Source organism: Lagopus muta, chromosome 13 (assembly GCF_023343835.1).
Source record: "Lagopus muta isolate bLagMut1 chromosome 13, bLagMut1 primary, whole genome shotgun sequence".
NCBI classification, from domain to species: Eukaryota; Metazoa; Chordata; class Aves; order Galliformes; family Phasianidae; genus Lagopus; species Lagopus muta.
This window is the reverse complement of record NC_064445.1, coordinates 17,333,261-17,403,188: the sequence shown is the minus strand read 5'-3', so window position 1 is coordinate 17,403,188 and position 69,928 is coordinate 17,333,261. Positions and strand designations below refer to the sequence as shown.

General features: G+C 49.5%; 2 protein-coding genes across 2 annotated transcripts; both read left to right on the top strand.

Annotated features, from left to right (window-relative positions):
• Positions 1 to 10,186: 10,186 nt before the first annotated feature.
• HMGB3 (high mobility group box 3) lies at positions 10,187 to 15,450 on the top strand. The gene is made up of 5 exons (XM_048959940.1): positions 10,187 to 10,290; positions 12,646 to 12,802; positions 13,169 to 13,308; positions 13,812 to 13,986; positions 14,441 to 15,450. Exons 2-5 carry the CDS (start codon positions 12,653 to 12,655, stop codon positions 14,582 to 14,584), a joined length of 609 nt encoding a protein of 202 aa, XP_048815897.1. The 5' UTR covers positions 10,187 to 10,290; positions 12,646 to 12,652; the 3' UTR covers positions 14,585 to 15,450.
• Positions 15,451 to 30,225: 14,775 nt separating this feature from the next.
• On the top strand, positions 30,226 to 58,978 carry GPR50 (G protein-coupled receptor 50). The gene is made up of 2 exons (XM_048959938.1): positions 30,226 to 30,400; positions 54,361 to 58,978. Exons 1-2 carry the CDS (start codon positions 30,226 to 30,228, stop codon positions 55,224 to 55,226), a joined length of 1,041 nt encoding a protein of 346 aa, XP_048815895.1. The 3' UTR covers positions 55,227 to 58,978.
• Positions 58,979 to 69,928: the final 10,950 nt, after the last annotated feature.

Sequence of the window (69,928 nt, the reverse complement as noted above, 5' to 3'; positions counted from 1 at the left end):
TCCTTGTGAAAAAAATAATTCATACAATACCTGCCACATCTGACAGATTTGGCAGCCTTTGTTCAATATGGTAACAGTGCTGTGCGCCAAATTAATCAGGGATTCGACTCCACGCAGCCTTGTGCTTGGGAAACAGCGCACTGCTGAGCCCTGAGAAGATGTGGGGGCATTGCAGGAACACAGACTGCAGGAGAGCACGTGTGATTTCTGTCTCAGTCGTACCAGCCAGCCTGGGCTTGCTCGGAAGCTTTCCTTAGGACCAGCGGCGTGAGTTGCTCTTGCTGTCGCTGCAGTTGTGCTCACAGAGCAGTATATCACCCGGCATTTTATGCTTGGCTGGGAAAGGGAGCCTGATTCCCTTGCTGCACAGCGAGCTGACAGGCTGGGGGCCAACACACGAACCTCGGCGTTTCTTATTTACTACAGGCTGCTTCAATGAAGGCTGTGAGATTTTCTCATTTACCATATTACTGTATGGAACCAATCACTATAAATTTAAATGGAGAGCTAGTAGAAGCACACTTACCTTTTATACAATAATTGTGAGAGTGCTGCTGCTGAACCGCTGTTAGGATTATTCAGACCTGCTCAGGTTTCGTTGTAAAACATTAGGCTGCAAGAAGTACTGTAAGGTGTGATTATTCTAAGAGGGTAAGTAGTAGTAGTAAGCACTGCTGGTGGAATTACTGCAACAGACGGGGAGGGCTTAGTAGCTGGGAGCAGAGGGAGCTGAGGGGTATAACCTGCCATTCAGAAATGCTGTCCATGTGTGGAGGGCCTTATCTGACTCCTCTGACCTGCACTGACTTGACAGCTTGATCACTTGATCCTGAAATCACATGGCATCATCTGAGCCCACGGCTGGGCATAGGTGTCAGCCCTGAGCCCAGCCTCTGGGGGTGAAAATGTGGGTACAGCAAAAATGTCATGCTGGTGCTTGAGCCACTGTGGTTATGTTGGTCGGGGCAGTTGTGCTCTTCACTTGGTGGATCTACTGGCAAAGACCTGCCTGGGTTCAGCCAAATTAGTGCAGGAGAGCCATGGGCTTGGACTGAAGGGACCATTGGCTCTTCCAACCAGCAGAGACCCCCTGTAAGGCAGAGTCCAGCTGTGGCACGTGCACTGCTTCTCCTGAGCAGGGTGGGAGAGTGGGGACAAGTGGTTTGTTGGGTGGGAAGTGGCTGGCCTAGGGCAGCCAGCCCAGCCCAGGGGGACAGGGGACCTCAAGCTGGCTGCTGCCCAGTGCTGGGAGGGCTCTGGCTGGGCATGCTCAGCTGCCCTGCTTCAGGCACTGCCGTGTCCCCTTGGGAAGGATGAGGTACTTGCAGTTCTGGTGGGAGCTAGGGAGAAAGGAGCAGTGCTGTACGTGTGCTCCTCAGCTGCCTCGGTTTTTCGCCGGTGACTGAGATTTTGATTTTTGTGTCCTGTATGATTTTTCTGTTACAACACACGCCTCTTGGCTGTCATTACAACAATGCCTTTTCTTGGCAGGGAAGGCAAATCTGAAAGCAAGCTCTTGAGCACTCTACTGCGTGAGTTCCTCAGATGATGTTTGTGTTTTTCCCCTCATTACGCCCATTTTCAAATAATTTTCATGCTGGGAGTATATCTGAGCACATAACAATAATATTCAACATATGATAACTGCAGACAATTGTGAATATATACAAGCAGCCGCATGGAAAACAAACGAGCTGATGGAAAAGCAGGAAAAAAAAGTGCAAGATGAACTAGAGAGCACAGGTACCATTTTCACAGCAAGACCACACAACTGCACCATTTCCAGGTAACTATTCTTCATTCTTTCTTTCTCCTCAAGGAAAATAGGATTGTGCAAAAACATTTTTAATTACTAATTTTTTTTTCCTCACCAACTCATGCAGTAAGGGGGGAAAAAACTGTCTCCCATCAAGCGGTGTTACGGACTTAGTAGTATGTAAGCAACACAAAGCTGAATTCTTTCCTGAGTTTTATCTATGAAATTCCATTGAATTGGGCTTATTGTAGCTGGAGCTCAGGATTTTGACACCAGTGTATGAGCTCTAAACCGTTTGGATATTTTTAAATGCCACGTATGCTGGGATGCTGCTATCCTGGAAGTTTGCTCTCTCTAATGATACAGGGTAGGAAGTTTGGCTGGTTTTTGATATCTTTTTTTCTTTTAATCTCTTCAGTATGTTTGTCTTCCTTTTATGATTGAAGCTGTTTTTCTTGGAAAGGCATCTACTGTTAGTTGGGGAAAAGAACAAAGCTGAGACGTTTTGGAAGAATCTTATCAAATGCCTTTATCTTGATAAGAGAAGTAATAAAAAAAAATTGTTAATTGACTTCAGTGGAATTTTTGATGACGGATATACAATATGAGCCCTAGGTCTCAATAGAAAATGTCTTTTAAACCTGAAATGGCTTAATAAAACTGAAAGAAAGTTGAAATAGTCGCAAGTGTGAGGAGGAAGCTTACTTTTCTTTATGACGGTTCACATACCTGTCTGTGTCTGTAAGGAATGTGCACGCCCAAACCCTATCACTGCAACAAGCAGTTACAGTGAAAGTGTTTGTTTGCTCATTGTAATGCTCCTACACTCCTATGCAAAACAGGAATTAAATGTGTTAACAAAACAGATGTTAAACAAATGTAAAGCAAGAAGAATAATTCAGGAGGACTTGACAGAAATGTGAACTCTTTATTAGATATTTTTTTTTCCCTCAAAATAAGTTGTTCCTTCCCCATCAGCACGAGTATGTGTGTGTACCTGTTGGTAGCAGCCAGCTAACATTGTCACACTATTTGACTCCAGCATGCATGGAGGCGAAACGCACGCTTTTCACCAGTGCCAATACCTCCATGGCAGTCCCGGCTGTGCGCTGCAGTGCTCCCCTTCTCTTCATTGCTTCACCATCCCGTTGCTTTTACTTCCCTGCTGTCCTGTTGAGCGTTGTACCTCCATGGGATGGCAGAAGGCTTTAGCCTCACCAGCTCTGTTCATGCTCTGGTGCCTCAGCTCAGACCTGCGCCCATTGCTGGGCACTGCTTGGGAGCAACCTGGAGCTGTCATCTTCCACTCAGCCTCTGCACCTGGGTGCTGTGGCAATCTGGCCTGTGCCAGCACACATGTCTATGAAGGGATTTACCAGGGTATTGCTATGGGATCTGTGGCCCGTGTCAATCTCCAGGACTTGAGGCAGCTACTGGAAGGTAGCTTAGAGCATCTGTAGGAGGCTGTCATACTTCACCTTGATTATAGAGTAGCTGCATATGAAGTGCAGTTACTGAAAATATTCCTGCCTTCTTGATAGGCTAATTGGTGACATTTAGTTAACAGTGTGTATTATCTTGTAGCATTAAATCTAGGGTTAGGCAACTGATCAGCTTTTCAAAAGTGCCGTCACTTAAGCCTGCTGCCACAGGAGGCCTACCTGTACTGCCCAGCGGCCTCCAGTTGTTGGAGCTGCGTTTTTCTGCCTGTTGCTATGGTGAAATGACAGCACCAAACTGATACCAAAAAGGAAGCGATATTTTCTGAATAGATTTATGGGGGGGGGACAGAGAGAATATGGGGGAGAAAAGCAAGGGAGAATAAAAGCTTAAGGCATACAGAGGGGTTTCCCAAGCCAGTGCTTGTCTTTCTGCTTACCTGTTGGCACACTGAGCCCTTTGAAGAGGATCTAAGAACCATCCTGTGCAGCGCTACCCTGGCAGGTTATTTTTACAAACAATTATGCATTCTCCTAAACTGTAAATATTAACTTGCTTGCATTTTTTCCTTGCATTTTATGTGGATAAGTGCATATAGGTAGTGGGCTCATTTTGTAGCTCCACAGCTGGTCTCAGGGAGCAGTGTTGTGCTGGTCACAGGTCAAGAAAAGCGCTTTATTCTGCTCCCTTTGCAGGACCAGTGCTGTCTGTTCTTTCTGACAGTTACGTTTTTAACCTACCTTAAAGCTCTGCAGTGAGGGCAGTGTATTTCCATGGGCTGCTGTTGCCCCACTGCCTCCTGTTGTGTCTACTTCAGCCCACAGCTCTGAAGGAGAGAGCTCCCTCCTCCCTGGCCAAGGAGTTCGTGCATCGCTCCTGACCTCAGCAGTCACGCAGCACTGGCACACAGGCAGCATGCCTTTAGCTGAGTTACACACCAGCAGTAGGCTATGGCCAGACTCGGAGCTTCCTTCGGAAGTGCTGCCGGTAGTGTAGCACCAGGAGCCTGCCTCTTGTGGGACGGTTCCTCAGTTTGGACACCAGTGGTTTTGACGGATGATGTGTGTGCATCGGATGATGTGTGTGCATGCCGTGTACTGGCCTCGTCCTCGTTTGACACGTGGGCAGGGGTGGGATGGCCAAGGGAAGAAGGATGCGCTGCTGCAACCAGGTGTTACTTGGGGGAGTGGGTGTGGGCTGGAGGCACTGATGGCTTTGGAAACCAGCTCTGATAGCAACAGCATCAGAGACTGGGAAATGTTTCTGGTTGTCCCACCTCCAGTTGTCCTGGCTGCTTAATTTAGTGTTTGGCTTAGCTGGGGTAGGTAGGTGGATGCTTTTTTTTTTTTATTATTTTTTTTTCCCCCCCTTCTCTCCCTTCCAATACCTTTAAATTTCTGTTGTGGTGTTATATGAAAGCAGAAAACCCCTTATGAAGCTGGAGGAGTTGGGAGTTTGCTCATTGGGGCCACAGGGGTTTGGGTAGAACATCTTTTAAAAAGAGATACATGGAAGCATGTGTCCCCTGGTAGCCGAGCATGGGAGGAGATACCTGAGCAAAGCATGCTGTGGAGGGAAGGATGTGATAGGGGAGGGAGCAGAGAGGCACAAGGAGTGCAGGGAGGCAGCATGAGGGGACAGGCAATTTGCAGGAGTCTGGCAGCGTGGGAGGTGCTGTGCTGCGGCGGCCAGTCTCCTGGAGCAGTGTGCAGGAGCAAGGTGCCTGCTGCCACCCCCTGTGCTGCCAGGCAGCTCGTCCTGGGAAACAGCCAGCTCTGAGGTGTGAAGGGAAGCAAAAAGAGAGGGGAAGAAAGGAGAGAAAGAGAAAGCCAAGAGAAGGAACGATGTGACAAGAAGCGGGGGGAACCCACCTGCAAAGGTAGCCCTGAATTTCTGTTTATCTTACTAGCTTTTGCACTGCAAGGAGGTTTTGAACTGCTGCCTAATATGACTGTCAGTTTTTCGAACTTGTATTTCTCACCTTAGTCCCCGTGAAGCGCATCTGACAATAATTAATTTTGTGTGTGCAACTGGGAATGTATCCTACTCCTGCAGAGGTGTCAGCTTAATGGAACGTGGCTATGCAGGATAACAGGCTGTGCCACCCCACTGGGGGATTGGGGTTGGAGGGTCATCTGTTCATCTGGTCCAGTATTTTAATTGTTGGAGCACTGGGTTTCCCAGAGTTGAAGTGGGATCAGATTAACCTCTGTCTCTCTGAACTTATGTGCTGGCAAGATGCTTAAACGCTATTGCTAATTTTATTTTCTATTTTCAGCAATGTATTAAAGATAACTCTTTGTTTTTAATAGGTTAGAGAGGAAATATTCTCACTGGCTGAGATCCCAGTGAACAATTACAAATATTTTACAGTAGTTACAGGACTTGGAATTCAACCTTAGAGACCATGGGCATAAGAAAATCCACGCATGGAAGTTTCACATACTGCAAGAGTGGGAGTTTCACATGGATAGGAGTGGATTGCTCCTCATTTTTATCGAAGTCAAGCTCCTGATGTAATAAATAAATACATTCTTGTAAGGGAAATCTTTGCCTACAGCTTTCAACTATACCAGTAAGAGAATGGTTAACTGACCTTCTTCATCTCTACTGCATGTTAACACGGAAGGTCAGAGATGGAAGAGGCTAGGTCCGGACTGAAGGCTTTTGAAACAGCTCCCTAACTAGCCTAATGAATATGCTGTTGAGATGAACAGGTCATTTAGCACTTTTCTTGTCGCTATTGTCCATCCAACCTTAAATGTCAGCTCTGTCACTCTGATAGGCTGGTTTTGCTTAAAAAGGTTTCCTGGCTTTGTTAGGTTCCTAGGAGGGATTTCCCCCCCTTCATTTCTAATTACTGGCAGCACCCCGCGGATTTGTGTATATCAGCCTTTTCATTCGGGTCAAGTCTTCACTAGAGGACTTTGCCGGTGGGTAAGGGTTGTGAAGAGATGCGATCCAGACAGAAGTGCAAGTGCCAAATGGTTGTAATTACACTGCTACAACTGCAGCTTCCCAACCACAGTGGGAAGAGCTGAGAGCAGGGCGGCTTTGACGTGCTGCTGTAAGGAGCACATTGCGATACACTGGGGCTGCAGCATCCGCAGCAGAAGCATTTTACAGAGCTGTGTGCTGGGGTGACGCTGTCTGTGAACCTTCAAGCCTGGGACAGGTCTTATGGCAGGGACCATTCGCCAGCACCTGTAACCCCCAGCGGAGGTGGGCAGTTCCCACTGGTGTTTCTGCGGGGGCCCTGAGAGCATCTTTGGTGTGCTGATGTTGGATACCCAGGTTGCTTGAATAAACATGTCACAGGAATGGAGTTACATGCTTGATAGGACTGAATATTTACCAGAATTGTATTCATGAACTTCTTCACCCTGTGAGCAGCAAGCATATGTACTTGTCTTGTTCCTGTGAGCCAGCGCACCTTGTCAGTGTTACGGGTGATGCTACCTGTGATCAAGACGGCCAACACAAGCACTCTGCACTCTGAGTCACACAGAGTCTGCACTCTGACCCCTGTTGGACAAATCCAACAAAGACACTGCACCAGTTCAAACCTGTTAACTGTTGGGCTTAAATCATCCCAACTGCTGAGCAAAGCATGGCACAGAGGTCAAGTAGAAATCGGTGTCAGGCAAACGTTCTGCACTGAGGCAAGCTGGCTGCAGATGGGGAAGGTCGCTGAACGTCTTGGGGAATAATCTTTCATATTATGTTGTCCTGTGAGACCCTTCTGAACTGTTCATGGTTTCACTGACGAGAAGGGGTCGAGGTGCGTTGCAAGAATGGCTGGCTGAACCATGGAACTGGTGCTGGTGAAGATGCAGTTTCCATATTCCACCCATCATATGAGCACTTCCACAAATACCCTTTCAACGCTTCTATTTCTGAAGGGCTTAAATACATGGTGGGCCATACTTCATTAGCAGCCTGACATGACTGGAGTAGGACAGATAGAGCTGAGATGCCCATCCCCAGCAAGCTGCGTACTGTTCGGACAAAGTCCAGCTATTGGCTGAAAACAGGTGAACTTAACCTAGACCTCAGGCACTTCTGGGGAGAAGAAGAAAGAATTTCATTTGTAACTGTGGATGGCTTTTCTGTATCTGTGTATAATCCATTGATTTGTTAAAGGAGTCCTCAGTAGCTCCCAGACTCTTTCACAGCAGCCTCCCAGTTCTAATCATCTCTAGCTGAGGAGGAGATGTCATTCCATGTTGGCAGGTATTGACTTGGCCTCAACAATTTGCAGCTCTGTTGTTTCCTGGAAAGCACCAACACAACCTACAGAGAAAGGAAGCCTTCAGTGCCTGGCAGTGCCAGCTGGGACAAGACTTTGCAGTCAGTCTTCTCAGCAAGTGTTTGAAGCTGTCTGCTTGCTATGGTGCCTCACCTTCAATTTTATGTCTCAGTCCTTACTTATGCTCTAGGTACTGTCTGACCTGAGTCTTGCTGTAGAATGCAGAGCATGGCTTACACTTGCTTGAAAATGTAGCATATATTTGCAGAATAAAGCCTGTCTGTAGCAACTGTGGGGGTCAGGTCACCCTTTCTGAAGGGTGTGCATTGAGTTCTCTTTGCATCCAGGGATCATTGCAAGCCTTTCAAGAGCCAGGCATCCTGATGTTTCTTCTAGTTTTGGATTGTTTCTCATGTTTACTATAGCATAAGGATGTGATAGTCTGTATTAAAAAAATATATATACGGAAAACCCTAGCAACTGCCAAACTCATACTTCTTAGGAGACATGGAATGACTCCCTCCCTTTCTTCATCCCAGTTGCCGAGACATAGATGTTTTGTTAAGATGCATTTGGGCAGGAGAGTAGAGCTGGTCCTTGGATGAGCTGCCACCCAAACAGGTGCTGTCGGATCCTGGCTGTACGTGACTGCATCCTCACTGCCTTGGCTCTGGGACTCGCCCAACTCCCTGTTACATTGGTTTGGTTCACTAAACCAGCAAAAAATTCACCTGAGAAAGAAAGGTGAAGCATAGGGCTCTGATTTTGTGAGGTTAGTGGGCTCTCAGGGCTCAGGTGCCAGAGCCAGGCTGTGGGAGGAAGCAGGATCACGTGGCCTGGAAGGTGTTGTGGCAAAACATTAAGTTTGCTCAGCTAATTTTCTGGGCTGCTTTCTTAGTGCACCACAGGAAGGTGCTCAGACGCTGGGCCAGGTGCAGTGCATGGTGCAGAGGGCACTTGAGGGAGATTTGTTTCAGCAGTGGCAGCTCTGGGGGTGAGTAGGTGTGTTTCGTGGGGCGTTACATTCACCTTGTTTGTTACTCAGCCCTCCAATGCTTTCAAAACTATGCTGCCAGTGCTGGGACAAAGCCTTCCACCCGGTTGTCCATCAGCTACCAAAATATCTCCTTTGCCTCTTGACCAGCTGTCAGAATTTGTCAGAAACTGTTGCATCTCAGCAACAAAGCATCTCAAGAACTGTTTCTCTTGGCCTATGAGAAATGGGAGGGATGCTCAGGAGGTGATGGGCAGGGCTGTTCCAGGCTGGTACGCTCTATAGGCCGGTCATAACTCTGGAAAGAAGGTGTTTCAGAGCAAAAAAAAAAACCCATTCAACTCCAGAACCAAAGGAAAAAAAAAAAAAAAAAAAAAAGCCTTAATTATTCAACTAGTTTGAAATGCTTTTTAAAGTATCCCTAAAAATAGGTGAGAGGGATGTTTGTCAGCTACAAAGAGATCATCCTGCAGTAGTGTTGTTTATGTTATTTTATGATGATGCTACAGAATACAGTCCCTGAGGTAGGCTCATTAATGTTTATGAATGAGCCCCTTGTTTTAAGCTTTTGGTTTGAGAACGTGGAACTAGGGCGAGAGGAGAGCTGGGCTGGTTCTGCAGGGCACTTTGCAGGGCCCAGCACAGGAGATCGCTGCAGACCTCGGCAGCTTCAGAGTTCTCTTCGGCAGATGACAACTGGATTTGGGCCGAGAAGGAGCAGGACTTTGGGTAAATTCTCTGTGAAACTCTGGGCCTCCCCAGAGGGTCAGCACGCAGGAAGCTCGCGAGGCTGCATCTCATCGGGCGTTCTGATGCGATCTCTTCCAGCAGTCAACCTGCGGCTGCGTGCTGTGAGGGCTCGCGGTGAACCCGCTGCCTGGCGGGGCTCCTTGTCGCTATCTGTTCCATAAAGAGGGCTAACCGTTCCTTCTGGCTATCTGTACGCGCCTTCCACCCCAGCCCTAGATCAACAGCTCGGTTCTGCCAGCCGGCCCCAGCGGCAGTCCGGTGGAGGAAACTGCCCCTTCCTTGAAGGCAGTGGGATACCGTGGGCTGGCGCCGGCGCAGTTTCGGTCCCGGGCGCGTGTTGGGGTTCCGGGCGCTCAGCCGGCCCGTGCTGGTTCCGCTCCGACGGGTCGGTGCCCGGAGATGGGGAGCAGCGGCTACCGCGCTAGTGACGCGCCGCCGGGCAGCCCCTCCTGCCCCGCGCGGCTGTCAGCAGCGGGACGGGGCTCGCCGCTGCCGTGCCCGACAGAATCTAGCTCTGCAAACGGGGCCAGCGAAGCGGGCATCAGGCCCTCGCGGCCCCGAGAAAGGAACCACCGAGGAGCGGCTGCCAGAGGTGGCTGTATCCCACAGCGCAGCTGGGGCTCTCCGTTCATCCCTACAGCCCCGCTGCCCTCTCTCGCGCCGCGCTGCTTTGCGGACCGCTTCCTAAACGGGGCAGAAAGCGCGGCGCCGCCGAAAGCCCCTGCGGTGGGGGCGGCCCCGTACTCGACCCCGTCCTTCTGGGGGACACCCGCGTAGCGGAGCCGCCGAAGCCACGTGGTGGGGTTGGTTCTTCGGGGCGCGCCCCGTCACCTCGCCCGGAGCGCGCCGGCCACGCTCCCCGTTCCCCGGCGGGCGCCCGTTTTGAACAAATGACCTCACCCGGGCCCGCCAACCGCCGCGCTGCCGCGCTTAATATTCATGAGGCGGCACGCCAATCGGCGGGCGAGGAGGTTGTTTTAAACGGCGGAGCCCCGCAGCCAATCAGGCCGCTCTCGTAGGCAGCCAACGCGAGGCTGAGCCGCGCCGAGCCCGCGCCGTGCCCTGCGCTCAGCTCCTGCCACACTGCCGCGAACAATACAGGTACGTGCGGCCCCGCCGCAACTTTTCGGGGGGCGGCTGCCCCCTGTGCGCCGCGCCCCGCCCTGCCCCGCGCTCTCGCCCTTCTCCTTTCGCTGTACCGGGGCTTTTTTTTTTTTTTTTTTTTCGTTTTTTTTTTTTTTTCCGCTTTTTTTTTCTTGCTTTTTTTTTTTTTTTTTCCTTATTAAAAAAAGAATTCCCCAAAACTTTCTCCCCTCGCGCGGGTCGCTGCGGGGCCGGGACGCATGGCGTACGGCCTGGTGCCGCTGGTGGAGCGGGGCGCGGTGGCTGCCCCATAGCCGTCCCTGCGTGCTACCCCGCCGGGACCCCCCCCGCGCCTCGGGGCGCCCCGCGCCCACCCGCTCCTTCCGTAGGGTCGCTGCCCGCCGCGGGACCGCCGCTCCGCGCCGCCGCCGCCCCGTCCCGCCTGAGCCGGGATCCTCCCGCCGCCCGCTTGCTGCCGCGCGGCCCCGGCCGTGTGCCCCGGGTGGGAGCGGCACGGCGGGGGAAAGTTGCAGCCGCGCGGCGCGGCGCCGTGCCGCCGCGGGCTCCGCATTAACATGGCTGTCGCTCCGGCAGTGACAGGGAGCCGCGCTGCGCCCGGCCCAGCGCCGCGACCGCGGCCGCCGCCTCCGGCGCCCCGATCCCTTCCGTCCGCCCACGTCGCCGCTCCTCGGCCCGGCCCGGGCCGCTCGTGAGGCCGCGCTCGCGGCGGCTGCGGCGCCGTGCCCGCCGCGCATAACATGGCTGGCGCCGGAGCGCGGCGCGGGGAAGAAAGACGTGCGGCGGCGGGAGGGGGTCTCGGCGGGGGAGCGCTCCCCCCCGACGCCCCGCCGAGGACCCAAACCCTTCGCTTTCGGCCCCGGCCGTCCCCCCCTGGCGCCCCTCGCCCTCGGCTGGGCTGCGGGGGACCGCCCGGAGGCTCGCGGCACTTTTTTCTCGCGGCGCGGAGGAGCGGAGCCGCGGCTATAATGGCTGCACGGGAGCCTTTGTTACAGAGCATTGCGCTAGGCAGGCTGGGGGGGGGGGGGCCGCCTCCAGCCCGCTCCGCGCCCCGGCCCCGCCACCCTCGCACCCGTGGGGCCGCCCCGGAGCCCCTTCCCGCCGGGGGCGGTGTTTCGGCGGGGCCGAGGCCGGGGGCGGCGGGCGCGGGGGCAGAGCGCGGCGGAGGGGGAGCGCGGCTTTGTTAGCGCGCGGCGCCGGCAGAAGCCATCTTAGCGAGCGGGGCCGGCCCGGGTGCGCGGCGCTGCCGCCGCTCCCGCTCCCCGCTTCGAGCCGGGCCGTGCCGCCGCGGGCCGTGCCGCCGCCCCGCCGCTCCCGGCCGCCGCCCCGCGCCCCCCGCCCGGCGCCCCGCCGTATTTCAGGGGCAGTTTCTTTCATCGGGAGGCGGCGCACAAAATGGAAGATGAATTATCAGTGTTCGCCGCCGCTGCCCCCTCCGCCCGCCCGCCGTGCCGCCGGCCCGGCCCCGCCGCAGGTGCCCGCGGCCGCCGGCGGTGACCTTGGCGGCGGGGGCGGAAGATGGCGGGAGGAGGCCGGGACGCGCCGGGCCTGCGCGCCCCGAACTTCGCGGTCAGGCCGCGGCCCGCCCCGCGCCTCCCGTCCCGCGCCTCGCCCCGCCGGCCCTGAGCGGCGGCAGCGGCGGGCCGGGCCCTCCGGCCCCGCGCCGGCACCTTGCCGTGTTGCGCCAATAACAGTCGGGTTTTCAAACCGTTGGAAAGCCGTGAATAGGGAGAGTTGCTGCGGGATTATTTTTATTGCCCGAGGGAAAAACAAGTAGGGTGGGGGTGATCGGTCCCCAAGCAAGCTTCTCGCACCCAGCCACGCGCTGCTCCCAGCCTTGTGCCGGCTGCCACACTCGCCTGCCTGCAACCCACCCAAACCCTGCTGCGTGCACGGCTTGGGGCGCTCCTGTGGACTGGGAGCCATGTGGCCCTGGGGCTGCCCCCGGTATGGGGATGGGGCTGCTGAGGGGATGAGGCGTAGCTGGTGCTGGATGTGTGGTTCGAGCCTTGCTGTGGAGGCTGACTCAAACACTTCGTACAGGGTTCCAAATAGTGCTTCGCGGGCAGCAGTATGTGAGCTTATTTGCTCAGCTCCCGTTCTTTGGCATAATGTAAACATATGGATGTAAAACTTTGGTTGTGATGGGTTCTGCTTGGCTCGGGTCTGCTGCACAAACCCGAGGAAGAATAATCGCAGAGCCATGTGGGAGACGGCAGGAGGTGTTGTGGGAGGAGAGGTGTGAGTGAGGGCAGGTTGTTTCTGGGGGTGTTTATGTACAAACAGGTGCACGCTGTGTGTGTGCGCTCGTGTGTTCTGAGGTTCATGCATTCCATTCTCCCTTCTGCCCCACAGAGTCAGGATGGCTAAAGGTGACCCGAAGAAGCCCAAGGGCAAGATGTCTGCCTACGCCTTCTTTGTGCAGACATGCCGCGAGGAGCACAAGAAGAAGAACCCAGAGGTTCCTGTTAACTTTGCAGAGTTCTCTAAGAAGTGCTCAGAGAGGTGGAAGGTACCTTAATTTGACGTGATGACTAGTCCTGTTACCTGCTTGTGTTGCCTGTGCCCATCTGAGGGCAGAAGGGGATACTGCTACTGCTCTGATCTGTGTGCTGTGTCTCTGCCTAATGTTCTGCTGCTGGCCCCCATAACAGCTGTGAGCTCTTGTGCCAACCTGGCCACCTCCCTCACAGTGCTGGCTGTGGCCGCTGTCCTGGCCAGGACGTTGGTCTCCACAGTGGTCCCTTAGAAAACAAACACATTCTGAAATGGCTCTGTTGACTTGGCGTGTGTTGCCTTGTGTACTCAAAGTTTGCCAGCTATTGACTATTGGGTGATCACATGGCTTGGTGTCTTGTGTTTTTTGTGTGTTTTTTAGACCATGTCAAGCAAGGAGAAGGCTAAATTTGATGAAATGGCAAAGGCCGATAAGGTACGATACGATAGAGAAATGAAGGACTATGGCCCAGCTAAGGGTGGCAAGAAGAAGAAGGACCCCAATGCCCCAAAGCGACCACCGTAAGTACCTGAGGCATGGCGTGCAGAGGGTTACTGCACTTCATCTTGCAGCGCTTACAACTAGCCTGTTATTTGCCATAACAGAAGTCAGTGGGATGTACTGCGGGTATAGCAGTACCGAGGGTGGTGAGAGTGTTCTGTGGGACTTGTGGGCAGCCCGTAACCCTGCGCGTGTTGAGTGCTGACCGAGCTGTTGATACTCAGTGCTCTCAAAGTCATGGCGGTGAAGGATGCGGACAGCAGGCCTGCAGTGAGGCTTGTACACTGAAGATGGAATTGCGGACGGACAGGGATAGAAAACATTTAATAGAAACAAAATAAGGTTTAAGGCTGCAAGTTTGGCCCGCAGTAAAATCAAAATACATACTAAAAAAAAGTAATTAAAAAATGAACTTGTCGTCCGCTCGTAGGTGTAGGTGAGGATTTTGTGCTGCGTGGCAGGAAGGGGCTGCTGCTGGGGTGTGCTGCTGTGCTGCTCACTGTCCTCTGGTGCTTCTCCCCAGGTCTGGCTTCTTCCTGTTCTGCTCAGAGTTCCGCCCCAAGATCAAGTCCACAAACCCTGGCATATCCATTGGGGATGTAGCAAAGAAGCTTGGTGAAATGTGGAACAACCTCAGCGATGGTGAAAAGCAGCCTTATAACAATAAGGCCGCTAAGCTGAAGGAGAAGTATGAGAAGGTAAGGCTGTTGTAACGCGTCTCTCCTTCGCTGGTGCCTCTGTGTGCAGGCAGAGCTGAGCAGTGGGGGCTCTGCTGCCTGCAGCTGTTGCAGTTAGGCACTGTCGACGTGCTGCAGGGCCCAGCTCTCACAGTGGACGTGCCTCAGGTTGCAGTCAGGTAGAAGCAGACAGGTGCGTTCCGGCAGGGAGGAACGTCCCCAGGCAAAGCACACCTGTCGCTTCAGCAGAGAGTTTGCCGTGCTGTTAGGGGAGCTGTGTCCTGCTAGCAGGAAAGTGACAAGAGGTTGGTTTCCCTTACCCTCAGACAAGTAATGATGAGCGTGGGGCGCAGGGCTGCCTACCCTCTGGGGCCGCGGCTGCAGGAAGACAATCCCCTCCACTAACGTGCACCGCTGTGCAAATGCTGGGTGTTTGGCACTTAGAGCAAATTAAGACATCCCCTTGACTTTGCAGGATGTTGCAGACTACAAGTCTAAAGGAAAGTTTGATGGCGCAAAGGGAGCGGCAACCAAAGCTGCTCGGAAAAAGGTAGAGGAAGAAGACGAAGAGGAGGAGGAGGATGAAGAAGAGGAGGATGAAGATGATGATGACGAATAAAACTGTACAATACTTGTCTCCATGTGAATACCATAGAGTAGGGGAAACACCGTAAATGCAGCACCTCTTATTTGAGATGGTGTCTCTTGCCCTTATTAGGCTTAATTAAAAAAGAAAAAATTTGGATTCCGATCGCGTTGTAGTTTCTAAAAGTGCTCTAGAAATTGTAACTGGTTTACATGAAGTGGCCATGGGTGTAATGAGCACCCTGAAACTGTATCAAAGTTGTACATATTTCCAAACATTTTTAAAATGAAAAGGCCCTCTAGTGTTCTCCTAACTCTGTGCACTTTGCTGTTGGTGTAACAAAGCATTTAAAAATGTTTCAAGCATTTTTTTAATTTGTAAGGTGGTGTTACTATATGGTTATTGGCTAGAAAATCCTGGGTTATAAACTGTACATATCTATAGTTTGTAAAAACTAGACAGATTCTTGTGGTACATGCTTAGAGTTATGATGCCTTAGAGGAGCAGTGATTACTGGAGAGGCCGTACGTTCCCCGGGGTGCCATGGCCCGAAGCATGCACTGTGAGGGTAGATCTATTTACACTACAGTGGGCGTCCATTTAGCTTAAAGTTGTCTTTCTGTATATAGTGAAATAGCATTCTGCTGCCATTCTTAGTTGTGGAAGGGGGTTCAGCTGGCATGAGAAGTGTACGGATTTTTTTAGTTAAGTGCGGTAGTTTTTAAACTGAAACTGTAGACATCTCTTCATCGCCAACTCAGTGAAGAGCCAGTGCAGCAACTGAAGTTCAAAAACACTCTGTACTTAAACAAATTTGCAACGTTCTGTTTTTTTTTGTATGTTTAGAATGCTGAAATGTTTTTGAAGCAAAATAAACAGTATTACATTTTTAAAACTGTTCTTGACAACACTCTAAATTTCTGGTTTAAAAGGATCTTAACAACAGCAAGAGGTTCATTTCCAAGTCTGTGGCATCCCTCAGGGCTGGTGACTTAGGAAACATTCTGACTCAAGGATTAAAAATAAAAATAAATGGTGGCCAGCCAAAACTGGCTGAATTGAAAGAGATGGCTGCTTCAGCTAATATGCAATCATAACTGTTTATGGCTGAGTGGCATAAGATGCTATGCAAGTTTGAACTTTATTACTTGAACTTGGGAGCCTAAATGAACATTCATGACGTAATTGTTTGTTTGTGTGTGTATATAGCAGCATTCAGAGATGCAGAGAAAGGTAGGTGGCTAGGAATGAGGCTGATACTATGGAATAAGTATAAAAGCATAGTTTGGAATTTTTTTTTTTTTTTTTTTTTTCAGTTGTGTTGGGTAAATTTATAGCCCAAATGCATTGCTGTACATATTAAAATGTGCCTTTTTTGTCCTGTGTTAAACTGTTTCAGACTTGTGGTTTTTTCTAGCATCTTAACCCTGGGCAGGAGCGAGGCCCCCAGGCTGGCTGCTGCACTAGGCGTGTGCTGCAGGAGCTCACTCCGTGCCCTTCCCAGTGTCCCCAGGCGGCAGGGTGCTGCGGGGCAGGGCATGGCATCCCTCTCCCCCTCCGGTGGCACTGACTGCAGCGCAGACCCCATCTTCCCAATTCCAGCAGGGTGTCCCGCAGCCTGGGGTCGAGCTGTCCTGCTCAGTCCTGGGCCTGTGGCTCTGACCCTGTCCCTCACGTTCTGGCTGTGGCTCGCAGCCCATCTGCCGAGGGCCAGGAGGAGGTGGGCACGCAGACGTGCTCCTGGTGACACCGTCAGATGTGTGCTGCCGTGTGCCACCTGCTTGGCAGGCAAGAACTGCTGTGTGGGGATGGGTGCTGCCACCGCTCCGTCTGAGCCCAACTGCAGATGCACGAGGGCCAGGCTTGCAGGCAGGAGAAGCAATGCTGGTGAGGAGAGACATCCTCATCGCCTGACTGGGCTTGTGTCTGGCTTCCTGTGACCTCTCGATAACTGTGGTATCTTGGCGAAACACTCTGGTCTAATGTTGAGATAGGGTAGGACCTGAGAGCAAAAACAGGTCAGGAACTTTCATGGAATATAGCCACATGTGGTGATTTTTATTATTTTTTTTTTTATGGTTTAGTGTTGGTTGGATCTGGGAAATTCTTCTGTAATTGCTTAATTATGGCAATTCTTAAATGTCTTTAAAGAACTACAATAGAAGAAGTGTGAAATTGGCTCCCATTTTACGGGAAGTTGTGCTTTAAAAGGCTGAATAAAACCGTGCCTGGGAAAGAAACAGGTACCCTCGTATTCTCTGCCTTTCCTGTGCCTCTTGTGTCATGAGGGAGAAGACTGGAGATGCCAGGACGTGGAAATTTGATGGGAAGTGGTGGAGCAGAAGAGAAAAGCGATGGCATCGTTTCAGGAGCTTTAATGCTGTTCCTATTGTCTAGTTGGCAAAATCTCCCCTTAGCCACATATGGGAATTAGTGTAGATCACTGCTGTGCAAATCGAGCTTGGCTTTGAATTAACTGCTAGTGAGCTGAGTCCCTATTGATAGTATTAGCAAATAAGAGCTGGAGCTGACACCTCTTTGTCTTTGTTATATTGGAAATCTATCAAGTTGCAGGGCTCGATGGAGGTCTTGGGCCATAGGTACTACCTGTTCCTGCTTGGCAAATTCCTGAAATACAGCATGCCTGGGGGATGCTGCTCGAGACAGTGCTAGTGCAGGACTCTGGGGACTTGAATTTGGGTATTGCAGATGCAGTGCTGGTGCGTCTGTCCCCTTGGTGCTCTGCCATTGATAAATACCACAGTGTGAATGTATATAAATAATGTGGGATTTTTCCCCTGCTCCACCACCGCTGATTTGTGTTCAGAGATGTTGTCATCTGAAATACTGGGAACTGCTCAATTTCACACGGCTCAGTTGGTCTGATAGAATGCTCTGACACGCTTGTGGTGTTCCAAACAGACGGTTCTGCTTTGGGCGGCTGTGCAGCTGAAGCTCCTTGCTTAACTTTACTCCAAAGCTGTGCAGAGTAAGTGTGTCTCTTATTGTCTCACTCTGCATAGAGAAGGGTAACAATGAAATAGATCTGAGGGGAGGGATGGAGGGGGACTTCGCCTTGTGTGACTTTGCTGGAGCTGGCTACTAAACGGCTTTCGTTCCCAAAACGTGCTCTGCTGCATCCCCTGCGCCTGCTCGAGGGGAGCTAGTCAGCCTGTGCAGCAGCTGTGGGACCCGTTTGCCTTTCTGGGAAGGCAGATGGTGGCTGGGCTGGTTGGATCCTCTCTCTGGATGTCTGAGATATGGAGTTGCAGAGATGGAGCGGCCTTTGCTGAAAGGAGATCACCTGTGGGCACTGTGTGTGGAGGTGCAGAGCAGGCAGAGGCCCCATGCTCCAACCTGCCTCGCCGTGCAGCGTGTGTGTGCGTGGTGCTGCCGGGCCGTGCTCCGTCCTGAGAGCACACTGCCAAAATGCAGCGTGTCCTCAAACCAAGCTGCCTGGGGAAGGTGTGGCATGGACGGGCTGCTCTAATGCAGGGTACAGCCTGCCCCTCGCCTAGCTCAGCCCTGCAGTGTGGCAGTGAGAGCTGGGGCTGCAAGGCCGTGCTCTCCTGCTGCTCTGTAGCCCATACAATTGTAAATCCGGTTGAAGTCTGGTAAATGTTTTGTGTGAGCTGAATGCACGCCCTGGGACTTGGGCGGGCTCTGAGGTGGAACTGCTTCAGCGCAGCCCCAACACAGGGGGGTGGCCCTCAGCAAAGGCAGTGCTATGAGATTGTTTCCTGCTGCTTGTGTCGGTACCCTAATGCGTGTGTGAGGAAGCAGCACGTTGGTTTTTCCGTCGTAACGTTCATTAAAAATCAAGATCCAAATGCACACGGAATCAATCGGCAGCAAGTAGCTCTAGCAGAAATCCCCAGGAAGGTGGGAGCCTGCTGAGGGTCATCCTGGGGGCACAGCAGTCACATCTCTGTCTGCTCTCAGTGTCGGGCCAGCTGTTGGCTACCCATGCTTATTGCAGCAGCGAGGTGTGAGGGTTGCCACTGGCTGCATGTCATTGGCTGACAGCTGGATGCTCGCAGCTTTGGACCTCCAGTTTGCTGGACTGTGATGCAATGAACTGGACTGCAAATTGCAGCCACACTGTGGAGTGAAGTAGAGAGGACCTGGCCACCAAGCAGTTGCTCTCTGAGCGTGTTTTAGCTTGCAGCCTGGCATGGGTCAAACAGCCACGTGCCTGGCAGGGAGCGTGCTGTGTGTGCCTCTGCCTCTTTCTGTCAGGAGGGCTCCAGCCTGTGTTTGGTAATCTGTGGCTGGAGTGGCCCTCAGCACCTGACACCTGCCGGGCCAGTATGGGTATGATGAGATGAGGGGAGGTGTGGGATGGCTCCAGGCCGGTGCCAATGACCCAGCCTGAAGCTGGGGCTCCTGAGGGCTCATCCAGGGTGCCTGTGGGCTCGGGCTGCTGCCCCTCCCGCTGTCAGCGCCTCGTGCTCTGGAGCACAAGCTGCTGGGAGTTTTGCTGAGGAAGTGTGGAATAGATGGGACAGTGAGGTGGGTTGAGAACTGGCTGACTGGCAGAGCTCAGAGGGTTGTGATCAGTGGCACAGAGTCCAGTTGGAGGTCTGTTTTTAGCAGTGCTCCTCAGGGTCAGTGTTGGATCCAGTCTTGTTCAATGTCTTCATCAGTGACCTTGGTGAGGGGATAACAGCCACTCTCAGCAAGTTTGCTGATGATATGAGGTTGGGAGGAAAGGCTGGCACACCAGAAGGCTGTGCTGCCATTCAGTGAGACTTGGACAGGCTGGAGAGTTGAGCAGAGAGGAACCAGATGAGCTTTAATAAGAGCAAGTATAGAGTATTGCACCTAGGGAGGAATAACCACGTGCACCAGTACAGCTGGGGGATGAGCTGCTGGAGGGGAGCACTGTGGAGAGGGACCTGGGGGTCCTGGTAGAAATAGGTTGGCCATGAGCCAGCAGTGTGCTCTGGTGGCCAAGGCAGCCAGTGGCATCCTGGGGTGCCTTAAAAAGAGCGTGGCCAGCAAGTCAAGGGGGGTGATCCTCCCCCTCTGCTCTACCTGATGAGGCCTCACCTGGTGTACTGTGTCCAGTTCTGGGCTCCTCGGTACAAAAAAGACAGGGATCTCCTAGAGAGAGTCCAGCAGAGGACCACAAAGATATTAAAGAGCCTGGAGCATCCCTCCTATGAGGAAAGGCTGAGTGACCTGGGTCTGTTCAGCCTTGAGAAAAGAATACTCAGAGAGGATCTGATCAATGCCTATTAATATCCAGGGTGCAGGAGGCAAAGGGACGGGGCCAGACTTTTCTAAGTGGTGCATGGGCAAGGGGAAATGGCCACAAACTGAAGCATACAAAGTTCCGCACGAACGTGCGTAAGAACTTCTTCACAGTAAGGGTGACAGAGCACTGGGATGGGCTGCCCAGAGAGGTTGTGGAGTCTCCTTCTCTGAGGATGTTCAAGACCTGCCTGGACGCCCACCTGTGCAACATGGTCTGGGGAGCCTGCTTTGGCAGGGATGTTGGACTTGATGATTTATAGAGGTTGCTTCCAGCCCCTACAATTCTGTGATTCTGTTTTTCTGAGCAAGCCGCAAGTTGAAGATATCAGTGACAGCCTTAAAGAGAGCCCTTTCTTCAAGGGCTGCTGTGAGACTGGGATAAGCCCTGAGGAGCTGGCATCCAGCTGTCTCACTGGGCCTGTTGCTCATGCTGCTTGTTGGCTCGGGGTGACGGTGGCACTTGTGGGACGCTGGCGGTGGGAGATGCGAGCAAGGAGTGCCAAGGCACATCTGCCACCTTGCTTTTGGCAGGAGCCATCTCCCAAATAAGAACAAGAAGTTTCTGCTTATTTGTTTACTTGCTGTGCAGTCTTTGCATTTTTCCCCTGTTCCTCGAGGCACATAAGCAGCGCACTGTGCACATGTGACAGAGCAGCCCACAAACTCCCTTTGTGACTTCTTTCTTTCACGGAGGAGAAATGCATTCAGGAAAAGCAGGGCCCTGACGACAAGAATCAAGCGTTTCTAAATATGGACATCCCTTTTTGGACTAAAAAGTCTTTTCTGTACCACGCATATTTCCCCTGTTAATCATTTCCTTTTGTTCCTCGCAAACTTTGGTCCTCCGATGTTATGGAAGGAATTACAGCTGCTGTGTTTGTAAACTTTCCTTTACGTTCTGGTAGCTGGTTTGTATCTTTGTGGATCTGCTGAGTTGTTTCTTTTGCATTGTGATCAGAAAGGTCAGCACTCTGGTTACTCACCCTTTTCTTTTTTTTTTTTTTAAAAAGAAGCAGTCATATTTAGCCTCAGCCTGTCTTGAAATATTGGGGATTTCACAGGCCAGTGATCTTCTCATGGTCCCATTCACCGCTTTTGTGTTGGACTAATTGCCTTGATAAAGGCGGAGCTGGGGATGGTGAAGTGCTTCTCCTCCAAGGTGAAATGTGAGAGGGAAGGGGGAAATATTCAGATGTTCACTAGCAGCTGGGTAAGCTGAATGCATCAGAAATCAGCCAGAGCTCAGACAAAGTAGGGGATTAGGAGTCTGGGGTGGGAGGAAGGCTGGACATCTGGAAGCCTGCTGTGCTGGGGGCGGCTCGGCTGGCCACTGGGCACAGCTATTGTTGGGCTGCTCTGAAACCAGTTACTGGTGTTGTGTGTACAGCAGCCCCTCCCCACCAGAGTTCCCTGCATTTAATGAGAAAGCCATGACCGACACAATCGACGTGCTGGAAGCTCACCCTCAGGAAGCAGCAGGGCTGTGCTTGGCTCTGCTGGCCCTGCTTGTGCTGAGCGCTGCCACTGGCCCTGGGCAGAAGCAGCGGCACCAGCACCAGCTGGCACCTCGTGTGGGCTTCCATTCACAGCATCAAGTGCCCCACGTTGGGGGGGCCATGTTCAAGCCTAACTCCTGGCTCTGCCCAGAGCAGGGGACTGGGGCAGGTTGGAGGTTGTCATTCTTTTATTTGGTGATGAAATGGGAATTAAAAAAATGGTTTTGAAAGCAAAATATTGGAAAAGGAATTCATGTGAACAGAAATAGCCAGATAGCGGCTCGACTATTTTGCTTTTGCTTTGCTTGTTTGTTTACCTCATTTTGTTGTTGTTTTTTTTCCTTCCAAAAGTCATCTCTGTTCATGCATCTTAGCCAGTTGTGAGAATGTTCCTCCATTCACCTCCTTCACCTCCGGCGTTTTGCTTTGCCCCTGCTTTCATCCTGCCTGCACTTTGTAGTGAGCCATGGTGCGTGCAGGTGTGAGAGCACACAGCACCTTCACCCGGTGCCTTGCTCTGCCCTAGCTGCAGGGCACGGTGGAGCACTGGGGCCACAAACGGCTGTGCTGGGGATGCTCCTGTGGCTGGGATGCTGCCTTCCCCTTGTCTCAGCCTCAGAGGAGAGCCTAAAGCCTCCGAAAATAATAAGCTTATAAGGTAGTAAATCTCAGTAATGAGAAAAACAGAAGACTGCATCTGCTCAATATGATGGTGCTGCGTATGATCTGGTGAACAGCCGCCGGAATCAGCCACCCCTCATTGCAGGGGCTACAGCTGAAATGCTGCATTTCCTGGCAGGAGCAGCAGCTTTCACAGGGTGCTCCATAGCAAATGGAGAAGATGGGGAGACGTGTTCTTCTCCATTGTGTCTTCAGAGACTGCAAAATGAGACACAGGGGACAGCAGGCACATGGGGAGGAGCGAGTTGCATGGGGCTGCGTTCCTGTCCCAGGTCTGCTCTGTGGGGTCCCCCTGTGCCCAGGGCTGCTGGCTGCCCTTGGTTAAGTCAGGTTTGTGAAATGGAGAGAGGAGAGAAGAGTTGAGGGGAAGTGATCTGCATGTAGTGTGTAATGCTTTTATGAATTGGGTCTTTAATAATTTACATTGCCAGTTTAATACTTTGAATACAAATTATCTCACCCATATGCTGTGCTGACAAACATAAAAATGGAGTAATCAAAGCTGTAATAGCACACAGCAAAAAGACATAAAATGCCACTAGAAGGCTTAGGATAAATTATTGCATGCACACACTAGCTCTATGGCTCCCTGGTGCCAATGGATGCGTTGCAGTTTTTTCCTCAGACTTTGCATTCAGGCTCAAGGACTGGTGCAGTACCAGGTGTGCCACGTGCAGTTCTGTTAGCTGGGCAGCACTGAACAAAGAGGAGGAGAGGGAATGGCTCAGACCTTGATAAACACTGCAATTTAAATTCTGCTCTGGCATTCCACGGGCTGAGAAGGAAATATAGTCCCGATATTTGCAGGGAGCCCCTTCCTCCTCCAGCAGGGTTGTTTGCATACATGATAAGCAGCAGTGTTGGCTTGCCATCTTCAGGCGACTGTCTCGAATTGCGCAGCATCCCGAGCAGCCCTGAACATCCCGGGCAGCCCAGGACCTGCTGCACCCATGCCAGGTGCCTGGCCACGGCTCCTGCCTGCATCCTGGCTGGGGATGGGCTGTGAGTGCTGCGTCCCACCGGGTTCCCAGAGGGCTGGCTGCAGCCTGGCACCAGAAGAGCCCGGGCAATGGGCAGCATTATGCTGGGGGAGCTGTGAGTTTTGTACTGTTCCCCTCCTGTCTTCGCTCCTGCTTCTAACGCTGAGCTCTGGGGGCTGGAGGAGGGGAAAGAGGCCAGGCTGCCCCTGGGCTGAGGTTAGGGCTGACAGAAGGCTTCCTGGGTGCTGCCAGCAGCACCATGCCATGGTTTCAGCTGTGTAGCATCCTTTTGGTGAGCACCTGCTGGCATAAGGGCACAGAGCCGTGCAGCAGGATGAGCAGGAGTGCAGAGAGCTGTGCTTATGGGGATGAGCCGCGTTTGTGGATGGCAGTAGATTGTGTACCTTGGCTTGTGGCAAAGGCTGTGCTCTTACATACTGGTCTGTTTGCTGGTGCCACATCACAGAGATGTCACCGTGCGGGCTAATCTTATGTAGAAAGAGCTGTTTAAGTCTCACATTTGCATACGCTGAATTTCTCAGCTATCAGGGTTACTCCATGCAGTAATCCATCCTGCGCTTCTAATGTGATCAGTGAGAAATGAGGCTTCTTCCCAAATAAATCACCATCAGCTGTGCTCTGGCTGTGCCCCAGCCTTTCCTGCAGGCAAAGGACCCAGCCCCGCGTAGTGAGGGCTCACGCTGCCCACGAGTGGATGCACATCCACTTCCCTAACGTGGGGCCTGCCTCGGGCTGTCTGTGCTGCGAGTGCTGGTGGCAGAGCGCATCCACATCCCTCACGTGGGCGCAGGCGCAGGCTGTGTGTGCCAGGTGTGCTGGCAGTGGGGTGCAGGGTTGGGGGTACCCAGCTCTTCCCCTGGGGATGTGTGGGCAGTGGGAGGTGCAGGTGTCAGCCAGCTCTCTGGAAGAGCTCATCCCATCAACAGATCGTCTGGAGAACGTGGCCTTGCCTGATCCTTCAGCTCTGCACATAGATCGGCTGGATCAGGGCCATGATGAGAAATATCACTGTATTCATCCAAGAGATGAGTTTTCTGCATAAAAGCTTTGATATGACTCATAGAGCATAACATCTATTTCTGCACGCAAGGTAAATATTTCCCACTCTGAATGTCAAAGCAGTGCAGTTTCTTGTGACACCCTCCACTTGTTTAAGTCTGGGGATGACAGTAATGCCTGCCCGTCCCTCCCCAGATTCCCCAACTCTTACCTCCCATGCCCCGCTGCCACACAGCTGGCCTACCATCAGTGACTGCCCCAAGTTTTTCTTTGCAGAGGAAGAAACACAAAGCACCTGGATGCAGCCCTGCCAGGGAAGGCAGGGAGGAAATACGTAACGTTTAACCCCGACAGATGATGATTTCACAGTGATCCGCCTGCCATGGCTGCAGGACCTGTTGCTGTGCCCTACAGAGACTACTGGTGGCCGGAGGTCCCAAGCGAGGAGCCCGGGAGCTTTGCTTTATTACAACTTAGCAGAGTCCTGTCCACTTTTGCTGTTCTGGAGAGGCTGAGGAGGTTTGCTCCCTTAGGAGAGGCACAACCAAGCGCAGCCCAATGATGCCCACAGTGTTGCCAGGGTTGCCAGCCAAGTCTCCCACCATAGCATGGGTTCTGCAGCCTGGTTTGGCTGTACATGCCGTCTCTTTTGCTGTCTTCATCTCTTTTTTTTTTTTTTTTTGTTTCCCTTCTTTAAAGGACTCTGCATCTGAGGCTGCTGCACTGTGATGGCAGCATTATTGTTTGCAATGATTTCTATTTCCATAGCTCCAGAAGAGACCAGAGCCCTGCTGGGCTGAGTGCTGCACGCACCATGACAAAGAGACAGTCCCGGTGCCAAACAACTTGCAGTCTTCTCCTTAATGTAAGGAATGTGAAATTAAGATCACTATAGCAACACCCTGCTCACATTGCATATATAGAAACGCCTTGTCAGTCTTTATATATATACAAATGTAAGACATACACAAACTCTAAATATCCCTGGCAACTTTCTCCTGCTGTGGAGGTGATGTCTGGGTTACAGCCCTCTGCCCTGCTCCCTAGGAGCTGTGCCCCCACACGGGATCTGCCTCCTGCCCAGGTGCCAGGAGCTGCCCCTCCATGCAGTGTGACATGGGGCAGTGCTGCCCACCAGAGTTTTGTTTTTGGTGTGCCAAATCTGTAAGACTTCACAGCTAGATTTGAAGCTCCAAGTTTGCTTCCTTCAGGCAGAGTTTCATGGGTGTGGAGTGAACCTGAGACATGCAAGTCTCTCCCTTTTCTCCTCTTCCCATCTCCCTTTTCTAAAGCCCTGTTAAATGAAATTTCACACCTGCTATGAAGCCTGGCTCTGGATTCTGTGTGGCTGCATAAAGCTGAGGCCAGGGTGCCTGTGGCAGAGCAGAGCAGCAGGATGCAGACACTGGCAGCTCAGAGCCTCTTTGCTTGTCTGTAAAGCCACAAGAATTCAAGCATGACTTTCATCTTGCTGTAAAGGTAAGTGCAGCTACTGATCAAGGTGAGCTTTTCCACTGAAAGAAACCCAAAGGAGGCAGCTGTCCCAGGTGGGAGACGTGTGGGATGCCCACAAGGAGCAGGAGATGAGTCCCCAGCAGTGTTGGGGCTGGGGGCTTCTCTGGGCATGGCCTGGCTGCGGTGGGCAGGAGCACTGCTGGTTGGTTTAATGCTGACCTGCAGAGCTGCAGAAACACTGCTGGGCTTTGCACGGAGCTGGTGTGGTGTGGGAGGTTTCCTGATGGAGATTCCATGAGGAGGGCACTGGGAGCACCGAGGTCCGGGAGGTCACTGACCAAAACGTGGCCAGCGGAGAAATGGAAAAGGCGCTCGGCCGCCTCTGGCTGTGCCGGCAGTCCTGCAGGGCTCTGGCTGTGCTGGGGCCTCTGGTGACGCACTCTGTTTCTCCTGACCTCTGCATTTCCATCAGCTGTTTTAGCGAGTCTGGCACCAGGAATGCAATCAGGGCCCTGCACTCCTATTTATGCTTTCACCCAGCAATTTGCAGCAGGCTGTAGAGCACTCTGCTCGTAATTGACAGCAGAAAGCAATACACTTCATAAGAGGAAACGTCTCCACCAGTGGCTGGATCCGTGCAGGCTATTTCCTATAATGAGGATGAAGAAAAGAGGCTTTTGCGAGCAGCTGCAGGTAGCAGAGCCCCTTGCTGTGGGTGCAGTGGTGCTGCTTGTTGTGCAATTAAGAGCCAGCCGAATAGAGCCCCCCCAGCATACCAATGGCCACGGTGAGAAGCTTGGAGCTGGGTGCCTGTGGTGCTGCAGTGTCCCTGCTCCTGTCACCTCTGCAGCAAGGGAGTGTGCGGGGCAAGGCTCCCTTTGGGCCTCCTTGCTTCAGTCTCTCCCCTCTTGTTTCTCCCCTCCCAGAAATGAGCGTGGCAATTTCAGCCTTGGCTTTGTACCAGTGGAAGAGGGAGGATGTTGTCTAGAGTAATGGTGCATCAGGCTGGGTGAGCAGGCACAGGGAGCCTGGCTGGCCTCACTGCTCTGTGGGGCTGGGGAAGGTGCTGGGGCTGCAGCTTTGTGCTGCACAAGGCAGTGGGGCAAGAGAAATGCCTGCAGTTGGGGGGTACCCAAGGTTTCCCTGTCCTGTCTCCCCGTGAAGCCTCTTTTATTGCCCCTTGGCAACATGAGACATGTGCCCATGTCTCTTTTATTGGGGTTGAAGCACAGCCAGGGTACGAGATTAAGTCTTTGTTCTGAATGCAGCTGGAGGAGAACCAGGTGAGACCTTGGTGTGCCCAACAGTTGCCCCTCCAGCTCCCCCTGAACAGGACAGGATACCAGGCTAAGGTAGGAGGCCTTAGAAGGAAGAAATGGCAGAGGAGCCGGGGAGGAGGGGGCTGACAGTCATGGGGCAAGCCACCCTGCAGCATCCCTGTGGGCACCAGTGCTGGGGCTGTGCGAGCAGCAGCATCCCTGCTGCAAAAGGGACAGGAAAGTGAGCGATGGAAAGGAGCTGCCAGAAATCTCAATGGGAACAATATCAAGTGCTCTCTCTATTAAATTCTTCATTTTTAATATTTTCCTCTTGTTGCTCAGGAAGTCTCAGTGCCATGAGCAAGCCCTGTCCACAGCCAGCCCCATGCAGCCACTTGTCCAGGTGCTGCATTTGGGCTCAGATGTGAGGAGGATGCCTGCTCTTTCTGCGCTCCTGCTAAAGGCAGATCCTGACAACAAGCAGGGCCGCTGTGCCACTCTCCAGGGACAGGCTGCCATGGGCAGGCTTTCCTTTTTCTTTGTTTATTGTCCTCTGAGGAGCACTGAGCACCTTAAACGACTTGTCTGCTGTAGGGCAAATGTAGAAGGAACAATTTTCTTGCTCAGAAACTAAAGCTCTGGGCCACTCCTCACCCAGATGATGAGCGATGAGATGAGTGGGAGAGGTGCTCCCATTTGAGATTTTGGGTGGGATACAACATCGTTCACAAAGCCATTGCATTCCAGTGCTAGAGGAGCACAGCTGGACCTGCTGAAGGCAGCAGGGTGCTCACAGCATGCCCCCATTCAGGCTGTGACCCTGCAATCAGGACAAGGTTTGGGTCACTGAAACACTGCATGCTCTTTACATGTGTCAGAAGCACTGGGGTTATTTGCCAGTGGAGCCACACAAACTGTGTGCATAACAGCCTTTTCCTTTATGGTTTGATGCATGCACTTTGCAGAGCGCCCTGATGGCAGGTTATGAGCTCCTGCCTAGAGAAGCTGTGGGGCTCCATCCCTAGAGGTGCCCAAGGCCAGGCCCCTCTGCAGCTGTCCCTCCTAAAAACCATTTCTGGAGTCAAAAGGTGACGAGCTGCACAGAGCCAGCTAAGAGATGTGGGTGCGTCCTGCCACTGAGCTCAGCCAAAAGGACGGGCAAAATTGGCCCTAACTACACCAAGCAGCACAGCGTATTTGTGGAGAGCAGCCATTATCTTCGTGTATTTGATAAAAGTGAATGGTCTCTTTTACACTGACAAAAATCAGTGCAGCAGTCAGCCCATCTCTGTACAGGGGAAAGAATCCTTCATTTATAAGCGATTCATTAAGTAGCATTAAAGCTGTCTCTGAAGACAAAATAATCTTTTTAAAGAGGACTCACGGTACCGAGAAGGAAGATTAATGCCTCAACTATCTTTCAATTATGCAAGCTTTCATTTGTTGCCATACACCTGGTTAACTCTTCCTGAGCTGAGCACGGCGGGGAAGGTGGAGAGGAAGGCAGCCCTGTGTGCACCAGGTGCGTTCTGCTCCATCTTCCTCTCGGTGTGTGTGTGTGCCATGTGTGCTTTGGGAACCACGGAGTTCTGCTTGCTGATCCTCATTTGATCTCCTTCTCCTGTGATCACATTCGCAGCTCTTGCACAATCAAATGAGCCTGAATATTTTTATTTCGGCACGATTTATGTCAGAGGTTCTGGCAAAGCGTAATTAGGAAGGTCTTATTGATCCATCCACCTTCCTTTCTTTCCTTTCACTGGTTCCTGGCGCACCAGCTTCATCTTAATTGAAACTGTGAAGAGTCCATTTAGCAGGAAGGTAGGAGGAAACAGCCCGAGAGCGATCCATCTCAATTGCTCCACCGATGAAAACAGTTGCTCACTCCATCTATCATAATTTCTGCTGAGTGTCACAGGAGATGTGTTGCTGTAACGGTGCAGATGCGCCCAGCAGAGCTGCGCAAAGCTGCTCACCAGGGCTCTGTGCTGGGGAACAGACGGCTTGGTGCAGTTCTGTTTTGCACCAAAAGAAGTCACCAGGTGAAAAAAACATCTCTTACTTCATTATTTTAAAGCTGCACCGCTACTAAATAAATATGTATGTACATATGTATACATGTAACATGAGTGAGGCCAAAGACTTTCTCGGGCAGCATCGATGCTCCCATGGGTGCTCTTGCCCAGGACATTCCCCATAAAGCATAAAGCTGCTTTGCAGCTGTGGGGAGCAGTGGGTTTGTGGCACTCTGCATCCCCCCACCAAGTCACTCAGCAACTGCACATTGGCACCATAGGGCAGGACCCCATGGGGCAGCCGGCTCAATGGGGGGCTGGGGCAGCACAGGCGGGTTGGATGCTGGCAGGAGATGGTCAGTCTGGTGTGGGTTTGCTGGGACTCTTGAAAGCCTCCCAGCTGGAGGAGAGGAGATGGCATCACACACATCTGTTGAAAACGCAGCTTTGCCCTTGACTTCAGCCAGAAATCCTTAGTTTCACCACCCAGCAAGCCCAAGGCACCTGCATTCGAGCCGAGGTCCTTGGAAATCACAGCCCAGCTCTCCATGTCCAAAGCACGTCTGGAAGTGCCTTAAAGTGGTGAAAACAGCACAGACCAGACCACTTGGAAGTTGAGAGCTGATGAAAGGACGTTTCTGTGGGAGCTGCACCATACTGCAGGTGGGTCATGGGCACGGACACAAAAGGCTGTAGAGAAAGATGTTTGGTATAGATAGAACATATTTGCAAAATTGTATAGAATTCAGTGGGTTCACCCAAGGGATAGGAAAGGACAGAACAGGATAGGACAGAACAGAATAGAATAGTTCAGAAGGAAGGAACCTTTCATGAGTCCAATTGCCTTTCATTTGTTGCTATACACGTGGATTAAGTCTTCCCGAGCTGACAAAGTCACAGGATATCAGTGAGGGTGTTAGCCAAATGGCTCACGAACACTGCCTCGCTCGGGCCAACATCCCTCTCCCTGGGAAGCCCGTCCGACGGCGCGGTGCAGCCGCGGCTCACCGCATCCCCGCTAACACCTGCTTTCTGGCTTTACTTTCTAAGCCGAGCTTAGAGCCGAGCCGAGAACGGATGCGGCCGCGGGACGGCAGCGGCGAGAGGCACGCGTTCGCAGAACGAACCCGACGGCGGAGACTGGCTCTCCCGCTCACGGTGGGATGGAGCAAAACCGAGCCCCCACGTCAGGGAGGCGGGGGCCGCCCCTGTCCCCGGCCGCACGGCACGACGCGGACCGCGGCCGGCGGAGCAGCGAGCGGGGCGGTGCCGGCCCCCACCTCCCCGCCGCCCGCTCCGGACCTCCGGGCGCATCCCGCCGCCGCCGCGCGGTGTCGCCGTCGGACAGCGCTGCCGCCCGCCCCGGCCCCACTCCGGCCCCCCCGCCCCGCCCCGGGCCGGGCCGCGGCACCGCCCGGGGGAGGGGGCGGCGGGAGCCCCCCGAGCCGCGGCGAGGAGGAGCGGGCGGCGGCGGCCGGAGCGGCCCCGGCCAGGCCGGGCGGAGCGCGCATGGAGCGGCCGGGGAGCAACGGGAGCTGCTCGGGCTGCCGGCTGGAGGGGGGTCCGGCGGCGCGAGCGGCCAGCGGCTTGGCGGCCGTGCTGATCGTCACCATCGTGGTGGACGTGCTGGGCAACGCGCTGGTCATCCTCTCGGTGCTGAGGAACAAGAAGCTCCGCAACGCCGGTGAGCGCGGGCGGGCGGGGGGCGGCGGGCGGAGCGGCACCGTGCCCGGGGCTCCGCCGCCCCGCGGGATGGGCTCCGGCCCCGCACGGCGGCGCTGCCCCTCCGGGCGCGGGGCGGTGCGGGACGGGCGGCGCGCACGGGCGCTGGGCGGTGGGGCCGCCCGCCGCTCCCCGCCGGCCTCGAGGTGCTGCCCGGGCTGCTCGGACTCACTGTCTTTTTTTTTTTTTTTTGTCTTTTTTTTTCCCCCCCACGTCGCATTTTTTTTTTCTTTTTTTTTTTTTTTCTTCTTTTTTTTCTTTTGATTCTCCAACTTCTTCGAAGTTTTGTCTCCCAGAGACAGCTGCAAATAAAGGAGCCCGTCCTCCGGTCGCGATCCAGGTAAAGCCCTCATCGGTTTCAAGGAGAAGAGAGCCGGGAAGGAGCAGGGGAAGCAGGCGGCGGTAGCGGGTCCTCTCAGGCAGCGGTGCGGAGGGGCAGCTCCCGCTGCACGCCCAGCTGCTGCTCCGCCAAACGCCGGCTGCGACGTCCCCGCCGTGCGCCCAGCGGGTGCTTCGTAAAGCTGCTGAGCTTCGGGTGACCGAGTGGCAGCAGAGCGGAGCTTGTGCGCGGTGCTTTGAGAGGCTGCTCTGAAGCTTTGCGCGTTGGCTCGCGTAATGAGTTAATCTAGGGAAGTGATAACGGTGATGCTGCTGTTAACCCTTTTAAAGAGAATTGTATGTTTGGAGGGCGTCCTCCTTTTTGCCTTCGAAGTTGTGTCGTTTGAGGATATAGGTACATAAATGGCTCTTAGGGGAGCTGCACGGTGCTGCTAAGGGTACATTGACTGCTTTTATAGCCAGACACATCGAATGACCTTTACTTTTATGGCTTGTTAAATGGTTTGGATGAAATGTCTCCAGTATTTATAACAAGAGAAAGTTAAAAGCATTCTGGAGATGCTGATCTCTGTATCTTCTGTAGATGTGGAGTTGCTCAATAGAGCTCCGTACAAGTAGGGGCTGTACCAGTAGCAGATGGGACAACATCTGATGAATCCTGGCAGTGCAGTGTGGCTGCTGGCTGGGGCAGGGCAGGGGGCAGCAGCCCTGCCACTGGGTCGCTGTGTTTTCTCTGGCACAAGGAAGGAGCCCCGTGGTATCCACGGTACGTAGACACGCATTACATTTGCCATTGTCTTCAGCTTTGTTTCAAAACGTGAGCGGTGTGAGCTTGTGGGTGGTGGGAAGGATAAACGGAGCCCCCAGACAGCTGGTGGTTCGTTGTCAGCTTGGGAAGTGGAACGAGTGGATCGAGAACTATCAGCTGCTTTCATTGCCTTTCATTCTGTCTGCTCACACACATTGCATGTTGTGACACTGTCTCCCCTGTGAGCTAAGTTAATGTTACTGCAAAAGCGAAGACTGACTTTGCATGATATTGGAGATATTCTCAAAATTTCCTCCTGCGTAGCAGCCTGAGGTCTGCTCTCTGAGAAACCCCTGGGAGCCACGGTTGAGGGCAGCACAGGCGAAGCCCTCATTAGTCGTCCTGGGTGGATGCTGTGCACAGAGCCTGAGGTGCTCACTTCAGAGCAGCAGCTGGTGTCAGGAGCCCTGTCCTGCTTTGGTGGTGTGGGTGTGTTGGGGACAACACTGGAGGAGCTCAGCAGCAGGGGAGGGTGCTGGTTGGGCAGGTAGTGGTGGTCTGAAGTTCATTAAGGTAACGCATCCAAGCACCACCTGATTGTCATCTTGTTTGGCTAGGATTGTGTGTGTGAAGGATGCTCGCACAGCATCACACAGCAGCAGCAGCAGCAGCAGGAGCAGTTCCTGCTGCCCCTTGGCCCCTGGGCAGCACAGGGAGCAGGGCTGGGCATGGTGTGGCATCTGGTTGGAAGTCCTTTGAGCAAAGGCTTTTCATGCTCCTGTTGAACCTACACTAAGTGAAGCAATAGATGAAAAGGATGCCAGTGTAAATGTGGCAGCTCTTGCCAAATCCTGGTTGCACTCAGCCCTGTTGCTGGAACAGGCTTATAGGGGATCCAGAAAGAGAACAGCTGCAGTGTTGTCCACTTGGAGCCAGGGCTGTACCCACGCCGAGCTGGACCAGACTGAGCTGTGAAGCTGGCACTGCGCAGTATGGGATCGCTGTCGTGGGGATGGGGCTTTGGTCCTGGTCTTCTCTGCAGGACGTGGCACAGTGCAGCGGGCTTGTGCCTGATTGCCAGCAGTGTCTGCCTGGCCACAGTGTTGCCCACCACTGGATGAGTGCAGAAGGTGATGGCTGTGGGCAGAGGGGACCCAGACTCATGGAGAGCTCTGGGCTTCCCCAGTAGTGGTTGGTTCAGCCTTTACTTCCCTGGAGTAACACCCAGACACCCATGTGTGTGTGGAGCTGCTCATGTAGCCAGGGAGCTTCAAACAGGATCACAGGCTTTGGTCTGCGTGTTCGTGGTGCAGGACACTGAGAAGGCTGAGGCAAAGGGCATGCATGAGGCAGAGCTCTGCTCCTCTGGCAGGAGAGGTGTCCATGTGCCTTTATGGAGGCAGATGAGGAGGAGTGAACTTTTCTGGCAGCTGAAAGCCTTAAAACTGTCCAGGAGAAACCACTGCCTCTGTTTTCCCTGTGGGAAGGAGAACGTGTCAGATGGGTGGTGATACTCCCCACGTTATTGCTAGATGGAGCTCAGAGGGCTGAGCATATCTTCAGACCCATGTGGGAAATAGCAAGTGCATTACATGGCATGTGCAGACACACGGCCAAGTGGGAGCTGCTGCATATCTGAGCGTGCAGGTTGTCATTTGCGGGTCCTTGTAGCTTTACTAATGTGAAAACTCTGCTAAGAAATAGCCAACATTTTAAAAGAATTAGCCTGCTCTTTGGGCAGAGGCTCTGGCTGTACACTTCCGCAGCCCTCCTGAACTTTGTGCAAACAGAGACACGCAGCCAAAATGTGCATTCTCTGAAAACCTCCTGCAGCCTGGAGCTTCCCCGCAGAAAGCTGCTCTGCTGCCCTGTGGCTCCTGTTCCTTGGTAGAGACGTTGTCTGTTCGTGGAGCTGAGCCTTCGTGGGGCACTCAGCGTGGGTGTAACTCCACCAAGGCCCCGGGGCTCTGCCTGCATCCCGTCCCCTCGCGGCACACACACGCAGTGCTTGTGCTGTGCGGGGGGTTCTGTGGCAGGCTGTCACACCAGCCCAAGTCAAGTGCCACGCACAAGTCTGTGCGCGTTATGTCAGCACGGTTACCTTTGTCAGCCAAATGCGTCGTCTCAGAGGAGCCCTCAGATGGGTCTGACAGGCCCTCCTCCCGCAGAGCTGTGCTGACCAGCACCCATTGCGTTTCCATCTCCCGTCCTGTGCTGCTTGCTCTGCCCTTTGCCTACCGTGCGGGCCGCAGCCGGGGTTATCAGCCCGCGCTTCCTGGGTCAGCCCTTATCCGCCTGAGAATGTTGGCATGGCGTGAGCGTTTGTGTTTGAGTGGGCTTGTATTTATTGTTCCAGGACCTCCGGAACTTCCACACTACCCTGCGACGTTTCTCTGCTTTCTTTTACAAAGGTCGTTCATAGGGATTTGGGGAGCTCCCTTGCGTGGCCCCACTTCAAGTTCTGCTGACCTGAACGATGTACGGTAGTGTTGAATACTTTTCCCACTTCTGGAGTTGAGAGAACTTGGTTCTGACTGAAACGTAGATAAGTCGTTCATGTCTGCAAATGTAAAGAGAAATGCTTCTGCTTTACACTGGCTGTACAGTTTTACCGTCAGCCTGTTGTGTTGACAGATGGCTGCTTTTTTTCCTGACATACCTGTAGCCATTATTTCTTGTCATACTGTTTAGCTTCCTTTACAAAATGTGTTATTTCCAGCTATTAATTGTGTAGTGGATTTTCTATTTATTACTTATTTATTTCTTCATTTGGCTCCTGTCCTGATCCTTATTTTAAGCAAAGTAAATTTTTTTGAATGTGGCATTGCTCTTTTTGGAAGAAGGAGAGCTCTGCTGAAGTTGAACATCTTTGAACATCTCTTTGAACATCTCCCATTGAACACTGCCACATTTGTTTTTATTTAGGTGTTTTGGTTCAGTTATTTTTGTGCCTGGTTGGTTGTGGTTTGGGTAAATTGACCTTTTGGAGGCATCGTGTTGGACCATGTTCTGTTTTCGTATCTCATATGCATTTGGGAGCTGTGACTTGTTTCCTCCCAGGAATCCTGCAGGATTTCCTTGTCCTAGAAAGCTGCCAAGTCCGTGTAGGTGTTTTGAGAGTATTTTTTTATTCTTTTCTTTTTAGCACCACAAACCCTCCAGCATCTGCTACAAGCCTGAGATGACTAATTTCTCTCTGTACATCATAGACAGCTGCTCATCTGTTCTGCCAGTTTGTGGCGCAGCTCCCACCATGGGCACTGATCTCTCCTGGCCCACTTAGACACAGGGCTCTGTCAGGGGACTGCAGCTCCCTGCTGGGCTCTGCATGAGAGAAATGCTGCTGGTCAGCTCTTTTTCTCGCTTCAGCAAGGCTGTAGCAAACAGCAGGCTGTGGGGCAGCGCAGTGTTCCCCAGTTTGCCCAATGGGCTCCAGAAGCAATGGGGTGGGCGTGCTGTGGGGAGGTGGTGGTCCGTCCTGGGGCAGTGGTCTGGCCGGAGCCTCCTGGGCACGTTGTCCTGGCTCTGGGCCACGAGCAGCAGCAGTCCCTGCAGGCGTTCCTGGGCTAAGTACTTGTGCAGTTGTGGATAGAGGTTTTAGGCTTCTTCTAGCTGAGTGAGGACCCTTCTCTCAGTGCCTCCTGGCAGCCTGACAGCACCAGCACCTCCTGCCTTGCAGCCCTGGCTCCTGCATCGCTCTGCCCACGCTCTGCGTGCTTCTCTGCCACATGGTGTGGTGCTGGCTGGGAGGAGAGGTGTGCAGCAGGGCCCAGGGTGGGCTCCTCATCCTCCTGCACAGAGTGTCCAGCATGCGACAAGGCAAAACCAGAATATGCTGGGTGAGCAACTGGCTGATGGGTCAGGTTCAAAGTGTCACAGTAAATGGAGTTCCATCAAGCTGGAGGCTGGTCGGTAGCAGGATTCCCCAGGGCAGTTCTCTTTATTGTCTTCTTGACTTGAATGTAGAATTAGAAGATGTTCTGAGTAAGTTTGCTGATGTCGAGTGCAGAGGGGCTTCTGGAGTGATCCAGGCAGACAAGAGAGCTAGGCAATCACTGGTTGTATTCAGTTTAACAAGAGCAATACTGGATGCTGTGCCTGGGAGGGAGCAGCCCTGGCTGAACATACAGCACAGGGGATGGGACGCTGCAGAGGGAGCTGGGGGTCTTGGCCAACAGCAAGGGGAATGTGAAGGGGCTGTGGGGAGGCCGTATGGCGACCCAGCTCCTCACAGGGAGGCCCTGCTGTGACACAGTGTTCTCAGGACAGGCTCTGTGTGGGGCAGGACGTGCCCACAGCACAGTATGCGTGCTCCAGATGAGCTGTGCAACCTGGTGCTGCAGGTCTCTACACACCGCGCTCGGATTAGTTACAGTGAAGTTCCTCTCATTAGGAGATCCGCATCAGACTCATCTGCATCCTCTGGGGGCTCTGCTTTGCCTTTTAGTCTGGGAGGTCACAAAGAAAGCTTGTTTCTGTGTGGTGTCAGGAAGAGGGAAGGTGGGCATACGTGCTCTGTTTGCTTTTTTTTTTTGCTGTTTTTTTTTTTTTTCCCATTTGCTTTGCATTTTGTTTGCTTTTCTTTCTCCACTCCGGATGGGTAGTGTTCAATCCCATCCAGAGGCTGTGGCAGAGCGCAGCAGGAGGACAGGGCCGTGCCCTGGGCTGGGGGTGAGGAGGGGAATGCTGTGCAGGCTCCTGTACAGCCCCACAGTGATGGCACCGCTCTGTGCTTTCTGACATTCAGCCATTCTTGTTCCTGAGCATTGGAAGTTTGGGTTTAACCAGAGAGTCTGAGACCGTCCGCTCGGTGTCTTCTGCAGAGCCCTGAGGTCTGGGTGTGTTAAATGATCTTAGCACCACCTTTGGGCACGGTTCCCCGGTTGCACTGGCTTAAGGGTGGCCGGACACCCCGGAGCTTGCTGATGGGTGCTGGGCAGCCAGCCCCGATCCACCCATGGCTCAGCAGGGCTGTCAGCACACTCTGCTCACTGCAGGACAGCTATGGTGACCATGGCACAAGTCTGGGTGGGCATCAAAATGCCGAGCAATGCTTCCTGCTGCAGCCTGCCCAGTCTTCCTGCAGGACGATCAGATGGGAGCCGGGCAGCAGCCTGCGGGAGTGCCGGGTGAAGGGTTTGTGTGCAAGGAAACCAGGGAGTCAAACTGTTTTGCCTTGCTTAATTGGGACAATTAGCTAACTAGCTAATGAGAGGAGCCTTCCTGGTGTGTCTTTACCCTCGGAAACTGTTAATTAAAATCTTGGTAAATCCCAGCCTAGACAAAGCCTCTGCGATTAGTGTAGGAGCAAGAAGTAACCGGTGGCTGAACAGCAGCATTGTGTCCCTCAGCACAGGCACTGCCTTCTCCGCCTTCTCTGCGGAGTCTTTAAAATAATACATTCGCTTTGGAATAAATTATACAGAAATGGAAGTGGAGCAGCGGGCAACAACAAGTAGGTCTTACAAAGAGAGAGACTATTTCTGCCTTCCCGCGGTGGCATCTGTCCTTCCTTATTTACATTTTGACTGCAGTTCTCTCCTATCCGCTTCCTTTTTTGAGTCATTTTTTTCCCCGGAGTAAGGCTGCAGATCTTCTGGTGGATTATTAACCTTACAAAGCAGTTTGCAGCTGCTGGGGTGCTCTCACTGTGTCGATGAGCCAGTCCTTCACCAAGTTCTTACCTTCAAAAGAGATGCTGTTGTCCGTTTGCTCTGAGTGTTGAAAGATACCCACTTTTCCTTGCACGTGGGATGAAGTCAAACAAGCAGGCTCTGATACTTCCTTTCCTGCAGTGCAGTTCTGGTTTGTAGACAGCCACTTTTTTCATTTCAGTATGAAAATTATATTGCAATTACACGGCAGTTAGATATGTGTCATTTCTTGTCAGCATTGTGTCTGGGAAACTCATGAAGTCTTTTTCTCTTCTTCCGTGTTAATTTTGCTTAAGACCTGCTTTGCAATGAAGTCACTGGAACCAGGCTTTTTTACTTTAGAAAGTGGAGGAAATACTGCAGATTAATAGGAGATGCTTTATTAACGTCACCACGGGGGAAGCCTGATTCAGATTTTATCAGCAGAAATTTTATGCTGCCTGGCAGATTTCCTCCCGATTTTAGAGTGAGTCTGAGTGGAAAGGTTTGCTTGAATATGGCCTTGAACTTGAGATTACCTGTAAGCTTTACAGAGATCCAAGTGTGCACACATAGATGTTAAGAGTTTAGAAGAAACCATTGGTAAGATGTCACTGTAGTTGGTGTTTTAATTTATACATCTGTTCTGAACAACTTTGCTCCAAAAGCTTCTGTTTACATTTCAATTGATTGTTTATGGCAACCAGCCAGGAGGGCAGCGCGCGGAGCAAAAAGCGCCCAGTGCACAAACACGCGGGGCTATTGAGTCATGGGTAAATCAGCAGTTCATGTCTGCTTGCAGTAACAGTAGTGCCCATTTAAAGAAAATGCACCTTGTAATTCAAAGTGTTTCAGAACTAATAATTACACTCTTAATCACCAGGAGGCAATGTTTCGTTCCCTTGCTGCTGAGGAAACCTTAGTGATGCAGGTTTTACACTTCCCTAAGGTGTAAGCCTCTCATGTCTCCAAAGCAATCATATTGGACATGTGCTGTTGTGTGGGATTATTCCCCTCTACCGAATGGGGAAAATAAAAGGTTGTAAATTTGGCCCTGTGTTGTTTTGGGATGAGAGTGGTTTGACTTATTTCTGCAGCAAGGTTTCCTGTATTTCTGTAGGGTTCTTTGGCAGCAAGCACAGAGCTGACACTTGCTCTCACAGCATCTTGTATAGCGGATGCAGCTTGGGCCGTTCTGTATACGATGGGGGCTTTACTCTAGGCAAGGCATGCACCTGACCTGCTTAGCCAGGGCATCTGCAGGGACTGCTGGGCTTCTCCATTGGTTTGTCACCGGCAGAGCCTCAAGCCCCAGGCAGCCATCACCCGTGCAGCATGGCTATGGCTCTGCTGGAGATCCTTGAGCTAACACCAAGTTAGGCTTATGTGATGCAGGCTTCTCTGGGAAGAGACTCATCAAGATTTGTCTGCTTTGTCAGGGCGTGTTTTGTTGAATCAGTTGGGTTTTCTGGCCACTGTTTGTGCCTGGCCCTGGCAGCATCGTCTCATGTAGACACAGCACCTTCCCTCCCTCCCAGGCCTCAGCTGCTGCTTCCTCGCCTTATCTCCTCCTCCAGTTAGTTTCATTAACTTGGTAAGTGAAAGCTTTATGCATCAACCACTTTGTAACCTTTTCTTGCGTATTTACCGGAGCGGTGTTTAAAAATGAGTGCTCTCATTAGGAAAGCGAGCGTGTTGTATTAATATTAGATGTATTAATACCACATACATTAATACTACATGTGAGCTTGGAGTGCCTGGCTGCACATCAGGAGCAGCGCTCCCCGGGGCGCACTGGCTCACAGCAGCCCAGTGTGTGTTCTGTGGGAGGCAGCTGCTGCTGCTGCTGGCGGTGGGACAGGGACAGATGACCCCCAGCTCTTCTCCTGAGAGTGCACGTGAGCCCTCTGGTCTCCATGGAGTAATCCAACGTGGTAAGTATGGATCTTATTGACTTGGCTTTCTGAACGCTTTTCGGTTCTGGAGGTACTCAATGTCCAAGACACTGTTTACATACAGAGGTGAAAGTGTGGGATGCTTAAGCAAAAGGAGAACAATCAAAATATAGAAAATTTCTACAGCTTATCCAGGACGGCATGTATGGCAGCCCTTTGCCTCGGGGCTCTGTGCCATTCCTGGGAGGGTCCGTGCTTTATTCCATTCAAAATACTGTACATATTCATCCCAGCTAAGAGAGAAAATTTGAAGTGGGGGAGAATGTAGTACCTTATGAGCAAGCACTTTATGCAGTTTTGATTTTGTGTGGTGCTTTATGCCCTTTCTCCTCCTAAAACCTGAAAATTAGATGGTTCACACACTGGATGTGATGAGGGACTGAAGAACAGAAAAGACCCAGAAACAAGAGCTTAACTTGTGATGTTGCCTGCACTGCTGTTAAATACATCTGTCAAAGCCATTATTAAGGCTGTGCTCCTGATGTTGCTGCTGCAGGAGCAGTGAGATCGGCTGCGCTCCCTTAAGGAGCTGCCCTGCTGGGAATGTCCCTGTGAGAGGGGGCATCGCCTGGGGACCTCCTGTGCTGAGAGGGGACATGATGCAACGGGTTTGGCTGCAGCGGTGTCTGGCTCTTCCCTGTCCTTTGAAATATAGAAGAAAGCAACAAGGGCCAAAGTAGAAATGAGAGGAGAGGAACAGTAGGAACTGTGGGATGTGGATTTATGGCTCTTGTAATAGGACTTGTGTTTGCAAATGTTTTTCTGCTTTTCCCAGTGAGGTGCAGCAGCCCAGTTCTGTTCTCCGTAAGAGAAGGATCATTTATGCTCTCAGCATGGATGCTATTTCCAATTTTCCACATCCCTTCGGTGTCTTAACGGTCTCTTGTGAGGACAAAGTGTGTTTATTTTTTTTGAGGTTGTGTGGTGTCCTCCCATTAAGGGCTCTGTGATCATGTATCTCTGGGAAATGAGAGCAGATAGGTAATCATTTGTGCGATAATCATGTGCAGGAGTCTGAGCCTGTGCAATTATCTAAAGATTGAATACCCCATGAGGTGCAGAACTGCAAAAGTTTGTGACTTCCCATCTGGCCTTTATCCAGTATCTAGTTTTGTCTTGGACGTTATGTGGGTAATGAAATATATTTTGCATTATGTCATTCTAGTTTCCAAAATATATCTCCAGAGCATTGATAAACTCTGAATTCTGTTATCCTGGATAGAGGATTGGGAGATTTCTCGGATGCTTTCATAATGACTATTAATGATAATTAGAAGCATATCATTTTTAGGCTCTTGAATTTGTTATCTGCTGGATGTTTGTTTGACTGTTCCAATAGCCACAAGTGTTGTTGTAAACAAAAGACCACATCCATGGAAAACTCTGTGAATAGGGAGGAGACGGTCGTGCATTGTGGAGCAGAGCTTTGCTCCCCTGCTTTTACACAGTGTCACCAGAGCTGCTTTCCCAACACATTCTCACTTGCACTTCCTTCACAACAGAACCCCCAACATGGATAAAGATCCCAATATCACTTTGTTCAGCATGCACATTTGCTGGAGATCATGCGAGGGAGGAGGTAACTGCAGGAGGTGGAGGCACACCTGTGGTGTGGGAGGATCCCACCAACCGTGGGAGGGTCGTGGGATGGAGCGGAGGACCTGTGAATGCTGGCTTCATGTAAAATGCTTCCCGGTGTCCGCTGAGCCCTCTGCTGCTGCTGATGTGGGTCTTGCCTTGTGCCTGGAAGGTGGCAGAGGAGAGTGCGGCATCCTGCAGTCCCCTTGCACAGCCTCAGCTACCTTCAGCTTCACCAAAGAAAGAAAAGGGCTTGGCATCGCAGCAAAATACTCTGCCCTGCAGTGCTCATTCAGAAGCCCTTGGCTGGTTGATGTGCTGGCAGTGACACTTCCTGCGGCACCAATGTGCACACAGTGCTTCCAGAATGCAGGATGGGGTGCGCAGGCTGTGCACTGGGGTGCCAGGCAGCCAGAGTCTGCATGGACACTGCCAGCCCTCCCATTTTCATGTTTCTGAATTGCCAAGTTTCTCTTCTGTCTCGGGGGGAACAGCACAGACCCAGCTCCAACAAGCAGTCCACCTTCAATGGCCTGATAAATTGTCCTTAATTTTCTGGAATAGGTTAATTTCATTTAGGTAAGGGGAGGCAAAAAGAGCAGGCTTCTCAGGGCACTGCCAAATCAGAAGATTAAGTCAGCATCAGATCCATTAGCGAACCAATTTGTCTGTGCTGGCTAGCACTACTTCAACCTCCTTGTCTTGCTTTTTCTTTCTCAAGTGGCAATTTAGGTAACCCTCAACCTTTCTGCTCTACTGCGGCATTATGCAGTGATTGTTCCACTTAAATCTGGGCCTGCTGCCTTCCTAACATATGTATTTTTTGCAGGTTTTGCTTATTTATTTATACTACGGCAACTACTTCTTCTGCAAAGGGAGCGCTTCTCCAAGAACTTGTGGGACTGAATTCCTGGAGCATGCAGTCCTTGTCACTGCAGCACAGGGCATGCTGTCACAAAGGCGCTGCTGCCTCTGTTGTTTGCACACGTGTGCCCCATGGCAGTCAGTGCCCGCTTTGCGCTTCCCCTCGGGAGCCCGGTCCCTGGTCTCCTTGGTGGGCCTGTCTCACCAGTCTTCATTTCCTCCGTTTTGTGTCCTGTGGATTGGGGCCTCATAGACAGAGGCTCTGCTATCAGCTGAAGTCTAAACTCTAATGGAGACTGTCTGCACCCCTGGGACATTTCTGTTGTGTCTGTCTGTGGATTGTTTGCTGATTTCCCAGTCATGGAGCGTGCAAGTTCCAAAAGACATCTAAGCTGTTGCTGCTGCCTTTGCTAATCCTGCTGAAGCGTTTGGGGCTTGGAGGAGACTTCTGCAAATAACTCCATGCCCACGATGAAACATGCAGTTTTCCTCCTTGAGGCTGAGGGATTAAAGATGGGTTAGTTCAACCTGACACTGGCAGCGACTTCTCACCAGCATTGTTATTACCTCTGTTTTTTCTGGTTTTGGGCGTCATCCATACAAAAGTTGAGCTAATCCTTGAGCTCCGAAATGAAGCCAGTTTTCCCACAGGCCAACTCTGCACTGTGTATGTATGAACTTGTTCTGTGCTCTGTAGTTTTGTAAAAACTGAATGCCCCACTTTCCTGGAAAACTTGGGTCACTCTATACCTTTTAAATGAGTGTGATCACAAGCAATATCCCCACTCTGCAGAAAACCATTGTTTCCATTGTGTGGAAACCTTTTTTTTTTTTTAATGAGTCATCCACTCTTCTATAAAATGGGAATGAAGCTGGCCTTCAGAAACAAAAACGACTGGGGAGAGGCAGACATTGTGATCAGACACACTTCGTTTCTCAAGGGAATGGATAGGACAAAAGAGGAGCACTGATACTCTGAGGTTTGTACACAGAAGGGGTGAGTGTCTGCTGGGCTGGTGGGGGCAGCTGGCTCCCCAGCTGGTGAGAGCAGCTCACTGTGCTGTCTCCCAAGGAGGAAGACGGTGAATCAGGTAACTTCTCCGCATCCATTCAGCCATGTTTCATGCAATTCTGTGATTACCAGAATAGACTTGCTGGAAGATGACATTGTAGTAAATGCTGCCGTTACCCAAAAGCAGCCCTGTGGATGCTTCTGCTTGTGTCTGTCTTTGGACAGTCTGAGGAAGCTCTCACATATACCATCACAGTGACTCACTGTGCTGCGTCTTCCACAACAGCCGCTCCATCGGAGGATTGTGCAGAAAGTGCTGACTAAAAAAAAAAAGTCAGTAATTCGTGCTTCCCGTGTCCTTCTCTTGTGCCTTGCCTGGGTGTGCTGTGGTCCTAGAGCACCATGCAGTTCAGTGCTGGCAGTTTGAGCTGCGTCATTCCTCCCAGCAGTCACACAGTGCTACCGTTACAGCCAGGGACACGACACCGTGCTGCTGTACGCCGGTGCCAAAGCTCTCTTTCCTGGCAGGTGAGCATTTGTGTCCACATTCAGGAAGCCAAGAGGTGTGCGTGAAGTCTTAGATAAAGCGGGGCCCGCTGGGAGGTGTGCAGGCAGTGGGAGCCCTGGGGGAACTAAGCTGGCAAGGTTTCTCCTGAGGAGACCTTGGGCAGCTCTGCAGGCTGACGCAGGGTGTGCGCACTGAAGTGCTGGCAGTCCAGGACCGGACTGTGGCTGTATGGAGCATGAATGGGTCCCAAGTGGGAGCAGCAGGACAGCTCTGTGTACAGCAATCCGTGTTGGAGTCCATCAGGAGCTCCTCTGGTCTGCACGATTGCCATCGTCATCCTCCGATCATCCATCCATCATCTGCTGCTGGCAGAGCACGGAGCCGAAATGCTGAGCAGTGATTTGCTCAAGGCTGCATGGCAGTTACCTGGCAAATTCCTCGCTTGAAGTCTCCTGTCTGTCCCTGTGGTCAGCGCTCCAAAGTGAGACTAGCTCTGAGTGATTCCCTGCAGGACTGCCTGGTGCAGAACTGCAGAGCTCTGTCAGCACAGCACGCTCCTGCTGGGGGTGATCTGGGCCTGGCTGGCAGATTAAGTATTTCATTTTGTTTTTCAGTTTTATTTTGGACCTGTTAGAAGCAGAATGCTCCCATCCCTTCTGCAAGTCAGCACCCTTAAGGCAAAACCGATCACTTGGCTTGCAGGATACTTGTCAGTCCTGGGTGTGTTTCGTAGTTGATGCTCCAGACTTCATCAGCTTCTCTTTCTCCCAGTTGAACGCTTGCAGGTTTTTAAGCGATATTATAACACCAAGTGAATAATGGTGAAATTCATTCTGGCAAGATTTATGACTTTAATATTGGAGGGCTTCAGCGTAATACGGGATGAATGTATTCCTAGGGTTTTAGCCACCGCCTGGGAGTTCACAGTTACCTTTCAATCTGAAATCCTTGCCAGGGTTTTGTGTCACATCTGCACTAATGACACAGTCTTTATAAAGGGTTGAATTTCTTTACGTGGTGTTTTGAAACTAAATATGAAAGGGGGAGGGTGGCCCTTAATTTTAGCAAGTTCTCATTAGGTTTAGCAGCTACTGTGATCTCTGTCTGCCCTTTTTGACTGCATTTGCCACTTTGACCGTGTGTTTCAGGCTGTCAGGGTCTTAAAGGGTTCTAATAAAGTGCGGCACTTTTTTCTGTTCCCCACAGCTGTTATTTGTCATTTGATATGAATCTGCCTTGTTACAGTTTCATTCCCGAACAAATGATAAAAGGACAGTATCAGAAGGCAGCACTGGCATGAGAGCTCCCGCTTTGTTCCTAAGGCAGAGGAAGCCATAGTCCTCCTTCTAAAGGCTTTGTTATGTAGCTGAATTTGGGAAAGACTCTGAACAGTTGGGGGAGACCAAAGAAGACTTCTTCCCCATTCTGCCCTTTGCTCCTGCCTCTTCCCAATTAGTGACAGCACTCTGTGCCCTGCACTCCTGATGCTGAGATGCTGGCTGCTGGCGTAGGCTCTGCGTGTTTCGTGGTGTGCAGCCAACATGCTCCCTGGGCATATCTGCCTGGGCAGCAGCTGTGGTGGCTGGAGCACCCTGCCCCGTGCCTGGCTGCAGCCTGCTGCCCGTGCTGCAGCTCTGTCTTTCCATGCATGTCCTTCCATCTGCTGCTGACGCTGCAGACCCTGCTACCTTTGGGCTCTGATGTTGCGCATCACCCGTGGGTTCCTTAAAATGCATGCAGATGTTTGACTGAGCCATTTCAGGCTGCTGATAGCTTCACGTGGAGTGCAAGGACAGTCCTGCAGGACTGAAGATGACCTCCTGGCTCTCGGGTGTCAGTTGAGCTGCACAGGTAGGGGCACAACCACTGTGGGTGCGTTCTCATCCCCGCCAGGAAATGCACTCCCATTGGCCATGCTGCCAGCTCTGCTCACGAAGCGCAGGGCGTTTGCTGGACTCTGCTCAGTTTCTCATTAATGTGCAAAGCTCTCACACGTTTCCAGCAGTGTGCCAAGCAAATTTTCTGGCACAATTTCTGCAAAGCTCACTGCAGCACACACTAAACTCGCCTCAGATCTGCCTGTACTGTCTGTGTTCCTAACAGCTTGATATGGGGGCTCCCTTTGAAGAAAGAGGTGGGCAGCATGCTGTGAGTTTTTGTTGCCTGCCCTGGGGTCGTGTGTTAGGCTCCTGCTGGAAATTCCCATCCTGTCTAACCTGTCAAAACAGCCCCCTCTCAGAAAGGTATTTTTAGTGATACGTGATACTGCAAAAGCTCTAAAGACTTCAAGATGAATGTATGATATCTGTGTTTGTATTTGGATGCAAAGATCTCTCGTAGACACCTCTGTACTAAGCCCAGCCTTTGTTTCATACTGATGTAGCTCCTTAGTTACTTTGTCACTTTGGAGCTTGTTGATAAAAATGCATCACTGGGGACAGCTAACAACATGGGATTTCAGCAGTGAAAGGCAAAAATATCAGTGAATCCTGCTAAGCAGAGGAAATGGAGGGTTACAAATGATTCTGAAGAGACAGGGAGACAGAAATTCGTATCTTATGCTTGACAAATGACAGCTCTTTAAAAATGCTGTTTTTAGACAAGGAAAGCCTAGCTGTAAGGAAGAGGGCCTTTCAGAAGTGGCTGAGTGAGTGAGGTTTTTCTTTCAAAAAAATAGGAGTCTGACCATTTCTCTTGCCTTTGGAGAGCGAATGGCAGATGAAAGGGTGACCTCTAAAGCTGACAGGAGTTGCGGCACCTCAGTAGCTGAAGGCAGTGTGAAATGCCAATGCTCTCCTCTGCTTTACCCTGCCTGGGGGAGCTGGCACACTGGCTAAAGGTGCTGCTTCTTTCCTCCCTTGTTTCTAGGCTTGCTCAACCAGCACACGATAAAAACCTCTATTTGCAGCATGTGGGATGGGAAGCTGCTTGGATTAAGGGCAATGGCCTCCATCTTCAGTACTCCATCTTGTCGGTAATCTCTAGGATGAGAAGCTGTCCCTGCAGGGACAATCAACTGACCTCTGGGGTGGCTTTCAGCTGCATCTCAGGTGGGTTTCTTGCCTGTACCCCAGCCCTACAGGCAATGGAGGGGGAAGCAGTCTCCCCAGCATTCAGGGACTGGCTTAAATGCAGGGCTGGCATTTGAAGGGCTGCATGTAGTCCTGTTTCTAAGCCTGTGATGGGAGTCATAAGGCAAAAGTTTCATGGTACCACTTTGAAGTATTGTGGTTGGGATGTTAAATAGTTTCAGAGAGAAGAAATCCCTGTGATTTATTTCTTGCTGAGAAAACTTCAATAGAGATAAAAAGAGAAAGGGCAGAAGAGTTTAAGGAGACACTTAAAAGCCCCATCGCTTGATGGTGATTATGCAACTCTAAAGTAGGTCTGCCCCCGTCATTACAGACAGGAAAGTAGGACTCAGGGTATTTTGGGATTAGGCAACCTCAGAGTTTCTCTGGTTCACGAGTGGCTTTTTCTTCCCCAGAATCTTTTATTCTTTCTGGTGTTTGTTGTTTTTTTCTGAGGTCAAGATGTTGCTTGTGTAAGAGCAGAATCCAGCAGTGCTCTTGTGCTGGAAGCTGTTGGTAGCAGAGGTGTCTGCTCAGCCCCGTTGGCTGTGCTCCACGAGTGCAAGATCTTCCATTTGCCATGTGTATTTCTGCCTGCACACGTGCCTGCCTATTGAAAGATGTTGTTCCAGTAATTTAAGTGTCACAGTCCCATAAAATCTTATCCTTTTTCATCCAATTGGATATTAGCCACAGTTAGACTTCCTGTTGTATCGGTGTTGGAGCACATCCAGTTAAGCCACATTCACACGTGCCTATGTTAGAACAGGTTTAGTGTGGACTGCTTTTCTCTTTTCATATCTGAACACACTGCACCTCAGAGATGACTAAATGTCACAAGGCATTGGGAAAAAAAAACAACCCCCCATAACAGATGTCCTCTTGGAATTAATTCCCTTGGGACTCCTCATTCCCAGGGGTTTCTCACATCACCAGCGGCTCCTTGTTGCCCATCCTGGACCCAGACTCAACTCAAGTCCTGTAAGCCCTGTGGAATATCTAAAACAAAGATTGCTGATGATCTGGGAAACATTGTTTTTGGACTCATTTCTGGGAAAAGTAAAAAGGTCCTCCAGGGCTTGCTTTGTTGGTTTTTTTTTTTAAATTTTTTATTTGAGGTAATTTTTTCCAGTATCCTTATTATTATTATTAAATCAGCTTGAATTGTTTGCATTGGATTTTGGCCAGAGCAATTGTATCGGAGTCTCTAAAGTGTTCCCAGGTGAAAGTAACTCTGTTTTCAATGGGATGAGTAGCTAGTTGTGAATGAACAGAAGGTCTAGGAGAGATTTTCTTTCACTTTCTGGTTTCCTCCTTACACGCACTGCTTCTCTCTCAGTTCTCATAGCCGTGGCCAGGCCGGCAGATGATGGGTTTGTCTTTCGCCATCTGTGATGCAGGCAATGTTACCCCTCTCAGCAGACTGAAGGCTGGTTGAACAGTAATTGAGGTAGCACAACCGTTTTCTGTGCTGGGAAAGGAAACAGTTTTCTTTAGAATGACTGAGAATGAGAAAAGCAGACAAGCTTTCTCTGGGCGTTTAAGCCCATCTCAGCATCTCTGAACTGAGGATGCTCAGAGCACAGATGCTCTATTTTATCATGTGTACACAGTGTAATTCTGTTCTGTTTTCTCAAGGTTTTCATTATTATTCCTCTAATCATTAATTTAGACTTAGTCTTTTTATAAATTAATTTTCTTTTATTTAGAAAGGGCCTTGGTTTTTAAATGACAGCTGACTTATTTTGATTCTAGTCTCTCGGTCTTGCTGGAAGAGTGCTGGAGGCTCAATGCTGTCAGGATCAGTATGTGTTAGAGGGCTGTCCTGAGCCTCCATTAGAAAGTGAGGTTGGATTCAGGGCAGCATTTTGTGTTGTGCTGATCTGTGTCCTGCTGAGTTTTCCTCTGTTGTCTGAGTTAAGCTTTCTCGCTCCTGGAGTTGGGTGCTGCACAATACTGTCTTATTTCAAGTCTGAGTCTCTAAAGTGGTATTCAGGTGTATCTTGAAAAGGTTGTCTGAATTTAGTACTGCAGCATCTCCTGAAGCCTGAAAGTAACTGGCACCAGAGAGCTGACCCCTGTTAAAAAGTCTAGAAGAGGAGGGAATTCAATTCATTTTATTCAGCTGAGAGTCAGTGTCTACCTTTCACCTGCAACATACCTGGGGCAAATGCATGGTGTTTACAGTGCTTCCAGTGTAATGGTAAGCAGTGTAAGGAAAGATAGGAAATCCTGCGAGCAGGGCTGGTCTTCCATTTCCAGCCCATTTCCACAGACTGACGAGCTCGGATCTGGCTTTGAAGCTGGCTGGACTTAGCCAAATGAAAGTTGTGAGTCTCTGGAGTGTAAACATTGCAAATGATTGCCCTTCACTGTGCTCAATTAGAGCAGCTGAAGGCATGGCTCAGATATGTTCCTGACAGCAATGCAGTTAAAGGTCATGACCTAAAAGCATCTAAAATCCAGTCCTCCACCTAGCAGTGTAAGCAGTTCTTTTCTCTAGCTGGCAGACAAAATAATACATGGAGCAGAAAAAAATGAAAGTGATGGAAGTGCGGGGGAACTGCTCCTTTCTACTTCTGTGGTTACAGTGGAGTTTCCCCATCCTCCAGAAACAAGGCTTCTAACCAAACCAGAGGGCAGGGAGCTTCCTGCAGCCATGGCAAGGTGGGCTCTGAGGCTTCCAGTCACGGTGCCGAAGGGATGCTGGGCTGCCATACCCTCGCTCCTTCACAGATGTGGTCCTGCTGCAAGACAGGGCAGCACTGAGCACTCTCACCTTCACTTCTGGGAATGGTACCAGCAGAACAGGCGATGGTGCATGCAGAGCTCACTGCTGCTCTCTGAGGTCAAAGTAGTGCGGTGAGAACTCAAACAACTTTTGCCAGGAAAAAGTTAAATTATCCTGCAATCTTTTACTTTTGCCTAGGACCTTCACTGTGTCCTTACATAGGATATTTCCACATTCTCTAAGCTTACATCGCAAGCATGCTGCGTGCCCCTGGCTGTTCTTTACCCTCAGTATCACTTTATGCAGCACAGTCAGAATTTGAGAGGCTGGCAGCCCCACTGCTTGTCTGCCCGGCTGCAGGAGACCGTGCTTTGTGCCCTCTGCATCCCGGGGGAGCAGTGATGTGGGATAATCGATCAGATGCTTTTTTTCTTTCTCTTGTTTATTCCTGTCTTGGAACAGGCTTCTTAGATATCTGAATGAAATTCTCAATTAGAATGTATGGATTAATGAATTAAGCAGCAAGGTTTTTTCCTGTTGCCTGGACGTTAGAGAGGGTTTCTCAGATTTTCGCTTGGGCTCTCCTGTCAAGCACTTTCCATGTCAAAATGTCAGTCCAGATTTTATTGTTGCCATGTGTGTGATGCTCTCAGGTCAAGCTCCCCAAGCAGCCCAGAGCTTGTGTGGAACAGCAGCACTGAGCACAAGCCCCACAGGAGGCTGAGCTGATGCTCTCTGTGCGGGCACTTACTTTGTGCCCTGCAGTCATCCCTCGCAGCTCCTGATGCTGCAGATGCTCGTCAGTGAGGGCTGCAGGTCCAGAAGCCACAAGCACCGCAGTATCACAATCAGTCCAAAATCCAAAACAGCTGCATGTGACAACATGACTGAGAACTCACTTCCATCTTCATACTGTAAAAATAACAACGCTGTTCTGAAAGGGGTTTCTGTGAACTGCTGCTGTGTGCAGAACCCAGCGTGCACTCTGTCTGCAGAGTGGAGGTCGGTGTAGTACAAGCAAATGCACAGCAAGTGGCAGGTGAAAAAAAACACAGAAAGGAGGCTGTCACAGCTAATAGTCTTGTTGCGTGCTGAATAAAGCTTTTAAGACTTTATCTATCTTGCTTGAGGCAAATGGTGCATTTTGCATTTTGCATTGAGCAGTGAGGGTAAGCTTTCAAAGGCTAAATATACTACGTGGCCATCAGAGGTCTGCTTTACAGTTCTGGCCTGTTAAATTGTTTGTTGTATCAAACCCTATTATATGTATTTATATCCCTCTGAAGATGATGTGGGTCTCAGTTCCAGTTTATCTCCTTCTAGACATGAATCATAGGATCATTCAGATTGGAAAAGACCATTAAGATCAGCCACTCCAACCCCAGCCCACCCCACCATGCTCCCTGCCCACATCCCTCAGTGCCACATCTCCATGGTTCGTGAACCCCTCCTGTGTCTGTTTCTCCCTCACCTCCCTGGGTAGCCTGCTTGTTATAAAAGGTGGAAAGAAAAGCATAAAGGTGAAGATGCTTCTTACTGCAAGCTGCAAATAGAGAAAGTGTCACCACAAACAGAAACACCAGCAAACTTCTAACACTTTGTGTACCTTAGCACATTTTCTCAACGAATGCTCTTGCACCTGCTGCTCTCCAGCTGTCAGTCACTGCCTGCAGCTGGGCAGAAGTGCAGCACCTGCTCTGGCTGCTGGTGAGAGCCCCATGCACCTGCATCTGGCCCGCTGCTGGGTCCCCTCCTCCCTGCAGGGCTGTGACCCTTCTGTTTGCACAGTGATGCTCAGTTAATCTCTGTGGAAGACCGATGTGTGTTTGTCTGGCAGTCGGGTGGTGATCGGGCAGCCTGCCATTGGAAGCCTTTCTTTGTGGTTGATTGGTTTGCAGAACTTGTTGCGGGGCTTCCACGTGTATGAAGGCTAGTGCCAGGCCCTGACAGTAAGCCCTCAGATAACCTGCGTGGTCAGATAATTCCGGGAAGCTGCTGGGTACAGGAGCAGCTGGAGTGAGCAGAAGCATGGGTGTAGGAGCGTGGGAGTGAGGAGTGGAGCTCACAAAGCGGTGGGGCAGAAGGCACTCTGGGATCATCTCCTTCTGCATTACCTGCACGTGGTTATAACCTGCTCTGCTGCCGGGCTCCAGGTTGTTCTGTGTTCCAGGTAACCTGTGGATTACACTGCAAACTGTGTTTGTTGTACCTCTGCAGTCCGTAGCCTTGTGCTGGACCTATGGCATGTGGAAAACTTCCAAGGTTCTCTGGAAATGTGCTCAGCTCTGTGCTGCTGCTGTGTGCGGGGCAGGCTGCCATGCACACCGCTTGAGCTCCTTCTTGTGTGACTGTAGCAGGGTGGAACACAGTGACACACAAACCAACTCACACCACATAGAAGTTAACAACATGATGGAGAGTGAAAGGCAATGAGGAATTACAGTTGCATGCTTACAAAGAGAAAAAGACACAGTAAGAATGAGTGTTACAGCAGCAGATAATTTTGAGGTAATGTCCTGCTGGTATTACTTGCTGGTGTTACTCCTTTGCTTTTTGTTAGAGAAATATAAAAAATTCAGTAGTGAAATGTAACAGGTGATTATTACCTGTTTACCTTCCACAGCAGCTGCATGGCTTTGCACTCATTGCTGAAGCTCGCATTTTTGTAAATAATAAGCAGCTAATTTCCACATGTTGAAAGGCCTGTTGTGCTTGGAGGCATGCAATGTGCCCCCTCGTTGGAGTACTCAGTCATTAAAAATGTACTGATTGCCAGGATCGGCCGGCAAGGGGCTGCTGTATGGCTCTGACCTCCATGCTCACCTACCAGGAGAAAAATATGAAATTGACCATCTTGCCAAACAAAAGGGAAGATGAGTGTTTTTCTGCAAAACAGTGCCGAGTTAAGCTTTCTGACTTTATTTTCAGGTAGCTGACACCGTGCCAAGGCAATTGCCTTCCTGCTGGCAGGAGGGCCGGGAGTGCAGGGAGCACAGAGCAGAGCCTGGCAGGTTTGCTTTCCCATAAGAGGAGTTGGATATCCAGCCTTGTTCTGCATTGCCTGGTTCAGAGCCGGGTGTTGCACATGGCTGCCTTTCAGCTCCAGGAAATGCCAAGGCTTGCAGTCCACAGTGTCCGGAAAAAACTTCTGAAAGGAGGTTCAGGTGCTGAGGACCCACTTTGCCTTTTGCTGAGGTGACGTGTTAGTGACTGCGGGAATGTAAGTTTTGCTGCAGAGTAGTGCTCCTTCTCTGGGCGCCTACATGAGCTCTGAGCCCAGTTACAGGTGGTTCTGCACTTGTCTTGAGGCAGTAAGCAGAGCTAATTACGTGGGGATCAGGTTCGGTGATTGCATTTTAAAAAGCTCTAAGTGAGGTTATGAAATGAGCAAAAAGCAGACTGCTCAGGCAGGGCAGCCCCAGAAGTGGTGTGCGCTGTTAGGGCTGTGCATGTGAAATCTCTCCTGCTGAGATTTCAGCCCTTTGCCTGACCTGTGCTAATATTTGCTTTAAGATGATGCTTCATGTCAGCTGTCTCAGCTCTGTGCTACTGTGGGCTGTTCTCAAGTCTGGACTGTTTTCCAGCCGGTGTGAAGTGTGCTCTGCTGCCTGATGGGAGCTGTTGACTGGCGCTGATGGTTTTTGTTGGGAACAAACATAGCAGCGAGCCAACTGCATTGACAACACAGCTGCGATTTCCAACAGCCCTTGGGTATGCTTTCCAAATACCAAAGCCAGTGACCCAGCTGAACTGAGCTCTCAGAGGGCCTCTTCACACGTACTACAGGAAAAAAAAGCCCCCTTTGGCTTTTTTTTCAATCTTTTTTTTTTTTTGGTTGAGATAATCTGGTAGATAGAAAGCTATGGGGGTTTGAAGAGAGGGTGCTGGTATGATTGGTGGGCTGGGGTGTTGCTAACAACACATAGGTGCATGTGCTAGCACCTTACATGTGTTAAATATATCCTCCACCCATACTCTAGTAATGTTTTCCTTCCTGCTACTGCAGACATACCCTGCAGGTAGTGATGTTTGGAAAATGGCTTTCCCTGGTGTGCTGTCCTCTCAGCACCGTTGAGTTCCTCTGGAAATGGTGATTTGTCTAGTCATCAGAAAGCTGCATTTGGCAGATAATCCCTTCCAGCATTACAGCTACTCCTGTCATTCTGCCAGTTCTCTAAAGACCTCACACTTCCTTTCTTAATGTGCTCCTCTGGTCTGACTGGCAAAATAAACAGAAAAGCTTTTTCCCTACCTAAAAATACACCAGACTCAGAAAACGAGCAGTAACCTCTGCAGCCATGGGGAGGAACAGCTCTTGGCCGCTTCTGCATCTCCTTGGCTTCTTTGTGCTGGCTCTGCTCAGCAGTGCCTGGGCTTGGCAAGCTGCAGGGCCCTGTTGCAGAGGTGATGGTGTGATTTGTGGTCTCTGCTCTTGTTTGCATCTGCTCAGCTTGGATTTGCAGGAGCCTGGCTTCTGGTCCCTTTGGAAAGATTATTTAATTTAGTTTTAGGAACAGTTTTCAAAACCAGAGGAGTTAATTCCAAACCTCTTGGGGGTGTGAAGGCGTCCCTTACTTCTGCAGGCAGTGCTTGAAGCTTTGCAGCCTTTCCCAGCTTTTGGAAACCACTGTGGGAAGTCACGGGTTGCATAGGCCATTGGCTCTCCATGCAGAGCTGTTGGCAGATGTCTTCCTGTGCAGTGTGCCAGTTTCAGTCCAGCAAGGGTTAAATTATGTCACGTCTGCACAGATTCTCTACTCTCCTGGTTTTAAAGCGTAAGTGGGCAACCTGCCGCACATACACTGCAGAAGTGGCTGACAGAAGCTTATAAATCATATTCCCTGCATAGGCCCAGACTGTGCAGGAGTGATTGACCTTTCCTATTGCTCTGAACAACTTTAAATATTAAAGGAACAGGAAGAAGTACCAGATAAGATAAGCACATAGAGGCTGACTGCACTGGAACACATGCTCCTCAGTAAGAACACTGCAAAGTTGTGGTGAAAACTTAGCTTTTCATTTGTAAATGACCAGAAACAACCTTTCCCGTGCTACTGCTGTCAGTATAATGAAAAACTGCTGAAAACTTAATCTGCCTGCTCCAGTTCTTAGGCCCATAATGAGCTGAGCTTCATGTGGAGTTGGGGTTGGACCTGACGGTCTCTAGAGGTCCTTTCCAACCTAATTCATTCTGTGATTCTGTGAATGTCACTGTATGATAATATGTTCTATGTGGTGTTTAAAGTAATGATGCTCTCTGCAGGACAGTGAGTGCTGTGTAGCTGTCTGGTGGCTGCTGCCGTGCTGGCCTATTAACGAGGAGAGCAAAGTCTTATGAAATTAGAGGAAATTTTGCCTGGTTTCAGACTCTAAATGTTAGGTGGAGTGAAGGCTGCGAGCAGTGGGGCTGAAGAGGAGCTCTGAGCTGAAAGCTGCCTGTCAGATCTGTGCTAACCTTCATGGTCTCTTGTCCTTTCTCGTAGGCAACATCTTTGTCGTCAGCTTGTCTGTCGCAGACTTGGTAGTGGCGGTGTATCCGTATCCTCTGATCTTGAGTGCCATTTTCCATAAAGGATGGACTATGGGAAACGTTCACTGCCAGATCAGTGGGTTCCTGATGGGCTTGAGCGTCATCGGGTCGATTTTCAACATCACTGCAATTGCGATCAACCGCTACTGCTACATCTGCCACAGCCTTCGGTATGATAAGCTCTTCAACCTGAAGAACACCTGCTGCTATATCTGCCTGACCTGGACGCTCACGGTGGTGGCCATTGTGCCAAACTTCTTTGTTGGCTCCTTGCAGTACGACCCCCGGATTTACTCTTGCACCTTTGCCCAGACGGTGAGCACATCGTACACTATCACAGTGGTGGTCGTCCACTTCATTGTCCCGCTGTCCATCGTGACTTTTTGCTACCTTCGGATCTGGATTTTGGTGATTCAAGTCAAACACCGGGTGAGACAAGACTGTAAGCAGAAGCTCAGAGCTGCCGACATCCGGAATTTCTTGACTATGTTTGTGGTTTTTGTCCTTTTTGCTGTGTGCTGGGGACCATTAAACTTTATCGGCCTTGCTGTTTCAATTAATCCTTCCAAAGTGCAGCCACACATTCCAGAGTGGCTTTTTGTCCTAAGCTATTTTATGGCCTATTTTAACAGCTGCCTCAATGCTGTGATCTATGGGCTGCTTAACCAGAATTTCCGAAAGGAGTACAAAAGGATTCTGCTGATGCTTCGGACTCCCAGGCTGCTCTTCATCGATGTATCCAAGGGTGGGACGGAAGGGCTGAAAAGCAAGCCATCCCCAGCCGTAACAAACAACAACCAAGCTGAAATACACTTGTGAGTCAGAACAGCACTATTTATTCTGGGTTACACATGTATATATAATATATAAGAGCCTTTCTGCCTGTGTATTTCACAGCTGATGTTGCTGGATCCCAAACAGCCGCCCCTTCTCATGCAAGGAAGCAGCCTGCAACCTTTCGTGCCCAACCTATCACCGTGACAGCACGACTTTGAGTAAGGGTTTCCAGAAGAGAAACGACTGACCTTTACCTTTTATTTTCCTATACCATCTTTCACTGTGTGCCTAATCAATTGCTTTGGTTGCTTTTGCCACAAGCATGCCAATACCCTTGAAAAGGGAAGCACTCAGAGAGCATGGAAAAATGCACTTATATTTGAAATGCAACTTGCAAAATTGCCATATATTACAAACCAGCACTTCCTTCCTCCCTCTGAATTCTGTTCTGTAGCTTAACACAATCCAAACGACAGCAATCAAACTGCATGACCTCCTCAGTTAGGTTAGTAACAATATTTGCCAGCCGGCAGACATATGAGCACGTTGACTTCCACTGCGTGTGCTCGTTTTCCTTTTTCTTTTGTATTACAGTTTAGTAGCGAGGCTGGGCTAGATGTGAGGCAAGCAGAAGCCAGACCTGCTGAGTGTCAGATGTGCTCGTTTTAATTGAATCTCTACAGATACTAAGTACCCTTGCACTCTCCTTCCAGGCCATGAATAAGAGTATAGCACATGACATAATGTAATTGCAGGAAGATACTGGGAGCTTGCTTCTAATTTAGGCAGTATCCTGTCATGGCCAGCATTCATTCCAAGTATCTCTCAGAAGTCCCTTCTGCATTAACATCATACAAAAGATTAACGTAGCAGAGTCCTGTCCATTCAGTGCATGTGCAGGCTTTTAATAAAAGAAGAAAACAAGGTTCCAGTAATATTTACACTTGCATATGAAAGCAAAAGGGTAAGAAAATGTTGGTTTCAAACATCGCTGCTTTTGCCCACTGTATGGCATGAATTTGATGGGCAAAAAAGTGGGGTATTTTCTTCCATTTTATTCATGCACAGAGTAGTGATTAATTCACAGAAGTTCAGAAGGGAAAACTTGTTAAGCATGTTCATGCATCTGTTTTCAGTTAAAGCCTGAACTCTGTTGTCTTTGTTGCTTTATCGATGTTCTGAATGCTGAGGCCAGCATCACATTAGCAACAAGCACAGGGGCAGAGATAAGGCTGTTTCTTTAATGGAGTGTTGTGTAGGGAGGCTGGTTGCTGCCTTTAAATGACTTTGCTTTTCCTTAGCTTCACTGCATATTTATCTCCCTGTGGTTTTAAATGAGTGAATCCTGCTTTGAGACATTAAATCAATATAGAACTGCCCCGATGCAACTGTGTCCTCAGGCTAGCAGACCTGTCCTGGTGCTGGTGTACTGTGGCACAGCAGGAGCTGTGCAATGGGTGGGAGCAGGTCTGAGCCCCATGGGTGCAGCACGGAGAGGGAGAAGGCCTGCTCCTGGCCAGGGAGAGCCTTGTTCAGGCACTGACCATAGATCAAAGCAGGACTGGTTCCCAGGGTTGAGCCTTGAAACACTGAGAGCCAGACTTTATAGCAGCAGGCAGGTGCCTAGAGATGGAGGTAGGTAGGATTTACAGAAGACCCTGGGCAAACCAAGTGCCTAATCTTTAGCAAACTTAAGCCATTTGTGCACCACTTGCTGAAAGCATCTCGTTGCTGAACATCCCTCCTGATGAATTCTTTGAGGGAAGAGGAGTTTAAAGAAACAAAGCCTCTTTGTAGATCAGGCCAAGAAACACTGCAGAGTGCATTGCTTCAGTGAGGTCTGCTGCAGTGTGAGTGTCCGTGTTTGCAGGGTGCCCTGGCACTTTGTAACATTTTCAGACTCGAACATCTTCACAGCTTCAGATAATTATTGTTTTAAAATGCACTGCAGCCAGCATCCCATAATAGGAATCAAGCTGAGTTCTGTTTTGGCCTCTTAATCTGCCTGTGCATGGCCAAATAAAGGTATACTGACCCTCAGAAATAATGCAGTCTGATTGCTTTACAGCAAAGCCAGTCTGGATGAATTCACACCATTCTGTGCAAACAAAGTCATTTCAAGTCAAACTTGGATAGGAAAAGCACCAAGGCATCCGGAGCTGCAGGGAGTTTCTCCTGGCACCCAGGGAAATGTCTGTGTGCCGTGACCAGTCCTCAGCCCAGCGTGCAGTTGGCCAGCAGCGTTAGACAGAATCACGTCAGCAAATGATCCGACTGCTCAGTACTGACCCAAGGCACTCCTCTAAGGCAGTCATTTCACTTTTACTTTACAGGTTTGCCAAGCGTCTCATAATCCCCCACAACTGGGGCTTCATTCTGTGATTCGTTGTCTTTGTAGCTGAATGTTCAATGCAGGCCACGTGGTGTTTTTTTCTTTAAGCTTGGATTTGCACTATTTCTTATTCAGGCTCCAAGGTAACAGCCAGCAAGCACTGAACCAAACCGAGTAAGCCAAAGAGCTCCCGGCAGGCAGGTGACAGATCCTCTGCTGGCGCCTCGTAGGACGAGGAGCAGGAGGAGCACCACGGGCCTCTCCTGGAGACTCACAGGGTTACTGCTGAAGTGAACTATGCAAAGCGATGGGGCCTCTGCTTCCCTTCTGCGTAGTTCTGAGTGCAGATCCTGCGCAGGGCTTGCAGGGACAGGCTGGGCAAGGTGGGTCCCTGTGCCCCCAGCACGGGGGCGGGTGCTGCGATGGGCTGCAGCGCCTTGGCGGCACCAGGAGCTCACCCTGGCACAACCGAGTCAGGGCAGCACGCCGTCCCAGCAGGAGGGTTCTGCCACCACGGATGGTTCCTGAGTGAAGCCCTGCCGGGGGTGGGGGTCCTCAGTGCCCAGCAGACAAAGCAGGGAACGTGGCTTCAAACAGAAAACACTGTGCCATTTGCTAGCACTTTGATATAGAGACAGTACTTAGGATAGGATAGATTTTTATACTGAGTTATTTTAAGACTGCCCAAGCAGCTCCTTATTTTTATGTTAAAAAATGGTTAACAGGGTACAGAGAGTTTATTTTGTTAACATTTGTTTACAGAAGAATGGAAGTGTTTCTTATACTGGGAATCCTAAGCAGAGTCTGCTTCCCTGTGAGAATCTAGCTTTAATCAGATTTGAGCTTTCAAGGAGATCCAACAGCTTAACATGTGCTCTGCTGGTTCCACCTGTTGTGTAGCTGACCCTGTGCTTCAGAAATAGGGCTGACCTCTCCTAGGAACAGGGTTGACATCACTTGCTCTGGATTTGGCGTGGTGGCGTTGAATAGAGCCTGGCCCCAGGTCCTGAAATAGTCATGAACTCCCAGAGAGACAGTGTGGTCATGAAGGAAGATGAATCTCCTGCCACAAAGAAATACTTTGGCATGTTGGTAACAAATGTTGTTTAATCCATATAAGAGGAATGTAACTGGTATATTTATATATGAATATATATTGCATATGCTGTTTCCCCTTTATCAGTTGATTAAGAAATTTTCAATATACTTCCTACTGCAATTGTTTGTTCATAAAGTAGATTTGTTCCCTTTACCTGTTAAGGCTGTAATGAATTTCCCTTTGGACTGTTTATTGATATTTTTTTTCCCCTTTGCAGTTATTTTTTAATAAATATTTGAAACAACACCTTGGGCCTTGTTGACTACCAGAAAGCAGATTGAGTTGACAGATATCGTTGGTTCAAGTAGAGACTGAGTTCAGCCGTACATCATATCCAAGGGTTTTTCTTCCACCCACCTCGAGCAGGCAACGCGATGCACTGTGGTCGTCCTCATCGGGAGGAGACTCCCCCCCTGCCATTGGTCTCATTGCTGTGCATCCCCCCAAGGCTCTCTGCCTTTCTTAAGCTTATCTTCTGTAGCTACCAGGTTGTGGGTTGCAGCCTGTAACCTTTTTTTGTAGTTTCACTTCTTGCCCACTCTCAGGAAACCCCCTGCAAAAATACTGCTTTGACTGCTTTTTTTCTTTTAAGTATTGGACCACAACAAATGGGCTTCTTTTGGTTGCTGTGTCAAATTTGGGCTTGTGACCACTTTGTGTTGTGCTATAAAAAAGAATATTAGATATACTTCTGAAAGGGCAATTAGCCTAGAGCTACTAAATAATCAGTAAGGTCTTGTGAGAGAAATGGCCTTAAATAAGCAGAGCGTATCTGAAATTAGTAAATTATTTATTGAGGGAACCAGATCCCTGTTCCTGAAAGAACGCTGGCATCTAGCAATTAACATCTACTGAGCTGCCTACAGAGGAATGCAGACTTTCATTTCATGGCATTTTCTTGTGTATTTTAGGTGTTCTCCATTCTCCTGGCACTGGGGCAGCCCTGTGCAGAGGCTGCCAGGCTCTCCATGGCAGTCTCAAACCCTAGAGATGAGGTTACATTGCTTGGAAGTGCTGGAATTAAATAAATGTAAAGCCAGCTGTGTCCTCACTGGAGGTGAAGGAAAAGCAGAGTTTCATTGTTTTAAAGGGACAAACACATGAGAACTACCCCATGAAAAGCAAGGATTGCCTCTATCTCATTGGTAAGAGGTTATCTTGCTCTAGCAGATGCAGGATACACTGTCTTCTTCATTGCATTTCCTCAAGCTCACCGTGATGAAAAATGGGCTTAAAAATTAAAAAACCAAAAAAGAAACAAAAAAAAGAAACCTTGAAAATAAACCTAGAAACATGACTGAAACATGCAAACTCCTCTTTGAATTTGTCCTTTAAGGCAAGGACTGGATTAGACTTGTTGAAAAGGCATACAGGTAAGTTACTGGTGGGAGGAAGCAGGTTTTGGTCGTGGGTTTTGCTGTACTCACACAGTTCTCCAGCTGCTGCATCCCATCCACAGGTTGCAGCAGTGATATTTCCATTCTGGATTGGCCAGAGGTGTTTTGTCAGAGGTCTCAGTGTCTCTGCCAAAGCAAAAGCGGTGATGGGAATACAGAAGGGATCCAATCACAGCTGCAGTTGGAGATCTCTGTTTGATTTATTACAGACGGCGCCTTGCTCCTGTTCCCTAACCAAACACCGTGTCTAATCACCCAGTGGATACTTTTGGGCAGTATTTACTTTGCTCCAAATGTCAGTGTGACCTCATGGGTGTCAGTTACCACTGTTCAAATACATACATAGGTGTATTTTTTACCGAATCTCCACGTTTACTTATTCAAGGTGACTGCGAGTGTATTCCAAAGCAGGCCACACTTCTGATGAAAACAGGTTAGACAGTTTAAACTCTGCTAACCCTTGTACTTGTACAGCTCCACCGAGAAGCAAATTTCATTGTGAAACGAGTCCACTGAGCTCCATAGAATGGCAGTAAGGCTCTTCTCTAAAGTAAAACCGTCTGCAGTTACACAGAGACCAGAGCTGTGGCTGCGATTTGTGGGCAATCGCCTGAACAGTGAAACATCATCAGGTGCAGCTGCAGTGCTGGGGTAGGAAAGGCGGAGATTTTCCATTAAAGCAAAAATTGCTGAGCAGCCATGGAAGAGAATTGTTAAAAGTATGAGAAGTGCGGCTTGTTCCATGACATCCCAGGGCAGTACTGCTGCTGCTTTTGCTTATCTTTTCCAGAAGGCATGGCAATTCATCTGCTTCCCCAGTAAAGCTTGCGACTCTCAGTGCAACACGCTGAAAGCATTTTATGATAACTGCAGATCCCAAAATGTTTGTCCATGTAGAGCATCCTTGTACTGACTCCTGTACTTGCTGTTTCTGCCATGAATGAATTAAACTGTCAGAAGTGAGGTGGTGTCATTCATTTCTGTACTTGCCACAAAGTATTAGTAGCTAGGAGATAAGATAGAGCTATAAAAGACAAGAGGTGCCATAACTCAACACCAGGATAAGATCTCATTCATGGTGACTGCTTAGAAATCAATATTTGTCCTCATATATTTACTCCCAAGCTCATAATTTATAACATGAAGCCAGTCAATAAAGAGCTGCTGCATATGTATTTAGCCTTTTATCAGCAAAATGTAAATTACTGGGCCTAATGCAATATTTCCTACCATGAAAGCCCTGAGATAAGAAAAGCAAAACGGGTTCTTGTAAGAACTCTGTGATGAGGTATGCAAATATTTTCCTTGGTGGTAAGAGCAATAAAATGTGTTTCACTCAAGAACTGCATTTTGTGAATGGAAGCTCCTCAATATTGTTAATGGAATTTTCATTTTGTGGTGCTTGTTTATGGTATCCATTATTCACATGCTGTAAGTAATGCAGTGCGCAGCAGAGAGAGAATTTACAGTATGGGGTCAGGTTCCAAAGCAAAAAGGGTTGGTTTGGATCATTAATTGAAGTATGTTTCTATGTGATCTCCCAAGCACAGTCTCCAGATAAGGTTTGTAACTCAAATAATTACTTCTAGGAAGCCAGGGAAATCTTAATGTCTTTGAAATTATAGGCAATGGATGTGCAGTCACCGCTTTCTTAGATTGCCTCTTAAATAGACTGAGCCACCAAGCTGTATTATAAATGTTTCCAGTTGAAACATAATTCACTCTGTATTGGGAATATTTTATAGGTAACACGTTTAATAAACTGTGGTTTATTGCAATTGTAAATTTATTTATGACTTGTAACCGTATGATCTGTTGTAATTGTAAATATTGTCTGCATTGTACTCTTCTGCTGTGAACAAACCTTCAACATCTCTCTAGAAGTGGGCTGCAAAATTTATCATTTCCTCAACTGTAAGCAGATTCCTTTGCTTTAAGGTAGGGTTTCCACTTTTTTTTGGCAAGTGTGTAGAACAGAGGTATTGATCCGGCATCAAAATACGGCCACCTCTCGGGTGAAAAGTGGCAGCTGTTTTCCTATTAATTAAAAAAAGCAAAGGAAAAAAAAAAGGCAGTTTGCAGGAAAGAAATTGAAAGTGGCGCCTGTGGTTGGAATGAGAGAGAAATCTGTGTGTGGAAGGACGATGCTTGCTCAGCCTGGGGCCTGGGCAAGGTGGGGAAGCTAATGAGGATGTCAGAACAAGAAATGACCCTGGGATTTCCATGGCATGGGGGCATGTGGCTGTCCTGGAGCCCACCTGGAGCCCACCTGGAGCCCACCTGGAGCCCACCTGGAGCCCACCTGGCACATAGCTGGCAGCAGCCCCACTGCTCAGCAGGGCCCTGAGCCATGGATGGTTCACCAAGGAGGCCTTGCCCAGGCTCCTCTGTGAGGATGACTGTAGCAGAAGTAGGGAAAGGCTGTGGCTGGCACTCTGCTGCTACTTCTCCATCTTCCAAGCGATGGCAGGGGCTCATCTGCAGGAGCTCTCGGTGGGACCCTACCAGCAAGCTGGTCCTCAAGCCCTTGGCATCCAGAAGAGGATCTACTTCTCCTCATTGCATAGAAACATATATAGAGATACACACGCCCTAGGTTTTCCAAAAGGAATCGGTACTAATCATAAGTTAGAAAGCATCGATTCTGATTTTTCTTCAGAGCAAATGGAAAATGCAAGAGAGGCTGGCAATGCTTTTCTGCCTTTGGGGAAACACATCACAGTCACCTGTGTATCTTGTTTACTTTGACATTCTACTGCTTTAAAATGCTCTGTGACATAAAAGCACATGCAGGTGGTTAGAGGTGAGGTCTTGCAGATTCCCTCATACCTGAACAACAGAAAAATCAATGAACGGTAAGTAACAAAAAAGTTCTTTTTGTGCATGGGGAGGAGAGTTGGCATTTTTATTTTTACTGACAAAACATTAGGTGGTGGCACTGGGGAAAGCAAAGATTTGCACTATGTGTATTGGTGATGGGTACATAAAATGAGCTTTCCTTAGCTGCAACGTGGTTGTTTTTCCTTTGCTTATTTTGTCATAGAATCACGGAGGACTGAAAAGATGTATAAGATCATCTAGTACAACCACCCAACCCCCACCTTCCCTGGCCATGCCCCCATCCATGTTCCTCCCTCAGTGCCACATCTCCATGTTTCTGGAACGCCTCCAGGTGACTCCATCAGCCCCCTGGCAGCCTGTGCCAGTGTCTGACTGCTCTTCCCAAGAAGAAATTTTTCCTGATATCCAACCAGTCCTATATATTCTAATATCAGTAGGGAATGGTAACTTTCATTTTTATGGCCTGTTCCACAGAACTCCACAAACAAAGAATTTGGGGGTTGCTAACACAGAAACTGACGCCATCATAGTCTCAGTGTGCTTCAAGACTGATGTTTGTACAAGAAGAAGAGCAAGGGATAGACACTGCACAGTGCCCTCCTGCACTTGGCGTGGTAGGAGCTCAAAAATGGAGATGCTTTTCTCCTGCTGATTCTGCTCTGTAGACTGGAGGGGTTTGGTAAGCTTCAATTCAAGAAGGAAATAAGTCACTTGCAACTATGGGTCCTCAGACTAACATCCAATGCCTTTCCAGATGCCAAAACTTTCCCCTGCTCTGTTCTCTGATGCTAGAAAAATCTTTGCTTTTTGAAAAGCAAAGATTAGGTTTTATGATGCTCTATGAGGCAGCATCTTGCAAGTGTTTGTAACTGGTTGCTTGCCTTGGAGCACGTCAGTAGTTATTGTTGTTTGAAGAATTAGTTATGTGCTGGTGACCTCTTCAAAGAGGCACTGAGCTGGGCTGGAATGACACAGCCAGTGATAACAACTGGGATGGTAACTGCACGATCTCTTGATCAACACACTATCGTAGGGTATGAGGATAGGCCTTGGGTAAGGAATGGACCCTACCTCTCTGAAACCATGCTATGATCTGGGTCAGTAGCATTTGCGGTGCTGCAGCAGAAATACTAAGTCACAGCTTAAACCAGTGATTGAGCACCTGGTGGGAAGGCAGGGCCAACCCAGGGGAGCTCAGGTGCATGCAGTGGTGTGGAGCCAGGATCCACCCCTTCCTAGGTCTCACCTAAGGGTTTGCAGTAGAGGTGAGGATATCTTGCTGAGGATCTCTGCATAGTTGAGGCCTTCTGAAGGTAAGCAGCTTATTTCCTTTGTTTCTGTGCCCACAGCTCTTGTGTTTTAGTAAACCCTCTCTTCCTGTAGTCTAGGATCTTGCTGCTCTGCTGTTGTTGCTGTGCTTTTTATTGCATTACTTTAGAAATGTAGGCTGGCATAGGAGCAATGTGATCACCTTGTAACAATTTCTGTAGCTCTCTCCAGCCTGAATTTGGTCATGCCTCAGTTTCCTTATTACATAGCTGTATTTGAAATACAGCTTGGTTTCAATTCAATTCTTTCAATTGAAATGAATGCCAAACACAGAATCCTGAGTTCAGAGCTTTAAGCTGCGACAGATTTAGTTCAGTGTTAAACAAATTAATATTAGCCATTAAACATTTCAACTGCTAATTAAATAAGCTATTTGTTATACATAAATTATTCATATTTTCACTTTGCGATCAGATGAAATTTCATTAGGATACTTAAGTTACAGCCAAGGGATAGCAGCAGCTAGCATTTTAGGGTATTTAGGATTTAGTGTATTGTTATACTGTGTTACTGTCTTGTTCTGATTGCTAAATAGTTTTATGATGTGTCTGGTAGAATTTACTTCTGTTTTGGCAGGGACATAAGGATGATAAATAGCCTAGCAAAGAAAAGTAAATTACAGCTGAGCTCAGAGATGGGATTTGGATATTTAAGTCCATAGCTGCTGTAGTCATTACAGGGATATGTAAAAGGAAGTAGATAACTTTATACACAAGTCTATTTGTCAAACTTATTACACGCTAAGCACACAGATATGAGCTGCAGTTCATCTATACGATCAGTGCTGCAAAGCTTCCTTCTCCCAGCCTTTTCTCTTTTTGCTTTTTACTTGGGAGCTGACAATGTTTTGTGGATTTCTGTTGTTTGCTGGTTTTCTGTGTTTTGTGTGAACTTCCAGAGTGGGTGCTGCCTCGTAGTTGGGGCAGAGGTGACATTTTGCCTCTTTCACGTCTGCTTTGTGACCTTGAAGTGTGCAGTTTTTTCCCCTTTGGTACAGAGGTACAATTAATTACACTGCAAAGCAGTGAGGATGGGACAATTAACGTTTATCTGAGGGAATTGCACGATGATTAAGCCTTCATTTGCTATATGATTTCTTTCTTTCTCATTAACCCTGCTGAAGCAGGAACTTTGAAATGAAAATCAAATGTGAACATTGTTCCTGGAAATGCAGAGGGCTGAATAAATCAGTTGAGACAAGGCTGTGCAGACACTGTCTATTAGTTCTATTAGTAGCATTGCCCAAGCCACAGGAGTAGACATGCAGCTTGCTGCACTGCTTGATCCCCTGGTTTTTCTGCTGATGCGCTCTGGGAAGCGGAGGTGCAGTGAAATAATGGGCTCAAAAAAGAAAACCTCATACAGACAAAAAAAAAAAAAAAGGAATAAATCCTAAAAGCCATGCAGCAGAAAACACTGACATAAAATAAACAGAGCCTGATAAGTTTGAGATCTAATCTTTTGGCTCATGATTTTCCTCTGAACCTGGTATATGGGAAGCAGAGGTATGTGTGCTTGGCTATTCTTTGCTACTGATGTTCTGTGCTTAGCTTGGATGTGGGTTTGATGGAGAGGATAGCTTGTCGACAGCAGCTGTGATGATGGGGAAGTTATCCTAGCAGGACACTTGGCTGGGGGACAGCAGCCAGAAACATCCGCAAGTACCCAGATGATGTCTGTGATCTGCCTGGCCTTGAGAAGAGCAGGATTCTTCTGTCTGTGATGCTGCAAGGGCTGAGATCAGCTGAAAGTGTGGGAAACACAGGCCAGTCTGCATACCATGCTTAATTTGATTAAATGTGTAATTGTCAGTAACGCGTTAGAGTTCAGCCAAGCCAATTTATAACTTTCCTTATGATTTGTTGAGTTATCTTAATGCAGTCAGGACTGGACTTTATTCTGGTTTAAGTTGTGTTTATACTAATATGTGCTGTTCACTTCAGGAAATGAGAAATGATTTAGTGATGCCAGTATAACTAGTTAAAAACAACTGATCTGAGATTTCTGGAGAACTTGATTTGCAGATAATATGAATAATAGTTATAATGCTTTTGGCGGGGGGAAGTGAGTTCAGATGTTGTGGAGCTGGCGTAGAGGAGCAGCAGCCCTTTTAAGAAACAACACCAAGATGCAGTCTTGACTCTGGAGGTCAGTCTGACAGTACCACTTCATTCTGGTGTTAAACACTCATTTCTGTACTGCACGACACTACATCGTGTTTGAATTAGGTAACCTGAAATCTAATAGATGATGCGTTGTGGCTGGTGTTTGTTAGCAAGCAGCTTATGCTGCAGCTTCCCTTGCTCTTTGCTGTGTGTCTGTCTCTCTCCATTACCCTGTCACTGGGACACAGATTTGTGCTCAGATGTGATCCTGAAATACTGAGAAGTCTGATAATGCTGAGAAGTGTGAGCCTGAGCTGGGAGTTGTCCCATCTCAGCACTGTGCTGGGCTGGTTATGGGAATCTTTGTTAGTGCTGACCTGGGCTACCTTTGACTCTAATTACTGCTGTGCTGGCAAAGAATGACATGCAAATACTTATTTCTTTTAATGGGAAGTGTAATAATTTCTTCGTGTGACTTATTTCTAATAATCAGCTGATCAATCCAGCTATTAAGTCAGGGGAAATAAAAGCAATCTGTTTTACGCTCTCTGTTCTGTTAACAATGGAGGATATAAATGAAAAGGGAAAAGTTGCACCAACAAGCCTGCAAAGCTGCAGGTGAGCAGTGAGGTGTCTCTGAGTCATGGGATCCCTGTGCTTGGTCAGCCCACAGCACTGCTGTGTTGCCTTGGAACTGATGGTCTGGCCTGTGGGCTGCACTTTGCCACAAAGTCCTGTGCAGTATCCACAGTGCTGTTTGGGAAAGTCTGCAGAAGATGCTGGTAGCCAGCCAAACCCAGGGCAGTGATCATCTGATGTTTGTTTTTAGGGGCAAAATATGCTTGAGAGCCTAGTGATAGGAAACTGGGACTGAGTCATCTGAAGGAAGGAAAGAAATGTGCTGGGATTCCTGTCCCCATCTTGTCTTGTCTCCCCTTTTGTCCTGTTGACTGTATCTGGCCAGTTCTGGATTGAGAGGGTGTCTGGAGCACCAGTGACTCAGTAGATCACTATTGTGGGAGTAGTGCTAAACAACGACAAGTTCAATTTCCAGATTAAGATTTATTCACCCTAAAATGTAAAGGAGAGCCAAAAAACCTTTTTTTTTTATTACAACAGTAAGACTTAGCGTGGGCAAACTGCCATAACAGCAATTACTGTACTTCAGTGTCCTTAAGGCTCTCTATTAGATAGAACGAAGGGGTGAAACCTTTTGTTATTTCCTCTACTATCCAAATAATATTGAATGTTACAGGACTTAAGTCTAGATTCTTCAAAGAGATCAGAAAATCTCAATTACTCACACTGTATGTTAACATCAATATTTCATGGTGAAGAAGCTTTTGTGAGCCTGAGATTTTTTTTCTTAAGCCTCCTTTATTTTGTCTCAACATAAGGAGAGAATTTAACTCTGGAAGCAGGTTTCTAGACTGATAGAGAGGGCTTGATTTATGTGAAGTTATTCTGCACTGTTGAGAGCTTTGAAAGTGATGATGGGGTGGTGCTGTGCTGGATCTTCATCATGGTCTGAAGATTCCTTGTCTGTGGCATTCTGCACCATGGGGCCTGAATTTGTGAAACATGATAATTCACAACAGGAACTCCTGCTCCTGGTTTAACAAGAAGCTGGTGCTCAATCCAACACCTCAGCCATTGTTGCTAATGTCACACACCTGCATGTGACATAGGTCGCAGGAATGGTGAAACACAGGTCATTCAGCCCAGCAGTGCTGTTCAGAAGCCTCTTGTTAGCCTTTGGAGTCAAGCCTTGGAAATGGTGTAATCCCATCTGACCAATGAGGCAAAGGTGGCTGCTGTGTCTGTGTACTGAAGGTGGCTAACCAACGGTCACCACCATCGTGGCTCTAGCTTGTTCATGCCTATAGCTCCAGCTGTGAGAGGGGGGAAGTTGTATCCCTGGAACAACCTGAATTCCTCTGCTGGTGAGTGCCATCACTAAATGTAGATAAAGGGGGAAAGCTGAAGGCAGGATGAAATGAAGTGTGGTAACTTCTATAGGGCGAGTCCATGTGGGTATGCAAGAAGCTTTTGCTGAAGGAACTGTGTTCTTCTAGCCCCACAGTGTCGTTGAGTACGGCCCTAACAGGTGGGATTGGACAGAGGGCTGGGGGAAGAATAACGTGCACAAAACACTGCCATCCACTGCAACACTGCAACCTTGCTATTAAGCTAAATACTTCTGTTTACGTTAACTTCCTTCTTTGTGCTCTTCTCCATGTTGTAGCAAGGAGAAAAAGGAGATATATGTATTTCCTAATTCAATTCTAGTGAGGTCACAGCTACTTTCAAAAACTGAAGTAAAAAAAAAACATTGATCCCCTGTCTGAAACTTCCCCCTCATGCTATGGTTCAGCTTAGATTTTGAGGAGTTATTAGAGCTGCAGCGTTCACATTGCTGTGATCAAAGGCCAATTGCTACTTCCATTACAAACCTCAGTTCCTAATAGTCTTTCAACTTGCTCGTAAAAACAACTGAAAAATTGTTATAGCACTAAACTGAGCAGTTGCATTAAAAAGAATTACAACTTCATAGTTTTTCCCTCCCTGCCTTCCCCCTACGCTGGGGGATGGGGAGGTGGACGACGATGCTCCTACAACTGATGATATTTTGAGTAAGGATGTTGCTGATGCTAGCAGGAAAAACATGTAAGGGACCACTCTGTGGAGGATCCTTGTGTGTGCCTCCACCACCCATAACTGCAGCCAATGAGGCCATGTGCTCTATCATAAGCAGAACAAATTACATCTTAAAACAGAAATGGTGGTGTTCCTTGTCCTATTCCTATATGGCTTTTAGTGTCTCTGCTACTTTGTAGTCAAAATGTAAAGCTGCCTGTGTATGACAATTTTCTTTTTTTTTTTGCAGTGTTCATCTTAAATTGCTTTTTCCTCTTTCCCAAGTGTTTTTCCCACCATTTCAGTAAAGCTGCTAAGAACTGAGTTTCTTTTCTAAGGGTTGGAGGCATCTTGTGAATAAACCACAGTGTTTTATGCAGTGACACTTTGTGAAGCTGCTAGAATTGCCCAGGTAGCGCTACTTCTCAGTGTTAGAGGCAGCACTAAACAACCTTGTCTGCATACAGGTTGCTGCGCACTTTGTCTGTAAGTCTGTGATAAATAGGTTAAAAAAAACTGATGTCAGTTTGCTTCAGTCAATTGAAATATCTAATATGTCTACAGTTTTTAAATAAAGATGCCTCCAGGGACATCAATGGAAATACAAGCATATCTGTTTGTAATGCTGATTGACTACAGCAGGAGACATGAACCAAATTTGCTCCAGAGAGTCTGTATTTCTGTTGGTTTTCCATTCATTAGCTGCAGATGATAATGCTTCCTCTGCATTTTTATCTTCAGTTGCTACATTTCTTCTATTTGCAAGAATCAGTCCTTGCAAATACATCTAGCATTATTAGTCTTGAATTTAGCTGCAGGTCTTGGGCTCTCTTCCATTGCTAGTACTAATTGATGTCACTTTTCATTTATGAATCCCTTACAGTTTGGATGTGTTTGCATATATCCACTTGTACATAATGCCTGTCTAAAACATCATGTCAGTGGCGTCTATGGGAAGCGCTGTGATCTCCTGCAAAGTGTCTTAATTAGTTTTGTCTTTCATG

Excerpts from the sequence above, each read along its gene's own strand:
- HMGB3 (XM_048959940.1), top strand. The coding sequence starts at position 12,653 with ATGGCTAAAGGTGACCCGAAGAAGCCCAAGGGCAAGATGTCTGCCTAC. Across the intron at positions 13,309-13,811 it reads AATGCCCCAAAGCGACCACC|GTCTGGCTTCTTCCTGTTCT; the intron begins GTAAGTACCTGA and ends GCTTCTCCCCAG. Across the intron at positions 13,987-14,440 it reads TGAAGGAGAAGTATGAGAAG|GATGTTGCAGACTACAAGTC; the intron begins GTAAGGCTGTTG and ends TTGACTTTGCAG.
- GPR50 (XM_048959938.1), top strand. The coding sequence starts at position 30,226 with ATGGAGCGGCCGGGGAGCAACGGGAGCTGCTCGGGCTGCCGGCTGGAG. Across the intron at positions 30,401-54,360 it reads CAAGAAGCTCCGCAACGCCG|GCAACATCTTTGTCGTCAGC; the intron begins GTGAGCGCGGGC and ends CCTTTCTCGTAG.